The sequence below is a fragment of the Micromesistius poutassou genome, assembly GCF_964030765.1.
Source record: "Micromesistius poutassou genome assembly, chromosome: 13".
NCBI classification, from domain to species: domain Eukaryota; kingdom Metazoa; phylum Chordata; class Actinopteri; order Gadiformes; family Gadidae; genus Micromesistius; species Micromesistius poutassou.
The window spans coordinates 5,566,746-5,626,745 of NC_140283.1; the positions used below are offsets into that span (position 1 = coordinate 5,566,746).

At 44.9% G+C, this 60,000-nt stretch overlaps 4 protein-coding genes across 5 annotated transcripts in view; 1 reads left to right on the top strand and 3 right to left on the bottom strand.

Moving 5' to 3' along the window:
* fgd4a (FYVE, RhoGEF and PH domain containing 4a) overlaps nucleotides 1-677 on the bottom strand; it is a 39,569-nt gene extending 38,892 nt beyond the window's left edge. For both annotated transcript variants that reach the window (XM_084476986.1, XM_084476985.1), the window contains exon 1: nucleotides 638-677. In XM_084476986.1, coding sequence (XP_084333112.1) covers nucleotides 638-662 — 25 coding nt within the window. In that variant the 5' untranslated portion in view covers nucleotides 663-677. The remainder of the gene's footprint in view (nucleotides 1-637) is intronic.
* Nucleotides 678-13,354: 12,677 nt separating this feature from the next.
* bicd1a (bicaudal D homolog 1a) lies at nucleotides 13,355-38,440 on the bottom strand (the record flags this gene model as incomplete). The annotated part of the gene is made up of 10 exons (XM_084477844.1): nucleotides 13,355-13,475; nucleotides 14,661-14,749; nucleotides 15,853-16,063; nucleotides 16,381-16,532; nucleotides 16,644-17,489; nucleotides 17,860-18,288; nucleotides 19,866-20,363; nucleotides 20,758-20,910; nucleotides 22,259-22,471; nucleotides 38,225-38,440. The coding sequence occupies 10 exons, from the start codon at nucleotides 38,438-38,440 to the stop codon at nucleotides 13,355-13,357; spliced, it is 2,928 nt and encodes a 975-aa protein (XP_084333970.1).
* A 2,803-nt stretch (nucleotides 38,441-41,243) lies between these two features.
* Nucleotides 41,244-50,029, top strand: slc23a4 (solute carrier family 23 member 4; the record flags this gene model as incomplete). Its single annotated transcript, XM_084477845.1, has 12 exons — nucleotides 41,244-41,291; nucleotides 42,071-42,178; nucleotides 42,912-43,069; nucleotides 45,943-46,102; nucleotides 46,431-46,612; nucleotides 47,232-47,352; nucleotides 47,623-47,779; nucleotides 48,153-48,406; nucleotides 48,821-48,985; nucleotides 49,093-49,201; nucleotides 49,349-49,444; nucleotides 49,761-50,029. 12 exons carry the CDS (start codon nucleotides 41,244-41,246, stop codon nucleotides 50,027-50,029), a joined length of 1,827 nt encoding a protein of 608 aa, XP_084333971.1.
* A 569-nt stretch (nucleotides 50,030-50,598) lies between these two features.
* LOC311357818 (protein FAM180A) lies at nucleotides 50,599-51,351 on the bottom strand (the record flags this gene model as incomplete). The annotated part of the gene is made up of 2 exons (XM_084477846.1): nucleotides 50,599-50,931; nucleotides 51,298-51,351. The coding sequence occupies 2 exons, from the start codon at nucleotides 51,349-51,351 to the stop codon at nucleotides 50,599-50,601; spliced, it is 387 nt and encodes a 128-aa protein (XP_084333972.1).
* Nucleotides 51,352-60,000: the final 8,649 nt, after the last annotated feature.

Here is a 60,000-nt window from a genome sequence, read left to right on the forward strand (position 1 = left end):
CAAACAAGAAGGACACAAACATGCCCACTTTAATCTGGGGGGAAATACCGTCTCCAAGTCATTTAGAAACTTGAAACCATGCCAGGCTTCAAACCAACATGTCCAGGGATGCAGTCAGATGGGAACAGTGGAAAATAAAGCAAGGAGCCGGCCGCTTGGGAAGGGGCCAGAAATAACATTTAGAAAATAGTGCCCACTGTTTGGGTAAAAATAAGAGATTAACCAAATGCAGATCTCCCAGGACATCAGAGGCCAAGAGCCAAGGGAAAGTGCTCAGGAAATGTTCTACTAATACCTTGTTAGTGCAAAGACCAGGAAGGACCATGTAATGGAGCCATTTGTGAATATGCGTCAAAGGTCGGATTGTAGAAATTTGAACAAAAGCTGCCTAGCTATACATTGTGTAGTTTATGGAAAGCTAGGGTATACATTTGCTGGCAGAGGCCATAATACCGGTACTTAATACATAATTCCATGCATACCACACATACTTAAAACACAATGTTACATAATAGAAAGCCTACATATTAGCATTCTTTATGTAATAGTAAAAGTAATCCTTGAATCTGCAAGCATCGGTTGAGAAGCAACGTTTAAACATGTAACGAAATACCAAGCACAAGCCTTCAGTTCTTACCATAACAGCACAGCATCCCAACCATTGCGTTTCTACCTCTACGTCTCCAAAACCAGTATTTTCGGCGCCGTTGCATCATCAAAATCCCTTGTCAATGTAAGTCCAGTTTAAAAAAGTCAATGTAAAAGTCCAGTGTAAGTCATGGTAAAAAAATTAAAAAGACAACAAAAAAGATTGCACTCTAAGCTCAACACACACAGTACGCCAGCCCCTTCCTGAGTGTGGATCACCCCGCCGTATGCCTCAGGTGGTCCGGCCTGTCCCCTGCCACGGGCCCCTGAAGTGAGGATCACCTACCCAAAGCAAGGCGCCTCAAACGGGCCCGCCGGTACCCGTTGGCCAGGCAGTCCATCCTGCTCTCCTATGCTGCTCAGCCACTGGGCGAGGCACCACACAAAAGGCTACGGTCCAGCCAGGAGCAGAGTGAGAGAGAGAAAGAGAGAGATAGGGAGATAACAGGTCGACTAATGGGGATCCAGCCAGAAGAGAATGTACCACTTTCTATCCGTTACCGCATCCAGCGGTTGCCAAAGTCGCACTTCCTGTACAGGAAGAGCAGCCCTGAAATACACCTCCTCCGCCACTCTCTTCAGACGCTCTCTCTCTTTGTCCTGGACTCCTGCTCGCTCTGCCCAACACTCTGATGAGGCCCTCCGGCTTTGGGTGCGACACTAGATCAGTGACACTTCTCCTCAACCAACCTCTGAGGTGGCCTGCTGCGAAATACCAGTCCCAGTACCACCGTCGCCACGTCAATATTCGCTTGAGCTGCTTCTACAGCCCGAAGCCACCAGAGGAGGAATGCTGTCCCACAGACGGCCCGGTGAGGAGTAGCGGTCCACATCCCTGTAACTTAGGTATTGACCAGGACCGGCTCTATAGGAGAGAGTCCAGACCGGACATGTTGACTCCACTCCACGTTACGGTTAATCACCAGTTTCAGTCTTCAGACACAAACATTGTTCCGGGGTAGCGTAGTAAAGCTGGAGTGACCAGATGGAGGAACAATGTGAGCTCGGGACAGGAAGCAGCACGCCACGCTCAGGAAGCACCACAGAGCTGATTGGAAAGAACAACAGGGCCCGGCATGTCCCCACTGAGGGCCCCCATGTCCCCACTGAGGGCCCCCATGTCCCCACTGAGGGCCCCTATGTCCTCAGTGAGGGCCCCCATGTCCTCACTGAGGGCCCCCATGTCCCCACTGAGGGCCCCTATGTCCCCACTGAGGGCCCCTATGTCCTCAGTGAGGGCCCCTATGTCCTCAGTGAGGGCCCTCATGTCCTCACTGAGGGCCCCTATGTCCCCACTGAGGGCCCCTATGTCCTCACTGAGGGCCCCCATGTCCTCACTGAGGCCCCCATGTCCCCACTGAGGGGCCCTATGTCCTCACTGAGGGCCCCTATGTCCTCACTGAGGGCCCCTATGTCCTCACTGAGGGCCCCCATGTCCTCACTGAGGGCCCTCATGTCCCCACTGAGGGCCCCTATGTCCTCACTGAGGGCCCCCATGTCCTCACTGAGGGCCCCCATGTCCCCACTGAGGGCCCTCATGTCCCCACTGAGGGCCCCCATGTCCTCACTTAGGGCCCCAATGTCCCCACTGACACAGTGCTGAGAGTGTGTGGGTTCCTCTCAACAGAGCTGGGCCATGGGGCTGGTGCAGGGACAGGTGTGCGGCGACCAGGGGTTACCTGGCCTGAGGAGCACTGACTCAGGCAGAACGATCACAGGATGGTTCTCTGAGTGTCGAACGTGTGACACAGAGGAGTATCATGATAATGAGTTATCAAATAATTATCAGAATAATGAATAATACGTTTTTGCAACAGCATTGGTTTGTTTTGCAACAGCATTCCCATGAAGGAATAAACTACAAAACATATTTTCCAACATTTCCTTCATATGCTCAAACACACTGAGTGATGCATGACTATAGGACCCCTCCACTCTCGCTCTCTCTAACACACTACAGACAGACACACACACACACACACACCCACACACCCACACACAGTAGGGGTACCACCGATAAAGGAAGTGTGTCACCGCTGTATTCCTAGCCTTCCCTAATGATGGTAAAGTTAAGCGCACAATTCTATAGAACCAATCTAAAATTAGCTTTTTTATTTCCCTTTCGCCCCTTGTGCTTGTTTCCCCAGAGTGACTCTTCCTGGAATTGGGGCAAACATTGTGTGACACATGGAGAGAGCTTTTCCCTGGAGACCAGCTAGAAAACAATATCTACACAACATATGTTTATTTCTGGCAGAAACAAAGGACTATATAATGACTTGTATATTATTATTATTATTATTAGCATATTATTATTTATTCATAACTTAGTTATTTTCTCATTAACATTAAGTTGTCATTGTAGTAAAGAATGAGAGTAAAATTATGGTAAATGAGGAAGTCACCTCATCTTCTAACAAAGATGATACTAGGACACATTGCTTAAATAAATCATCATTATCGTCATTATTTGTACACCTTTTAACTGATGGCACACATAGAAAGTAAACAATGAGACATCCCTAGCCCAACAGGGATAATGAGTCAGAAGATCAAATAGACCTTGTGTGACCTTAAGATGTTGTTAAAGACAGAATGTAGCGCCATTCCTGTGTGCGTTTCAACATTCAACCGTGAGTGATAAGATACTTAGGATGTGCTGCCACCTATTGGTGAAAGACAGGCTTATGTTCTTTTTTCAACGAGTGTTGCGGTCGTGTCGGGTCGTGTCATTTGACAATGTTATCGCATGTTTACTCACATCAACTGTGAGTGGTAGAGCATTCAATGCAATCGGGATGCCGTTGACTATTATTATTATATATATTAAATTAAGTTGTCTGACAGCTTAACTCGTATTCAAAGAGACTCCAATAGCAGTTCTCAGATAACGACCCAGCGTCTGTCTGGAAGGGTCTGAGACTGCTCACCAACTACAAACCGTCTGCCCCCCACTCCATCGACGACCCACACATGGCCAACGACCTGAACGAGTTCTACTGCAGATTCGACAGACAATGCAGTCCTGTTACCATCCCCCGTACCCCCATTCACCATCCCCAGATCACCACACCCTCCCCCCCCACCTCAGCAGGAGCCCAGGCGGTTCCTCTCCTGCCTACTTCTGAGACCCCCTCCCCCCCTCCAACACTTCTCTCCATCCTGGAGAGGGATGTCAACAGACTGTTTAAGAGGCAGAGACCCCGCAAGGCAGCTGGACCGGACTCTGTCTCCCCCTCCACCCTCAAGCACTGTGCAGATCAGCTGTCTCCAGTGTTTACAGACATTTTTAACACCGCGCTGGAGACATGCCATGTACCAGCCTGTTTTAAATCCTCCACCATCATCCCCATCCCCAAAAAAACAAGGCCCATAGAACTCAAAGACTACAGACCAGTCGCCTTGACCTCTGTGGTCATGAAGTCCTTTGAGCGCCTTGTCCTGTCGCACCTCAAATCCATCACGGACCCTCTCCTGGACCCCCTGCAGTTCGCCTACAGAGCCAACAGGTCTGTGGACGATGCTGTAAACATGGCCCTCCACTTCATCCTCCAGCACCTGGACTCAGCAGGAACCTACGCCAGGATCCTGTTTGTGGATTACTGCTCTGCCTTCAACACCATCATCCCGACTTTGCAACAGGACAAGCTCTCCCAGCTGCACGTGCCTGACTCCACCTGCCGGTGGATCACTGACTTCCTGTCTGACAGGAAGCAGCATGTGAAGCTGGGGAAGCACGTCTCCAACAGCCTGACCATCAGCACCGGATCCCCTCAGGGCTGCGTTCTTTCTCCCCTGCTCTTCTCCATGTACACCATCAGCTGCACCTCCAGTCACCAGTCCGTCAAGCTCCTGAAGTTTGCGGATGACACCACCCTCATTGGGCTCATCTCTGGCGGAGATGAGACTGCCTACAGGTGGGAGATTGACCACCTGGTGACTTGGTGTGGCCAAAACAACTTAGAGCTCAATGCTCTAAAGACAGTGGAGATGATTGTGGACTTCAGGAGGAACGCAGCCCCACCCTCCCCCATCACTCTGTGTGACTCCCCAGTCGACACTGTGGAGTCCTTCCGCTTCCTGGGCACAGTCATCAGCCAGGACATCAAGTGGGAGCAGAACGTCAGCTGCATCACCAAAAAGGCACAGCAGAGGATGTACTTCCTGCGGCAGCTGAAGAAGTTCAACCTGCCAAAGGCTATGATGGTGCACTTCTACACCTCCATCATAGAGTGTCCATCCTCACCTCCTCCATCACCATCTGGTACGCTGCTGCTACAGTCAAAGACAGGAGCAGACTGCAGCGTATCATCCGCTGTGCTGGAAAGGTGATCGGCTGAAACCTGCCGTCCCTCCAGGACCTGCACGCCTCCAGGACACTGAGGCGTGCAGGGAAGATCATGCTGGACCCCTCCCGCCCCGGACATAAACTGTTTGAAACACTTCCCTCCGGCAAGAGGTGGAGGTCTGTCAAGACCAAAACCTCACGCCACAAAAACAGTTTCTTCCTGTCTGCAACTGGCCTCATCAACAACGGCCCCGGACCCCCACTGACACGCACACTACCCCCCCTTCACCCACCACCACACACAGTCATCTGCCTATGATGACAACAAGTTTTGCACTACTTGCATCATTCTGCACAATTGTATATATTATTCTTCTTATTACGGTTCATATGTATATAGAGTGTCTTTTTATTTTATTTTATTTTTTATTTTTGGACTTGTGTTCTTGACGGCAGTACTTGCTTTATTGTTTATTATTTACTGTTTATTGTTTGTAAATATTGTGCGCACTGAAGACCAAGACAAATTCCTCATGTGTGAAAATGTATTTGGCAATAAACCTTTTCTGTTTGTGATTCTCATTGTGATATAGCACCCCCCCCCTCTCTCTCTCTCTCTCTCTCTCTCTCTCTCTCACTCACACCCACTCTGGTTCTCTCACTCGTGCTCTCTCTGTTAGTGTGTGTTTTTCCCAAGTGCTGCACATTCAGCTGCTCACTGATTGGAGTGAGATATTGACCACTTCCTGTTCAGAGCTGTCCACAGTATGCCGAGATTATGGACACTTGAGGGAATACACATGGCAGGCCTGTGCTTGGTTTGAAGATATCAGTTATGGCTTGCCTTGCACGCACACACGCACGCACACATACACCCACATATATACAAACAATGCTGGCGACATCGCCCCTAGACACCGGATAAGTCTGTAAGTAGTTGAATTATTATACATTAACCAATAATATGTTCTTATTACTTTACACTTATTTCAAATAACATTAGATAAATATGGATTTCTCATATGACATCTAAATTAGACCTTACTACTTTGTTTTCTACTCCTTAGAAGCACCACCCCCCCCCCCCACACACACACACACACACACAGCCAAATGAAGGTCACAAACTGAACAGATAAGAGTTGTAATTTGTTCATTGTGTCTACACTTAGATAAAAACACTTGAGTTTTCTTTTATCACAGACACATACACTTTAAGAGTCAGAACCCCTGCAAAGCAGCCGGTCCAGACTCTGTCTCTCCATCCACCCTGAAGCACTGCGCCGACCAGCTGTCTCCAGTGTTCACGGACATCTTCAACTCCTCGCTGGAGTCCTGTCACGTGCCAGCCTGCTTCAAAGCCTCCACCATCATCCCCGTCCCCAAAAAACCAAGGACCACAGGACTCAATGACTACAGAGCCGTCGCCCTGACCTCTGTGGTCATGAAGTCATTTGAGCGCCTTGTGCTGCCCCACCTGAAAGCCATAACCGACCCACTCCTGGACCCCCTGCAGTTCGCCTACAGAGCCAACAGGTCTGTAGACGATGCAGTCAACATGGCTCTGCGCCACATCCTCCAGCATCTAGACTCCCCAGGATCATACGCCAGGATCCTGTTTGTGGATTTCAGCTCTGCTTTCAACACCATCATTCCGGCTCTCCCAGCTCAACGTGCCTGACTCCACCTGCAGGTGGATCACAGACTTCCTGTCCGACAGAAAGCAGCGTGTGAAGCTGGGGAGCCATGTCTCAGATCCCCAAGACCATCAGCACCGGATCCCCCCAAGGCTGCGTTCTTTCTCCCCTACTCTTCTCCCTGTACTCCAACAGCTGCACCTCCAGTCATCAGTCCGTCAAGCTCCTGAAGTTCGCGGACGACACCACACTCATCGGGCTCATCTCAGACGGGGACGAGTCCGCCTACAGGTGGGAGATCGACCATCTGGTGACCTGGTGCAGCCAGAACAACCTGGAGCTTAACTCTCTAAAGACAGTGGAGATAGTGGTTGACTTCAGGAAGAACCCAGCCCCACCCTCCCCAGTCATCCTGTTTGGCACCCCAGTCGACTCTGTGGAGTCCTACCGCTTCCTGGGAACCATCATCACCCAAGACCTTAAATGGGAATGCAGCTGAAGAAATTCCACCTGCCAAAGACGATGATGGTGCACTTCTACACAGCCATCATCGAGTCAATCCTCACCTCCTCCATCACCATCTGGTACGCTGCCACCACTGTCAAGGACAGGAGTGGTCTGCAGCGTATCATTCGTACTGCCGAGAAGGTCATCGGCTGCAACCTCCCATCCCTCCAGAACCTGTACGACTCCAGGTCTGGAGTGCTGGGAAGATTGTGGCTGACCCATCTCATCCCGGACACAAACTTTTTGAGCCACTTCCCTCTGGCAGAAGGCTGTGCTCCATCAGAACTAAAACCTCCCGCCACAAGAACAGCTTCTTTCCATCCGCAGTTGGACTGTTAAACAAATCTCGGGCTCCCCACTGACTCTCATTCACCCCCTCCAACACACTTAAGTCCCTACAACTGCACTCATTTTTGTCTGATATTGTACTTCATCATACTACCTCATTCTGTTATTACCTCATTCTGTCTTCTCTTTTTTGCACTATTTTTGCACTATGTTTGTTTGTTATTTGCATTGTCTTCTCTTTTTGCACTATGTTTGTTTGTTGTTTGTTTTTGCACCACCACACCAAAAATAATTCCTTGCATGTGTAAACATACTTGGCAATAAATAAGATTCTGATTCTGATTCTGATATATTGGCAGATGTTATTTTTTACCTTGACATGTTTCGATGGAAAAAAATAACATTTGCCAATATATGTGTCTGTGATAAAAGAAAACTCTAAATATTTGAACAGATAAGAGGTTGTGTACCTGTACCTTTAAGACTTTTGACTCTGATGCTGCAATGAGTTGTTTTGTTATTAGGGATTTGCTTTAGGGATGCTTTAGGGATTTGCCAAGAATACAATAACCCCCGCCCAATCACCTGCCCAGGGTTTGAGGTTATTACAGTATCATATAGAATATCAGATACATACTGTACATACATTCAAGAATTGGAAAGAATATAAAGAAGAAGAAGATGAGCTTTGGAATGTGTCTCTGAACCTGAAAATCAATGCAGTGACATATGAGCTAGTATGCTCTGATACCATGGATATATATTATTATAGGAACTGATCCCCGCAGGGGTCAGGCTCTGCCCAGAGAGCAGAGAACAAGAGGAATACAATCCTCCCACAGAGGGGAAACAGAGCACAAGTACGCCACAGTAAGCCACTGCAGCACAAGTTCACCACAGTCAGCCACCCTGAGGAATCTGAATGGAGAAAACTGCTTGTAAATGGAAGACATTTTCCTGTGTATGGTGTGATTGTTTTCAGAGTAGCTTCAACTGTGATTGACAAGGTCGTTCTTTCCAAAGTCACAGGATGTATTTTAGGTTTCATTACCATGTCAGCCATTTGCCTCTGACAAAATACACTATTATCAACGCGAGCGTGGAATCGGCTGAACTTCATTGAGTCACATCTGGATTGGCAGCGTGAAGCAGCGTTAAAGCAGAGAAGACTGAGAGTCTTTAATCCCAACGCGTGCTGCAACGCACCAGAACAATGTTGTCCACATAGACACTGTTCATCCAGTCCCACGTCTAGCTTCCCAGACGGGACACAATCAGCTCCATTGTTGAGCCATGATGCTGAAGTCCTGATACCAGTTCATCTCTGGAACAGCTCCCAACATGGAGAAACGCTTATGAGCAAGAGTCACTTAGCCGTAGCCTTCTCCAGTTAGCACTCATTATTCTCCTGTTGTCTTTAGGAGCTTTTTTCTTTTATTTTGGTCATCTTTGTGGTAGTGTGTTTTCACACACATTTGTTACAGAGACTTATCAATTGTGATTGGCCAAATTATATCCGGATCAATCATTGTTGGTGAGTTTCCAGCAGATTGAATTGTAATGACCTAAAAAACCTGCTAGTGTGACGCTAAAATAAAGAGAGACAACAACTAGACAGAAAGCAGCCCTGTAGCCATTAAAACTTAAACTACTTATCCCAATCCAATGCATTCCCTAATAGAGCAGAAATAATGAAAACCTTTTGAAGGATCTCTATCGTCTAAGGATTCCCAAGAGGAGCATAAACAGCACAACTGAACCCTGTCAAACAGAACGCTTCCTCAAAGGCTAAGCAAGTGGCACAATGAAACTATAGTCTTCTGGTCAATGCCCTCACTTTTCCAGACAATTGGATCACGATAAGTTGAGTTTTAGTAGCCTACAATTGTACAATCAGAATTGTAAAGTTTGGGGAAACCGAGGGGTGGTTTTGACAAGCTGTACGCTACGAAAGAGAGATAAGTCAGTGTTGTAGATGTTTAGGGAAAGGTGCTCAAAAAACAATGAAGAACCACACAATAAATCAGATAGAATTATAATTATATATCTTAAATAATAGCTCTTATTTATTTTATAAGCATACTATACACACTTGAATCGTGCAAAATAGACATACTGGATGGTCTAGTACATCACCACAACAAAAGACAAAGGTAGAACACAATGCAAACACAAAAAAGAGTCCACTGGGGATACTCGTAACATTAGCAATGCCTTCTAGTTGTTGACTAGATTCAGTGATTCAGTCCTCAACACCAAGCCTCAACACCAAGTTCAAAGTTCAACATGGGTAGGTCCACTCTTAAAAGTGCAACTACAACAGTATTCATGTTTCAAGTTGACTTAAGCCACTACCCAAATGGAAGAGATAACAGATAAGGCATGATGTGGCATTTGGTGACTAAAACGTTTCTGCTTCTTACAAGGTCAGGCAGTAAGAAGCATGACTGACATAAAGTTGACTGTAAACATACAGTAGGATCATAGTATAATATCCCACAATATCCCTGGCCCGTTTTCTGTTCATGTTTGATTCTCTGAAAGCTAGTGAGCCTAGATATGAACCTGCATTGCACTTTGCAAATGTATAACTAGATAACTACACAGCAGAAAAATATTTAGCCTACAGCAGTTTCGTAACAGGCTGGGGCTTGCCTCTGCAGGCGTGGTCCTAAATGGCTGCATAGCAGTCAGAAATTCATTCTTCCCGACAGACAGATGTTGTGTCAACAAGGTTCACGTCTGACCGTTCCACAAGGTGTGCTACCTGGCCATTCCATTCTTTCTGATCTACAAATAGTGCGATCGTGTTCCAATGAAGTGTAAAATACCTGTTCATTAAGTACGAGGCAACCTGTCAACATAAGACTCCTGATAGCTAGTTTGATCTCGATTTTCTTAATTGTAGCCAATGATTTCTTAACGCAAAAGTCGTTCACCTACGTAATTGGTGAACGATAAGTTATACAGCGTGCAGAACATATGACAAGGTAGCCTAATAACAAATACCGGACCGCAATAAATAAATATAAATATATCACAAAAAAACTCACCTGAACTTTCCTCTTCAGAATCTGAAGGATAGTCCACGGTTTGCGGTTTTCGCCTAAACGCAGCTCTTCTGAAGTCGTCCATTCTACCGGAGCGTGATCGGTCCAACATCGGCGTGATTGAGGGTCATAAACCCAGAGCCAACACACCGCAGAACACAACTACCGTTTCTTGTCACCGCAGGTCAGCGCAGAACATCGTGTATTCTGTGTGAGTCGTGAGGACGTTACGTGATCCCCTCTGTGCGTAAAGTCATAGCCTCTGTTTACAATAGCACCAATGGCACGGCCTGCTGGGCTCTGAGACCTTTTGTTTCAAATGAACCCAACACATTTTTGTAGCTCAAATAAAACAACTGCCAATATTTTTTTTTCCAGTGCAAAGTAAAAATAACGAGGAGTGGACTGGAGGTGATTTCAGTGCACAGACATTAACAATGTGATTACATAACTCACGAACTAGGCTAATCCCACCCATCAGATTAAACTGTGCATTCCTCATGAAGCCCGGTCAATGCATCATTTCTGCCTGTTTTGCTCTTTTTTTTCCTTTTCTTTTTCTTTATTGTTCGATATTATTGTTCGAGCGTGGCCCTTCCCTTTGTGCTCGTGTGTGTGTGTGTGTGTGTGTGTGTGTGTGTGTGTGTGTGTGTGTGTGTGTGTGTGTGTGTGTGTGTGTGTGTATGTGTATTTGTGTGTCTGTTTGCGTGTGTGTGTGTGTGTGTGTGTGTGTGTGTGTGTGTGTGTGTGTGTGTGTGTTTCACACAGGCTCACATAAGCTTGTGATGTTTATACACCAACACAATAAGAACTCCTACAGTCAAAGGACAAGAATTTAATTCATATTGTAACAATTGTAATAGTGATTTGGATTTGCTTTCAGTGAAATAGAAACGGTAAAACCATGAGGATTTAATAAGCTTTTTCCACTCAATTCTCAAAAAAAAAAATATATTTTTCTTTCACTTTTTGATTAACCTTTGAAGTGTCTAGTACCAGCATAAGTACCATCGTCAACTTTAGTATTGTGCAAACCAACCAAGGGAGTGGAAGGGGAATTCCGAAGAGATAGGCCTATGGGTCTACTGGTGAGTAACCATCTTAATCACTCGGTGGGTATAACAGCGTCCATTATCAACATTCAGAAGGAGGTAAATTAAACAATTGATTGCACATTGTAGAACCTTGTCCACTTGTTACCACTGTTGTTACATACATGCTTTCTGTTTCACATTCTCCTCATTTTAAAGCAATATTGGCCATGTAGACCAACGTTGGAGATTGTCTTCTATGGCTATTGAATATTTCACAAGAGTATACCTTAAACAGTTATTATATCCATCCACATCAGCGAATAATAATACAATGGTCTGATGAAAATAACTTATATACAGCTAACCCAACTCTGTTATCACGCATTGTCCAAACTATTCCCTCCGTCGGTTTTAGAGTGTGGCGTTCATGCAACAAAATATATTGCTGAATGAAGAGCTCTGTGGATCCCACTCTTCTTCTGATCTGCTGGTTAGTGTCATCTGGGAGATGAAACGATAGTGAAGACTCTTAGACCACTGCTATTGCTTCAATGCAGAGTGCATACTTGTGCTTGTGACTACGGAAAGAAGCGTAGATGAGATGCTAAACAGCGAGTAGTGTATATTATTATGGTTTACTGCAAATAAAGTAATAACAGGAGTCTTCTTTCAGTAGTGTTTGACGCTACAATGTTAAGTAAACTCTTGAAATTGCCTTCAATGCACTGGTGTGACTTCCTGATGCAATAGCATAATGCAAACTCTGAAATGATCAGAGCATTAACTGACAAACTGATGTTAAAACCCAAAAAACTATAACAAACATGAAAGTATAAAATATAGTTATTTATGTAGACATTTCAAAAACATAATGACAAAGCACAGACAAAATTGGGTAAAGGGGATTGCCTAAATTAATCCATCACCAGCAGAAAAAAAGTTCTGATGTCATTTATTTTGTTTTATTTATCTTATGTGTAGTTCCTTGGGCATCATATTAGTAAAATACCCAAATCAAATGTTGTGATGTGTATGACCTTATCTCACACTTTAAATGAGCATTGCATTACTGAAGGCTACACCACAGTTAGAAGCATGTTTTAAATGTCATGGTGAAGAACGATAAACAAACATGTACAGAACATAATCATATAAATCATAATAAATAATCAATAAAATATTTTTAAAAATAATGTGTATTGCAAAATAAAAACCGAAGTCTCATAAATAGATAATAAATAATGTAATAAATAGGGGGGAACATTTCATTCCCTTAGAGTCTTTAAACAGGGTTTACATCCACTGCACAACTACAACGTCATTCAGCTCACACCTCCTGAGTCCGGGGCCCGCAACAGACCTTCCTTTAGGGGCCTCTTGAAAGGGGGCTGGGGGCCGGGTCAGAAGGCACCAGGTTGGACTCTAAGCTTGGATGAAGGCGTGGTTGGTGGTGGGGAGCGGGGTCAGAACGGACCAGAGCTTTGGCCCCAAATCCTGGGGGTTGGAAGATACTTGTCTCTGTGGCGATTCCTGTGGCGATTCTCTGTGGCGGGTCCATGGGTGGAGAGGTGGGTGGAGAGGTGGGGTCCATGGGCTGAGCGGTGGGGTCCTTGGGTGGAGAGGTGGGTGGAGCGGAGGGGTCCATGGGCAGAGAGGCAGGGTCTATGGGTGGAGAGGTGGGTGGAGCGGAGGGGTCCATGGGCAGAGAGGCGGGGTCTATGGGTGGAGAGGTAGGTGGAGCGGAGGGGTCCATGGGCAGAGAGGCGGGGTCTATGGGTGGAGAGATGGGGTCCATGGGCAGAGAGGCGGGGTCTATGGGTGGAGAGGTGGGGTCCACGGGTGGAGAGGTGGGGTCCATGTGTGTAGAGGCGGGGTCTATGGGTGGAGAGGTGGGGCTGGAGGTTAGGTACCAGGGGGTTGGTGTGGCTGGGTCAGGCAGTTCCGGGGTTGAAAGGGGGGGAGCAGGGAGCTGTGGGGGAGGGCTGTGTAGCGGTACCCCTGGAGGTCCACCACCAGGTTAGGACTGAAGCAAGAGAGGAGAGAGGGAAGAAAATAAAACGTGAGAGTCGGAGGAAGAGACAACATGGCAGACACAACTTGAATTAAGAATGATGTTTTTTTTTTACAAAATCAACATGATCAACCAACACACAAAACATGCAATCAGTGCAGAAAGAGTTGCCTTGGTTTAGCAGGGAGACGTGTACCTGGAGGCTAGAAGCCAACATGAAGGAGAGACAAGAGGGAACAACCAACACGATGACATCATTGCTGTAGGAGCCCGGAGCTTGTATTGATGAGTGCATCAGGGTTGAAACGTGTCATTGATCAATCAATTGGGAACTCGAACACGTCACGTGTCTTTGAAAGGACAGGGCCGTTAATAAATAAGTCAGAGACTGTGCAGTTGGAGGTTGAGATCTGCAACTGCCCAGTCTGGGTCTTGTTTATTCACTGCAGTTAGTAAACTGCAGTTATCTCCTCAATCCTGAATTAGAAGAGACATTATTTCATATGATTGATAGTGAAATGGTCTCTCTCTTTACTGACTTCATAATCCACACAGCTGTAGGTCTCTACTTCCACACAGGAAGTTGTTGTAATTTGAAGAAGTTGATGCCATTGTGTTGGAGCTGAATGCATAGAGCCTGTGCCTGTGTGCAGGTGTGTTGTTATTTAAATACATGAAGAAACAGACATGCATCCAGTCAGGTACAGATTCGGAAGAATACTGCATTTCCTGTACTAAACAATATTCTGAAGGTGGGGCTGCCTCCCTGTAACATTTCCATGGTAACAGGGAGGCCCCCTGTGTGAAGCAAAGCCAAACTCTATTATCATTCGTTCAGCTGGCGTTACACCCAAGAGGACCACTTGGACTGGAGTTTTTGGAGAGCAAAAAAAGAAGCAAAGAGAAAGGTATGTGCTTGGCTATTGGCAACTCAACTCTTCAATGCAGCATGTATCCCTGACCAGGGGAGTGACGCTATGGGCATCTCATTGACATGCAGCATGTATCCCTGACCAGCGGAATGAAATTGTGCAGAAATAGAAAGAGAGAGAATGAAGAGAGAGATAGAATACAGAGAGGTGAAGTGGCAGAAGGCCAGCGATGGTGTGAAGCTGCGGTGAGTGGGATCAGGCGGGACGATGTGCGGGCGGGGCACGCTGGCTGGCTGCAGCAGAGGGGCCCTGGAGGGCTGGTTACCTGGGGCCACCTGGGACTCTCCCTCGCCTTACTTGTGGGGAAAGTGGCGGTAACGTGGCAGCAGCAGGCTGCTGACAATCTACAAGAGACTGATAAATTAGACAGACGTACAGAGTAGTGACACTCAGGGTTAGTTCACAAGACAACACACAGCAGGGGGGTGGGGAGGGGGGGGAGAGGTCAGGAGGTCAAAGGGGGGCAGTTTCAGTGAGAGACAGATGACTATAGGTAGGCCGGCTCGGGGCATAGGACGTATAGGTTGACACCTATACCTACCTACCAAGCCAAGCACGTTTCTTTAAATATATATATTTTTTTGTTGTTATACTGTATATATATCATAATATACTAATAATATGAATGTAAGGGGGGTTTGGCCTTAGGAGGACAACATGAAATATAAACCTTCTCTCACCTTGATGGAACATTTTCAGAAAGACATATAGACAGACGGACAGATAAGACAGATAGACAGATAGACAGATAACGGACAGACAGACAGACAAAGACGATTTTCCCTCTCAGATTCACATATACAAAATATGTCCTCTGTCAATAAATTTGTTTGCAGATATTTACAGGTGATTCTTTTTAACTTGTGTTTCATATGGTATGATTGGTTAAAGGTACAATCTATAGTGTTGGGAAAGATAAGTGAACCGAAGTGGTATAACTGGTCTAACTAGTGGTGGGACAAGGAATTGTAAAATAGGAACATATAACTGTAAGCCAATTTGGTATTTATTGTATTAATAACAATCTGGTCTCATAATGTCCATTATAGTAGGAAGTAGTTAGATATAATAACTGTCTAAGCCTAAGGCATATTCATACGAAAGGTTCAACAGCCATAGCCACTACCACTGGGGGGCGCTGTGAGCCAATACATGTATGCGGCACGCTCCGTGTCACTCTGCAGACTAGGAGATTTGCAATCAAATCAGTTTACGTCTTGCAGTTCATTTTCTATTGAGAAAACCTTGGAGTTGACCGGGGCTGCCTGGACCCCAGAGGCTCTGTGGGGGGGGGTGAACCGGTCCTCTGGACGAGGCGGCGCCTGTGGCGGCTGGGGGGTGACGGTGAGGTGGAAGAAGGGCGGCTACGCTACGGTTCTCATGGTGGTTCTGGTCGCGGTGCTGACCAGCGGTTCGGTTGGGGCGTGGGGTGGCCTGGCGCTGTGGCGGCGACCTACTTTGGGCGGGCTGCTCCTGATCTTGGGCGCCTTGGTGCCGCGGCCGCGGTAGGTCAGCTCGTTGTCGAACTCCAGGTCCTCCAGCCGCTGGGTGAGCGCCAGCTTCTGCTGGATGGCCATGCGGAGCAGCGAGTTCAGCGTCTTCTTCTCGTCCTCCGCCGCCGCCAGCTGCCGCTGCATCTCGTCCAGCTGGGTCACGTACTCGTCACACCTGGGGGGGGACACACAAAAGGTCTTGTTTACCCTTAAGTGGAGGAGAGAGTGAAGGAGATACAGTGTAGAAAGGATTGGAATGGAGCCGATGGGCCTGGTTCACCTGGCGGCCATCTTGGTTCGAAATACTTTAGAACCAAGTGGTTCTAAAAACCAAATGAACCCAATAAATACTTGCTGAGTGTGGGGAACCGCATGCTCCAACATTAAGAACCACAATGTCACCAAGCTAGGTGAATAAGGCCCCTAGAGAATGAATAGGGACGTTCTCCGAACACAGTTCATTCTTGCATGTGTTTGTGTTACAGGTCTCACCTGGTGGCGAACATGGCCCTCAGAGAGGAGAAGGTCGCGGCGTCTTCTTTCAGAGCCTTCAGCTCGTTCCTCAGTTTCATCATGGTCTCCGTCACCATGGTCTTCTCATTCTCGTATTTGCTCTTCAGGTTGGCCAGTGCCCCCTCCGCCGTCTGCCATTGGACAAGAAGGTCTTTAGTATCTTAGGGATCATCAACAGATCATGAATAATGAATACTCTCCCGGGCACACAAACAGAATAAAGCAGAACCCGTGGCGGTCACCTGTTTGTTGGCCTTCAGCACCAGCCTGAGGGTGGCGATCTGCTCCCTCTTGGTGCTCAGCAGGGACTTGAGCTTGAGGATCTCCTCCAGACACGACTCCTTGTCCTTGTCCAGCATGGGCGCCAGCTCCCGGGCGGCGGCCCGCTGCCGGGACAGCTGCAGGGAGCGGTCCACGGCCCGCTGCAGGTGCTTGATCTGGTCCCGGATGATGGCGTTGAGGTTGTAGATGTTCATGGGCTCCTTGCGCAGGTCGCTGCCCGCCGCCTCCGAGGGGCCCGGGGACAGGGAGGGAGAGAGGCTGACGGGGCAGCGGGTGGGGCTGCCCTGGCACCCCAGCGGAGACCCCCTGTCTCCGTTGGTGGTGTGGGTGGTGTTGTTGGTGTTGTTGTTGTTGGCGGCGGCGGTGGCGGTGGTGGTGGTGGTGGTGGCGACGCCGTTGCTCTGGGACTCCCCAGACTGGGCCTCTTTGGAGGGGGAGTCCATGGGGCTGCGCGGGGGGCTGGAGGAGTCGGCGGAGGAGCAGGCAGCCGCCACGGCCGCCAGGCGGCGGGCCAGCCGCGGGGTGAGCAGCGCCCGGGCGTCGTCCGAGCCCTTGAGGCTGCCGCCGCGCGGCACGCGGCGCTGCCGGTAGTAGTCCAGCATGACGCGGTTGGGCGTCTCGTTGTTGCACAGGCACACGTGGTGGTAGAGCTGCGCCAGCTCCTCGCTGAAGGTCACCAGCTCGTCCTGCGCCGTGTTCAGCATGCCGTGGCTCTCCGTCGCCACGGCGCTGGCCGAGCGGAGCTCCGCCTCCAGGCACACCACCCGCTCCCGGCCCTCGCGGCAGCTGCGCTCCAGACCGCTGACCTGAGGGAGGGGAGAGGGGCGTGTGAGGGGCGCGTGGAGACGGGGTGTAATGAGTTTGGTCATTAGCGAGACGCTCATTAGGTTTCATTGTTAGATAATCATTGCTATGAAAAAAGTATAACAATATAATTGTATCTTGATGTGTGTATTTCGTGCATACAATGTAACAGATTCTCATTAGGTTGCACTGTGTTCATTGCTATGTTCATTGTTATGAAAAAATTACATTATATATTATTGTATCGTGACGTGTTTTATTTTGTGTGTACATTGTTCACTTAGATTAGGCGCCCATGCTCTAATTGTACATTAATAATAATGAGGTTGGATTCCTATAGCGTCTCTGCAGACTCAGTCTGGATGAGCGAACCTGCTCATCCAGCGCCTTGGCCCTGCAGTCCTCCCCCCTGCAGTTGTCCCCCTGGCCCCGCTCCGCCTCTCCCTGGCCCTCCAGCGCCTTGTTGTACTTCTCCTTCAGGGCCTTCAGCTCCGCCTTCAGGTCGATCACCTCCAGCACCGCCACCTTGTACTTGCACTCCAGGATCTCGAACCCGCGGATGTCCGGGTCGTAGTCGTGGGGGGCGTCGTTGGCCGGCGGCGAGGGGGTGCCCCCGTCGGGCTTCTCGCTCCGCTGCGAGTCCTCCGACTCCTTGTCGCCGCGGAGACCGTTGGCGGCGTTGACCCTCTCGGTGAGGCGGTGGACGCGCTCGTGCTGCTCGCTGAGGGCGCCCTGCGTGTGCAGCAGCTGGGTCTGGGACTCCTGCAGGGTCATGAGCAGCGCCGCCTTCTCACGCTCCACCTGCAGGCCGGGAGGAGACACTGCAGGGTGAGACAGACAGGGTGCTGCGCACACGCAACAGAAGCATGCAGAGCTAGACGACCACCAGTGTGCACTTCCTGTGTCCTTCAAGGTTTTAGCCAATTCTTTGTCAACTGTATAATTGCACTATTCAATGGCTTAGTAGGTTCTGCATTCATGTAATCACATGGTAACCTCATGTGAGAGAACACAGCTCATAAAGATATCCATCATATCAATTCAAAATATATTTTAGAGATGCCATTATAATATTTTGTGTGTGTGTGTGTGTGTATGTGCAGTGCACGTGCTGGAGTTAACTTAGACTCAGTATAGGTAAATGAGTGGCTATGAGTAGAGTAAACAACATAAAGCTAGTGAGAGACAGTGATAGTGTAACGATCCTACCCAAACCCTACTCAGTACCTGTTTTTCCTTTGATGTTAGGTTGTTGTCTATCACCTTTGTTAACTAGTAACTATGTTCACCTGTGTTGCTCCTATCTAAGTTCCTTAGTTTCTTTGTTGTTGGTTTGTTTCTGTCCACCTTTTAAGTAAAGCTTCCTTTGCTATTACCCTATGTCTGATGAATGCATTTGGGTTCACCTCCCCACGCAATCCGTGACAGTGAGAGAAAGGTGGAGAGAGTGAGAAAGGTGGAGGGAGGGAGGGACAGATGCAGTGAGAGAGAAGAGTAGAGGCAGTGAAAGAAGAGAGGAGAGTGAGACACAGAGGAACAGATAGCTGTGTAATGGGGTCTCCCTTTATGCACTCTGCTGTGCACCAGCGAAATGTTCCTCTGTCACATTATGAGTGCACTTTATTCGTTTTTTTATTTATTGTTTATAAACATTCTATTCCTGTCTCTCAGCTAAAGGACGATGAGAGAGACTGTCTGCCAACTTCCTCCTGGATGCTAATCACACTGACAGGTGTTTCCCTGTGGCCTCAGAGCTAGCCACACAGTGCTAACATGGCACTCTGCTAACATGGCGCTCTGCTAACATGGCGCAGGAACACCCTGTTTCTGGGAACTGGTCCAAGCTTGGCTCGACATCCTAGTGCTTTCTCAACAATGCCGCATGGCCTTACTTGCAGCATAGAAATGACCACCATCAAAACTAACAATGGGAATGCTATAGGCAAACATAAGCTTGCATGCTTTAGTAAATGTCATGTCATCACATCGTCATTAGAGCCCTTCATCGCGTTATTAAAAATCTATCAGCAAAAACAAATCATGCACCAATTCAACCTGACACATGGTACACATGGTCAAACATTCACACACACACACACACACACACGTACACACACACACACACATGCACACACACACACGTAATGTGGAAATATAGAAGGTCGTGACCAGTGTGGGCAGTGGGATCTGTGGGCAGATGTGTTGAACGTGCGGCCGAGTAGATCTTTTAAGAGTGTGGCCCAATAACTGCAATAACTATAGCTCCCGTAGCTTTATACACACACATACACACATGCACTCATGCACACACACACACACACACACACACACACACACACACACACACACACACACACAGAGGCCCCCCATGGACCCACCTGAAGCAGTTGCTGCTTGAGCTTCTGCATCTCCGACAGGTTGAGCTCGCTGAACAGGTCCGACACAGGGAGGAGGCCCTCCCCCTTGCGCCCGGGCCGGTACTCCACGCCGTTGATCTTGGCCAGCACGGCGCCCCCAGCGTGCAGGTGCCCGGGGCAGCGGTTGCTGTCCTCGCTGCCGCCGTTGGCCAGGGGCAGGCCGGTGACGTTGGGGCCCCCGAGTGCGTCCTCCGGGAACTTGAGGTTGTCCACCCCCGTGACGGTGAGGGCCAGGTGGGCCCCGGCCCCGTACACGCTGTCCGTCAGGCTGATGTGGTGCGCCAGCTCCTTCCTCAGGTTGTTCTTCTGCTCGCGCTCGGTCTTCAGCGAGTCCAGCGCCTCTTCCAGCTGGCCCTGGGAGATGTCCTTCAGGCGCAGGGCGTCCTCCAGCTGGCTGTTGAGCAGCACCGTCTCCTCCTCCAGCACCTTGATCTCATGCTTCAGCCCCTCGTACTCCACCTGGAGAGGAGGAGGAGGAGACGGGAGCGCGAGATGAGACAGCAGGAGCAACGCGTTCAGACCCACATGAGAACCCTTCGGCCAACGGATGGGGCGGAAGTAGCTCAGGAGGTAGAGTGGGTTGAGTTTGATCCCCGGCTCCTCCTAGCTGAGTGTCGAGGTGTCCCTGAGCGAGACGCCTCACCCTGACTGCTCCTGCTCCTCCTCCTCCGCCCTGCGTGGTTGACTCCGCCGTCGTGTGTGAATGAATGGTTGTAAGTCGCTTTGGATCCCCTAAATATAAATGATGGGTGGTACCCTTTCAAATGCCTGTGTATGTGCGTGTGTCTGCATGGGTGTGTGCACTTGTTAGTGTGTGTATGTCTTTGTCTAGGGTTGTTTATGTGCTCCTGACCTGGTTCTGCTTGAGCGTGGAGACCAGTTTCTGCAGGGTGATGTTCTCCTCTTCCAGCTCCGTGTAGTCCTGCAGCAGCCGGCCCTCCCGGAACTTGTACTCCTTGATCTCCTCCCTCATCCTGGTCCTCTGGACCTCCAGCAGGTCGTTGTTCTGGGGTCAGGGCGGTCCAGGAGAGAGAGGAAGAAGGGACACATAGAACACATAGATCCCGTCTCTGATGAACACAGCAGAAGATAAGGGAGTCCAAGCAATCCAAGCAATGCCTTAGCGTATGAGCACAACAACAACAACACTAAATATGCAACGTACAAAATATATAGAAAATATATAAATAACAAAGTCATTATATAAATAATACAAAATATGCATAAAATATATATTTTTGCTGTTTTTATGGCAGTAATTCACGGATCACTGTAAAGGAAAAGTAAAGGAAACAGTAACTTGTTCAGAGAGGCTGTTAGACAATTTGCCGCTCGGTTGGTGAGTGGATGAGTCAGCGCTCTCTAACTCCAAGAAAATAGCCCTGATGAGGCGTCTTAAGCAGTGGGTCTCAGAGCCCAAGGCCAGTGCTGGTTAGGATAATATGTCAAAGAGGAAATGTCCTGGCAAGAGAAAAATACATATTGAAACAGCCTCGTGGCTCATGCCCATTGTTTTTGTCACTGGTGAGTGCATGTTAAATATATTCAAACTTTTATTTTCATTACTCTGAAGGTTAAAACGCCACCCTCCAAACAATTTTAGGGAACAGCAGATTGCAGGACAGCTGGTCCGTGATTTCCAAGTAGATTATCCAAGATTTGAACTTGTTTCCTGCCAGAAATGCTGAGCAAGGTAATAATCTGTAGTTCATCAGAAGATGTCCCTATATCTGAACACGACCATGGCTCCGTAATCCAAATTGAGTTCTAGGAACCGGTAGAGGAACAGATCATCATGGGAACCATGACACAAAACATCCCAAACAATGACGCTACCACACTGGATATATCTCCTCTAATTTCCCCCCAACCCCCGACTCCTCATTGCTCTCTGCTTTGTACGTGAAGTCACACACACACACACACACACACACACGCAATAATACAAACACACACACACACACACACACACACACACACACACACGCACACACACACACGCACTCATGTGCCGAGCTCAGTGCATTTCTCTCGTCCTCAGCTTAGTGCTGGATTTGGCCTCTACAATGGGAGCCCGACGCAGTGTCTGACCCCGGCTCCAACCTCACCGGAGCCCACTGCAGCCCGGACACGCAGAGTCTTATACGCACGCTTCAAACTACAAACAAACATCGTCCCACCTCCTTGTTTCTCTGTATTTTTTCCTTTGTATTCTTTGTTTTCTTTCGTATTTTCTATGTATTTTTCTTAAAATTGAATTTGTTTAATCTGAATTTTCTCCCTTGCATCCCTTAAATCTCCCACGTGTTAACAGATGCCCACTGAACGCTGAAGTGGTGTTATCGTGACCGTACCTCCTTGAGGTCCCCCACGACCACGCCCAGCCTCTCGCTCTCTGCCTGGCCGTTGGACGCCACAGACTTGCTGAGGCTCAGCTCCGTCTGGAGCTCCAGCAGCCGGCAAGAGTAGTACGCCTCCTTGGTGGCCGACTCCCGCAGCAGCGTCTCCTCGTTGGTCTCACTGTCCTCCGCCACCTTGCGCTGGTTGGTGTACGCCTGGCCGAACGCCTGGGGAGGAACATGAGAGAGAGAGAGAGAGAAAGAGAGAGAGAGACAGAGAGAGAGAGAGAGAGCGAGAGAGACAGAGAGAGAGAGAGAGAGAGTGAGAGAGAGAGGTTAGATTAGACGAGGTAGGTTGGTTTGAAGTCTTGTTTTTGCACCTCCTCAGACGCTCTTAATCGTTAGCATTATTGTCTGAGATGTTGGAGATTTGATTTCAATGTCACTTTTCATAGAGCTATATGTATGATAATCTAAGATCCCCACTCCTCGGTAGTAAGGACCAGATTAAAACACAGTTTTAAGAAATGTTTACTGTCCCGAGAAAATGCACACAGAATCATATAGATATTCTCAGATAGTCCAACTTTTCTGAGTGATAAACTTTTCAGATGTTATCGCTCCAACTGGACTTCATATATACACCTTCTATGTATTATCCAATGATCACCACTAGGGGTGCTCTTGCTTGTTGTGAGCCAGACTACCCTGGTCAATTCCTCTCTTTCTTCCTCTCCCCACATCCCTACTCCTCTCATCACACTCCTTTCTCTCTCTCTCTCGCCCTCTCTCTCTCCCTCTCTCTCTCTCTCCTTCTCTCTGAGATGATATTTCAGCCGACCTCCTGTATCTGTGATCAATAGAAACACTGTTCCTCTTCTCCTGACACAGGTTTTCACAGAGCAGAGAGCTGACTTGTCACCATGAAGAAGCACAACTTTGATTGAGGTAAAAGCAGCAAGCATCAACAGCCCACAACAGACCAGAGCCACTGACACCTGGGGGGATGAGGGCCATGCTAGAGAGAGATGCATCAACAAGCCAAAGTGACTTAGCCATTGTGAAGCTGTATAGAGCTATGCATTTTGATCATGGATGCATGCATGGACATTGTGGAGCAGTATAGAGCTATGCATCTTGATCAATGATGCATACATGGACATTGTGAATTGGAGTTTAGGATGGGCGTTGAACTCCCTATCTTATTAACCATCTAACTACCTGTCTGACTGTCCCCAGCCCAACTCGAGAGAGTATAGGCTTTTATACCAGCGTAAGACTTGCTCTGTATTCCTTTGCAGCAGAGAACACTAGTAATAAGTGCATACTGTTTGTCATGAAATCTGCAATTACCTCTCAAGTTCAGATGGCTTGATGGCCTCCTGTATGACATCATTAGACCCTGTCCAGTACTAATGGAACACGGCCAATAGACCGTGGACGTTTTGCTGACCACCATCGTCGGTCCGCAAAAACCACATGCACTATCGGCCCCCTAAGAGAGTAGTATGTTCATATCATATGGGCCATATCGGCACTTTGTTCTGGTATTACTCTAACCTCTAAGTGCAGCTGGACTTATGACTATCACATCCACTTAGAGATGGTGTCCCTGTTCTATTGTAAAAATGTCTGATCTACATTTATTTTAAGATTTTGCTCAGGCGCTTAATATTTCCACTTGGCCCGAATGGAATGTGTTCCATTGCATGAGATTAATTATTAAAATGGTACTAAATGATGATTCTTATTATTTATGGATAGTGTAAATGTGATGACTCCATAGGCAGACGACCTCTCTGGCCACAGGGCTGCCTTTCGATATTTACCTTGATTCAAGCTATCATCCAACATTGTGTATATGATTAGAAACTAATATGAACACTTAAGAGACACAGAAAACAGACAACACCAAACCGGCAGTAAAGATACATACACACAATAACCCACAATTTGACCATCCAATTCCCTCCTCTCCCGGGCTGGCTCATATTGGGTGGTGGCAGTGAGATCTGGCCAGCAGCAGAGCTGATCCCTGAAGACAGCCCCTTTCATGACAAATGTACCTCCCAGTTCGGCTGCGGAGAAGGCAGCCACTGGATTATCATCCTTAATGTATGAACTGAAGCCTGTTGTGAAGTCTAGTCTAGGGAGTCTAGTCTCTAGTCTAGTCTAGGGAGTCTAGTCTATTCTAGTCTAGGGAGTATAGTCTAGTCTAGGGAGTCTAGTCTAGTCTAGTCTAGGGAGTCTAGTCTCTAGTCTAGTCTAGGGAGTCTAGTCTAGTCTAGGGAGTCTAGTCCCTAGCCATCTCACATATCCTTCTGCTCCTCTACTGGGGCAACTCAAAGCTGAGCCGTCTCTTTAGGGTTAAGTCACACAGACTCCTATGCGCATCAGAAATTCATGGAAATTTGTTTCAGATGGAAATCAAACAGGGATATGCGTTTTAGAATGAGAGTTATAGGAAGGAGTTCTAGGGGGGTGTTACAACCCACGGCAACTTTGTATTTAGTGTATGAGCGATATAGTGTGTAATGTTGTATATGAAATGCGCATCACCGTGGCGTTATACTGAGAAGCCTAACCCTTCCTTGGATGCAATGATCAAAATAAAGGACTTTCCAGAACAAGCTCCACACATCCACATTCATTCATTCAGTGTTTCGGGGACACTGGCAAAAACATAGGATTTTGCACCTTTTCTCTATAGAATACAGTCTTATTTATTTTTGTTGTTGTAACAGTGACCAAATGGCATTGATTACAATGTTCATGATTATATAATAAATATTATCAGGTTCACATTAAAGGACCAGCCATCCAAACGGATCTTGACCTCTATGGTGTAACTATCGTCTGGTAGATGTACTTAGGCGTACTTAAGTAAGAGCTGGCACCAACAATGTGCTCAGTAATCACATAAACGGTTAAGCAACAACTTCTCCGCTCTAGTTTTTGTCCATCTGTTGTAGCTACCTATAGCCTTCTCCTTTTAACTCCTCACTGGTTTCTACCTTACTCGTGTGCTGTGTTAGTAACGCCTGTGCCCCCTTTATCCACATATCGGGAGAGGGGGGAGAGTGATTATAAATTAACCACTAAGGGAGGCACTGGGAATAAGCTGCATAATTCAATTCATTCATAATTCATAATTATTTTTCATCCGTGTGACTGAATGAGCTGGCAATGTTGCCACCACCCAGAGCCTTACCAACACCCAACACTCAACATCTACTGCTCCCTCTCCATCAGGACAGACCCGCCCCAGAGCCCTACCAACACGCAGCCAGGCTCAACATCTACTGATCTCCATCAGGACAGACCCGCCCCATGGCTGCAGCCCACTGGAGGACATAAAGGGCAAGAAGCCAATGAGAGAAGGGATATGTTTATCCAAGTCAGACAGCGTCAACAGAGAGAATGGCTGCATATACCCACAATATGTAGGCACACACATAGCATGTATATGTTACTGGCTGAGCCTTGTCCAGGTGGTGATTGAGCAGCAGCTACATGTCATCCGTTGAGTATTGGCGGATGTATGATGTATGTCATTCAGCAGAAGAGACGCAGATGGTTTGAGGTTTTTTTTAGTTAACAACAAGCCTCGTTATAAGGTGGCCTCCACCTCCTGAAAGTCTGTTCCCTCCATCTGTTGACCATTTTATCAGAAGACCAACGATATAGCAGACCGTGGGGGGTGACACCTCCTCCTCCAAATGGATGCAGTGCAACCCCGGCCGTGTCCACTGCGGGGGCTGACACACTCACACTCTGACACACTCACACCACTGTGGGCCCAGACCAACACTAAGCAGCGTCTTCAACATTACCCCATGATATGAAGATAGAAAATAGAAAAGGTGATTATTTGGCAAAATATTCCCAAAACTCCCTGGGCATAATTATCAAGCAATGTGGGGTGGATTCATGTTTATTCTTTGCTCATGATGATGTGAATAAGGAGCTCATTATCAAACCCCCTTTCAATTCAAGCCTCAGGCTTCGGGTGTCAGTGGTTCTGTCCAGTCCAGACAACAGAGTCTGTACTGACAGACAAATCCCTGGGCCCCAGGGATAGGAACACTTAGAGGTAGCAGGCCACTGCAGCAGGGTATAGACTGGAATAATAATAATGGAATGAGGCCGTAACACATATCCATCCACCTCTAGTTCTGATTAGTTCTCATAGAGGGCTTTCGTTGGCTGCTCTGTGTGTGTGTGTGTGTGTGTGTGTGTGTGTATGTGTGTGTGCGTGTGTGTATGTGTGTGTGGGCGATGGGAGAAGTGAAAGCATTTTACACCTGTGATTAATCTGGTGTGTAACCTCCATGGCGAAGGCACTTCGGGTCCTAATGGAATCACACAGAGGGCCTCAGAACGCTCACTCTAAAATCAAACACTGGTTTTTTTATAGATAGTAACTCATGACATTTTTAGGGTACACTTTCTCTGATTAAATGTACAACAAACAAAGATATTGTTATATCATGTTATTATAGGGTTCGATTTATGAAGGGGTAAAGTTTTGAATGACTCCTTGTTTGGACTTGGACTTTGTTTGGACTTAAACTGCATCAAAGTGGTATCATCCACACTAAAATTCCCATCTATAAATAATAATAGATGGGATAATAAGCATAAAGTAGAATTGAAAACTATGAAAACTATATTTAACATATTGAAATATGTCTTATGCTTATGTAATACGCTTACTTACTGAGTGGAGGAATAGTTGAAACCAATTATCTTTGATTTAAATACCAGTTGGTGTGTTAATGAGCCAACACATTCCAGACACATCAGCAAAAAACCTAAACAGACATGTTTGTGTTGAATTACTGGCCAGGCTTAACGAAGCCAATAAGGTACTGGACGGATGAAGGAAACTCTGAACCACTAACAAAGTGGTTATCATGAGCCAGCTTGAATAGAAAACAGTTAGGCATCTGTTTCTGGAAAGAGAATGCACGCACACACACACACGCGCACACACACACACACACACACACACACACACACACACACACACACACACACACACACACACACACACACACACACACACACACACACACACACACACACACACACACACACACACACACACACACACACACACCTCTCCAGATGGCAGGCTGGGGTTTTCAGCACCATGGAGAGCGAGACACAGGCCTGCCGCTGGAAAACAAAGCAGCTGTCAGACTCCTGTGAGGCAGACATCCATACATGACTGCGTGTGAGGTGTGTGTCCCTGCATAAGTGTGAGAGAGCAAGAGAGAGAGAGAGCGAGAGAGAGCGAGAGAGAGAGCGAGAGAGAGAGAGAGAGAGAGAGAGAGAGAGAGAGAGAGAGAGAGAGAGAGAGATAGGGGTACAATTAGGAAGCACACATGTCATGTCTCTCTCTCTTTGTGTTTGTACCTGTATTAACCTGCCTCTGAACACATTATAATTAAACAAAAGTCTGATCTGAAAACTCACTACACAAACACACAACCACACATGAAGCCAGCTCAGAGCCGAGGTGTGTGGACGGTTAAAGACCTGCGGTGGTTTATGGAGCCTGGCTCAATGAGCAGACTGAGTCCCTGTGTGCACCTCACCCAAGAAACGTGCCCAGATCACAGACCTGCCTTACCCCCACTTATGATGCACACACACACACAGACACACACGCACGCACGCACGCACGCACGCACGCACGCACGCACGCACGCACACACACACACAGACACACACACACACACATACACACACACACAGGAAGTAGCAGGCTGACCAGATTGCGCTGTGCATATGGAATCACGTCTTGATTACGAAGCTGACTCGAACCTTGCTCAAAAACAACTGCGGTAATACACCAGTTTTTTTCTGCAGGATTTGCTGAACCATATGGACACATTGTTCTCTCTATACCTAAATTAATGATGAGCTAGGTTTCATGAACATTGGGTTAGTAAGGTCCATGTGCAGTATGCCCTGTATGTCTCTGAATTCATCTACAAAGAAAAAAATTGAGAAAAAGAAAGAGCTAGAAATAGTTCTCAGTATACAGGCTTGGCTATGATCCGGTATATATATATAGCTTGCAGTAGACTATTATATAAGGGGGGCTACAGGTATGCGGGAGAATCCATAATATAAATAAAAGCAGATGCAAAAGGTCCAGTCAGCACCATTGAACCAAATTCATGGCAGATGCAACAAGAGTAACAATGGAATCCCATTGGTCCTTTTCTCTCCAATATAATTTGTACACAGCAGCAGACACATTGTTACCTGACATGGATTATTCTTGCTAACGTAGCCTATAAATTACCCAGCCTGGTCATTATTTCAGCTCCTCCCCATCTCATTTCCTTTCCTCTCTTGCTTGACTGTTCCCTATTGTCTTCCCTTCCCCCCTCTCCACCCCTCTTCTCTCCACTTCTCTCCTTACCTCTCCTCTCCTTTCCTGTTATCTTCCATCTTCTCCTTATCTCCTATACTCTCCTTTCCCAGCCTTTTCTCTCTGTTCTTCTCCTTTAAGAAAACATACTTTCATTTTGCAGCTGACCCACTCAGAGTAATGACACATGCTCTCGTGCCTCTGTATATAGACCTTGAAGCTGGAAAAGTCTATCCTTAAAGTTACTTACATAATGCTTGGGATGGAAGCTAGTATCTTATTCCTACATTATCAAATAATCTGCCTCAAGAAGTACAGGAATTAGTATACTATAGTATAATTGGTATACTATGTTTAGTATGTTTAGTGAATACATCCTCTTGTGTGGGCAATACAGGGAACATAGTGTGACTTGACACTAGTGTAGTATAATCGTACTAGTGTGATCCTAGTCAGTGCCTAGGAACAAGTACACACACACACACACACATATAGAGAACTGACTATCATTGAAAAATAACATTATGTTGTGGATTAGTTCATGTCCAATGAGCACTCTACATGTAAGTATTCTACACGTATGTATTCTATACATATGTATTGTACATATATGTATTCTACGCGTATGTATTCTAAATGTATGTATTCTACATGTATGCATGTATGTATTCTACATGTATGTGTTATACATGTATGTATTCTACATGTATGTATGTTTTATACATGTATGTATTCTTCATGTACAGTATGTATTCAACATTTATGTGTTCTACACGTGAAATGTCCCTCTCCAACGTTCCTCCTCTTCATCCTGTAGCTGTACATCCATGTACTTTAGTTTGTTTTTTATATTTCTCCTCTTCATCCTGTCATATATATATATTAAGCTCTTCCAGCAGCTGTCTTTGTGGTGTAAAGTATCAAAGTCAATATGTAGTTACTGTACTCAAGTTGTTATCTGGAGTACATGTACTTGAGTTTAGTGTTTATAGTCGACTTTCGACTTTATAATAAGAAAAGAAAAGTGCACTTTTACAACACGTTTGCAGCGGACTGATAGCTGCAAAATAAGCTGCTAAATTCTGATAACAATATTGTCTTATAGTGCTAAGGAATTATACTTTTAATCAATACCTTTCAGAATCAATACAATTATTATTAATTAAAATATTTTTATTAATAATAATAATAATAATTATTATTATTATTTTTATTTTTTTAATTATTTTTAATTATTATTAATTTTAAAAAAGTAAGTCTTTACCAGACTCACTTTCAAGTCACTTACACTTATACAGCACGGACCACTGTGCACCAGCAGGCGGCTTTCTAGTGACGGCACCTCAAAACACAGTGAGTGCAGAGTCTCTGGGCCCTGTGTGCTGCAGAGGAGCCCCTCTGGCTGGCTCTCAGTATTAGAGCAATGATGTGGACAATGTGATGACTGCCGCCGACACGCCCCTAAACCTCTCATCACACTGCTCTCTCTCTCTCTCTCTCTCTCTCTCTCTCTCTCCCCCCCCCCCCCCCCCCCCCCCCCCTCTGTTTGACCGCTCCAGCATGACTTCTATCCCAATGGCACCAGTCACACTGTTGTTGTGTGGTTTTAAGAGCTGTTGAGGAGAGAGATGGCCAGGGAGGAGATCGTTTGGTTTGTAGGAGGGATGAAGGGCAGGCGGAGAGGATAAGTGGGAGGGGGAATATGTGAATTGTGATTAGGGTGATGGTGTCGAGGACTTCAGGCCCTAAGAGCAATGAAACATTCATTGATAGTTTCCGCAGCCCACTTAGTCCTCTTGATCCCTTGGATATAAAATATAGTAACTACATTCAGAAGCTGGAGGGTTTTCCAGTCGGTGTAAGGGCTCCGTGCTATAAATAAACTAGATTCTCCTCCCTTTCCTATGAGTAGATGATATATTCTATCATGATTATTTGTTCATTACTTAACTAAATTAAGTAGACTGAAAGTAGTTGAAAGAAATTTGACAATAACAAAATGCAATGCCGTTCACACATAATTAAATTATCATATACAAACAAAAACGATGGTGATATAATGTGACAAGAAAACAAACAATAGAAGTGAATAATGGCGGCGACTGCCCTAATTGGTATTGGGGGCTGAGACTGCAGAGATGAACTCAAAGAAGCTGGGAATGAGCAGAGTGAAAAGCAGAGCCAGGGACGTGAAGACTCAAAGGGAGATAGAGGGACAGAGAGAGTCAGTAAGAAGATGAGACTGATAGGACAGAGAGACGGAGAGGAAGGAGAGGAAGGAGAGATGGAGAGAGAGAGATACAGCAGAGAGGGCGAGTGAAAGAACCACGGAGACGGGGAGGGCGATAGCAACTTGGGGCCTCACCCATTTCTGGTGCAGTGAGTCAGCGCATAATGCAAACAAAACGGACTCAGGGACACCACACACACACACACACACACACACACACACACACAAATCAGTAGACCCGTCTGGATTCACGTATGACACTTCCCATACACACATGCACACACACAGGCACTCACAGCCACAAATACACACTAATACAACTACACACACACACATACACTACTACATGTACACCGTCAAACAGACAAAGCTAATGAAACACACACACACACACACACACACACACGCACACACAGGGGCATATGAAAGCGATCCCCTGCCAGCCATACTATACTGCTGTTGAGAGAAACTGCTGAGGTGGATTGAAATTGTAACGCAGTATTATCACTCATTTCTCTAACTTTCTGCTATTATCTCAATGTACTTGGACTGCACTGTATACTGGCACCGTGTTCTTGGTCTAAAACTCCTCTCCCCTCATGTTGAAGAGTTCTTTACATCTGTTTTTCACACACGTTTGGTTAACAGGGTTGCTCTTGCGGTTGCCCTGGATTTCCCTTCTGGGATGATTAAGGGTTATCATATCTTATATTAACTTATCTTTGCCCTGTAATTTCGGAGAGACCAAATTGGTCCCGTGTGAATCTGTTCGGGGTCATTGCTCTGTGCGAGCGTACGCTAGGGTAGACATAAGTGTTTAGAGCGGGTCTTATCAAAGGAAAGCACTCTGAACAAGGTCGGTACTGAATGAGAAGCCTGGGGTGATCTAGAGAGCATCTTTGTCTGCATCTCTGTCTCCATGTCGTCCAGGGAGCAGGGACCGACGGACACAAGGACGAGACACAAGAGCGGACTCTGTCTGCCTCATTGTAGAAACTGAACTCAAACAAACAAACAACAATGTATATTTTTCATACATACAGAGAGAGAAAGAGCGAGAGAGAGAGAGAGAGAGAGACACACACACACACACACAGAAAGAGAGACGGAGAGAAAGAGAAAGAAAGAGGGGAAGAGAAAGAGAGAGATATATAGAGAGTGAGCGAGAGAGGAAGAGAAAGAGAGACAGAAAGAAAGACAGAGCGAGAAAGAGATAGAGCATGAGTGACAGATGGAGAGAGAGAGAGAGAGAGAGAGAGAGAGAGAGAGACAGGTTGGCCCTAACCAAGGGATTGCAGACTACTGTTCCCTCTCGCTCCTGCCTAACTATTTCATTGCAGCAAAAAACAGCATTGTGGCTGAAAATGTGATCCACCTAAGGTGGAAGTGCAGGAATGTCTGTGACTTGTGTCACAAGATCCACAAAAAGAAAATAACCCCAAATGAGCTCTTCTCACGCTGTCCCCACCGTTCCCCTGCAGGCTTTTATCTCTTGTATCATATACCGAGGCCCATTCTTCCTTGCTGGCCTTGTTTGTCTAACACACAAAAAGACCTGAAACAACATGGAGGCCATGCTTCCTGCAGCACCCTGAGAGGCTAAGAAAACATCCACAGCTCTACACCACTTTCCACATCTCCTGGTACAACTACACATAGACATGCACACACACTTTCTGTCTCTCTCTCTCTGTCACACACACACACACACACACACACACACACACACACACACACGTCTTTCTCTCTCCCTTTCTCACACACGCATACACAGGAAATACACAAACGCGCACACAGAGCAGCAACAATAACAACCCCCCCAGACAGAGGGCAGTAGGTGCTCATCTGTATGCCTGGCTGCATCCCCTGCCTCTGCATATTGTCAGGGTCAAAGGTCAACACCAGCAAACCTGATGGAACAGAATACACATACATATGATCTGCACAACACAGCCCGATACATATAGCCTAAAGCAGTCCAATGCAATGCAATGCATGATGAAACAGAAACACTGTGTAGACCTCAATGCATAGAGAAGCAGCATTTATTATCAGAGCAGCTGAGGCAGAATGTTGTTCTGGATGAGGTTGAAAACAACACATGGTACCAGTAGGATAGTGTCCCGTGGCGTGTACTACTTACTGGCTTCACTGGAACATTCTATGGTGATATCAAGTATTGTTTATGTCACACTTTTTTATCCTTTTTATTTTCCCTAACCAGGATTAATCACGGCTAATTTTGTATTCATGCTCACATATTTATGGTCGACAACATCTTAAAGACGGAACACAAATGCAAGGTATATTCCCTTTTGGCTTGTCTCGGCCGTAAATGTGTCAATGTGTCACATTTGAAAAGTCAAACAGATGTAGTATGCAGTAGAGGCATCTTTATGTACTGATATTTTATTATATTATATTCAATATAATATTTGTGTACACTGACTCCAATAATGTTGTAGTTTGCACAGCCCCATGCTTGATGAATTGATGAGCCAACAAAAAGCAATTACAACTTTATCACTTTGTGTTGTAAATGGAGAAGTTAAGCGCATTCCATCGAGTCATTTTGATTTTCGAAACCTAAAACTTCCTCACAAGGTGGAACAGGAAGTTCCACCAGTCAGGTTGAAGAGGGTGCAACGAAGAGGAGGGTTAGATGAAGAAAGACAGCTGAGGGGCTGAAAGACCCCAGCGGTCTCCACCCCCTCAGCCACCGACCCAGCACCCCATATATATATATATATATATATATATATATATATATATATATATAAATAAATAAAAGATACTGCCGTTTTTGCACTGCTTTTTGTGACGGGAGAACAGCAAACAAGGCAAACGCAAACGCATAACGCAGAACTCAGTAGCATAAATGCACACTTTTGGCAAAACCGAGTGTTGTAGTTTACAGTGTTGTGATTTAATTTAGTGTTTTTCTTTAGGCTGTGCCTCAGCCTCCAGTACATCAGAATGAACGTGCAGGTGTTCAAATCACAGCACAGGGGAAGATGGGATGGAGCAAGGTGTGGGTCTCCCTCCCTGCCTTTGCAGTCAGTGTCTACTCAGCAACTGCAGAGTTCTCTGCTGTTTTGGCACCACTGCCTCCATTATAGCTGCTCTGAGAGCTGCTTCAAATGTCACTCCAATGAAGGGGTGTGGTTTTTTATTGTATCTCATGATTTGATTTGATATGAATTATTGGGGCCACAATTCGGCTCAAAATATCTTCTCGATTCCTAATTATTCACAGATTCGATTCGGTGCAGTAAAAAGGGGTGCTAATATAGGGGTGTTATTTCTGTATCCACTCAAATCCGCTGTGTGCAGAGAAAGGCGAAGTGGCAAATGAGAACAGAGTAAAGTGTGTTTAAGATTATGTTGTTTTTATATTTGAAAAAATCAACTGATTGCAATAATGTAACCACACAAAGACAAAGCTCAGATTAAAAAAAAAAAAAGATCTGGTAGTTAGGAATCAATCCCGAATCCTAGAAGATAAGAATTGTGATTCTTAGATGAATGATTTTTCCCCTCCCCCTCTCTTTACCTCAATAGAATGACGTGACACAAAGGTTAGTGCTCTCTGAGACGCATTGGTCTGCGGTCGGACGCTCAGTGCCTTTAGCAAGGTCCTCTTTCAAGGGTATCTTTTTCACCCTGTTTTTTCAGAGCATGCTGTTTAGGTTGTGGACATGATGTCGGACATGTTGAGAAATGAATCACATCTACAAAATGTTATAATCTCAGCCACCATGCTTGTTGCTACCATGATCGATTCCAACTAAATAAATGCTGCACCTTTACCGAATTGCAATAATGTTGGTGAAACAACCAGAATGCTTTCGCTTTTATGTCTCCAAAGACGGGAGGAAAGAAATATCTTAAAAAGATCTTTAAAGGAGCTTTGAGTCACTGAGGAAATCAGACAGATTTAACTTGCTTCTGTTCCTTATTGTTGAGTGACCTTAGCAACAGTTTGAAGGAAATATCTTCTGACAGATCTCTCGGCTTAAAGGCAACAGCTGTGTATTAGAACTATGTTCTGTCCTACCTCAAACATGTGACAGATTGTTCACCAAAACAATATCCTACAGACAAGACCAGTGAACAACTGAGATGGGTGAACTCAAAGTCTACGTGACTAATAAGCCAAACATCCTGTTGGTGAGTTAAGCCGTGAGGAAACACAATAGAGATCTTGAGGTAAAAGCACGAGAGCCTCTATGGTCATAATTAAAGCCTTGCAGATTCACACATTGAAACACCAACACAAACCCAGTGTAAACACAACCGTCTGGTCTGCTCCATATACTGACCCTCTATTGAAGCCCTGCAGGACTGGGTTAGTACAACATCATTCTCCAGTCTCCACTATACAACCTGAGGGCTCGTAGTGCAGGGAGCTTTTGTGTGCTGTAATGATGGTCTCCACGTTTAATTTTCTGTTTACACTGTCCTCCTGTCCTGTCCGTTTTTCTTGCTGCCTGGAGACAGCACTAACAAGCCTCATGCATGGGGCAGAAACAGCATCTCTTTCTCTCTTACTTCTTAGGTCACTACCAAGGGACATGCACAGCGGTTGTGACCCACTAAGTCTAGGAGAGTCGGAGGGTGAACGAGACAGAGAGCAAGAGACCATGGACAGCATGGGTATTCTGCTTCTGAATATATGCAGAGCTTTGAAGACAAAAGCAGATGAATTTGAGAATCTAGGGAGAATTTGGAAACTAAAATATGGCAGTAGCACACAGTTTATCACATTGTTTAGCTGGGTTTAATAAAAACAGCTATTTCTGTCATCTCAGGACTCTCAACTTGGCATTTCAGGACAAATGGAGAATGCTAATGATACGGTTAGGGCGGTTCTACTTTCCTCTTCTCAGTGCTCAGCCTGTGTCGGACATCTCTGCACAGAGAAGTCAAGTCAAGTCAAGTCAATTTATTTGTATAGCACATTTCATATGGTATACACAGACTCAATGCGCTTTTAGGAAAAACGTAGAAAAACACTACCAACCATAGGGTGGTTTGAATAGACAGTCAATGTGACAATCAATTTTAAATGACAATCTATTTAAAATTATGTATACATTCAAGTTAGAAGACATGTCTTGACTCCCTAGGCATTTGCTCCATGATTGACATCATGGAGCAAATGCCTTTTCACCGCAACTCTCTCCTGTCTGGCGGTCTGACTATGTAGATATGGATTTGTTTTTCAGAGCAGCTGGGCAGGCTTCTGGTTCAAATTGTCTGAATATGCACATGCACACGGCACACGCACAGACATCCATGCACAAGCAGACAAACAAACACGTCCAAGTCTACCCCAAATAAATCCATAGTAAATACAATGCATCAGTCAGTATTGTACTAGAACAGAGACATCTACACCTTTCACCACAGAAGGTCTAGTGGAAGGTCTTTATCCACACAGCACACAGAACCATCAATGTACTGAAGAAGTTATGATTACTGTTGGGCAGAACGGCTAGCCATCGACGTAAAGAACCAGGAACAAATGCTGCAAATGTTATTCGTTCTGTCTGCTATAAGAATAATTAACAGCAATGTTTTTTTTCCAGTCCCAGAAGCAATCCCATTACCCATTTGATATGCCTTCCCTGCCCCTTTACCACACCTCTCCTGGGCCGGGTAGCAAGACGACTGAGAAGAAGACTGTGTTTGACACGAGGACAGACGAGTGGAAAACGGCCTGAAAACGGGATGCAGGTGAACAAACACACAGTAATGTATACATAATATGTTATGTATGTAATATCCTTCCCTCAATGTTTCCACTAATCGTACCTCACAATTTTTTGGTTTTTTTTCAGGATTCATTTCAGAATATCACATTGCTCATAACTATATACATACTTTACAAAGCCTGATACCAAATAGCAATGCAGCTCTGTTAATTAGCAGATGCAAATTGAACACATTCCTCCTCAGGCGGTCCACTGTGATAAGCTACAAGCAGGTGGACGTCATCAGCAAGGCCTGGGAAACCTACACAATACATAACCAGGAAGAGCAAGAGGATCAACCAGCTAACCCTCACCCAAACTCAAACCCCCTATTTACCCTATAGTTAGCTTGGGTAAAACACCCTAATTTGCAATCATACAAATATTAATAAAGAATACATTCAAAAACAGAATATATGCTATGTTCTTATTCAATCCAATGCAGCCAGGTGGGGCCACCATCATTTCATCGATGTGTTTATTGGTGGATATCGGATTTATTTCCTGTGATGTCTTGAGGTGCTGCATGCTGCTTTCTACTGGAAAACCACTCAGCCTTTATTGACTGTTACACACTCAATAATGGCCTTACACGCAATATGTGACGTTGTGGTATTAAAACCCAGCCCAGGTAGGAGGACAGTGGCAAGGGTACATCTGTTATAGTGCTATAAGAAAAGATATCTGACATTATCAAAGGAAATCAATTGAATTGAATAAGTTACCAACTAGATGGAATAATAGGAGATATCGGTCCAGTAATCCACTGGTTCACAGTAAGAGCACTGGTTCTGTTTTGACATTCACACACACACACACACACACACACACACACACACACACACACACACACACACACACACACACACACACACACATTTATATGAACACACACCGACTTTCTAGGTCCACTGTATCATGTTATACTTTTTCAAATACTTCAAATACTACACCTTGCACACACAATCACACAATCGCAATCTAAGATGACCGTCAGACCTAAGCTGTCAGCACTTGTCTCTCTTTATGCATGTCTGCATAAATGATGGAATGCAGAGAAAATACAAAAGGTAAAGCAATCTGTTTAGCCTCTTGTAGTCTGGTTGTGAGAACAACGATGTGAATGCTCATGTCTACAAGCCCATTGTAATTAGCTATGGTAAGGTGTTCATAATGATATAGTGGGGAGACATGGAAAGTATAACACACATTGTGTGTGTGTGTGTGTGTGTGTGTGTGTGTGTGTGTGTGTGTGTGTGTGTGTGTGTGTGTGTGTGTGTGTGTGTGTGTGTTTGTGCGCGCACGTCCGTGTGTGCGTGTCTAGAAAGTAGCAAGCAAAGGAATGATGGTACATGTAGCCTACTATATGGAGCAATGAATAGGTTACAGTAAAGTAATGGATCATTAGGATTAACATGAGTTGGCAATAAAATGCTGCAATGATGAAATGTTGCATTTTTTCTTTTTGATCTCAAAGGCCATTTCGAGCAGTCGAAGTTAAGTTATGCAGGCAAGGTGGAGGCATCACCACTCATCAAACATACAAATGCACACACGACATGCCACTCAGCTTATCAACAATGGATAATCAATAGCCTATAGCATACCTCCTGTAATTGTTCTAACTCCCGCTTTAGAGTGTCTTGATCGGACTCCAGTTCGGCATACTGCTGCTTCAGCGTCTGGTTCTCCTCCAAAACCACCAGACCACATTCTGCTGCCCTCATCTTCTCCCGATTTGCCTCGGCCAGTTCGTGGGTGAGCCGCTCTACTTCTGCCCGGTACTGGTCCACTGTTCCCCCGCATCGCGCCCCAGCAGCCATCGCCCCTCTCCCTGGCTGCGGTACCCCAGCCTCCGGTTTGGACAGATCTTCACAGGCGGAGGCTGCGGGATACTCACCCGCCCCTGATCATTCAACAGACCTGCTGCAGTAAAACAACAAGGTCTCCTATCGGGTTATTGCTTGTTAACACCAAGCACAAAAACACAGGCTAAGATGCGAAGCCATGAAGACAAAATCAGGTCATTGTTTTCCTCATGTGGGTGTCAGCAAACACTTCAATATCATTTCTGCTTATTCATGGAAACACAACGACGCCACCTCGCGATTGTCTAAGAAATGGTCTGGACCCTCCGTCCTGCACGATGACGCGGGACGACGTAGGGCCACATGGCTTCAGATAGACGTCGATCATAACCAAATTCGATTATTTGGATGAAAGTGAAATAGTTACTTAAAAGGCTTTCCATGGAAGTTTTTTTTATTCATGACAACAGCATAAACAATAACATTGTTGGTCGGCTAAATACTTAACAGCCTATCTAGATGTCCAAGTACACAAAGCATATTTAATAACAATTATGATAACAATAATGTAGCGAGTTTATTTGCGCTGGTAATTTGAAAAGGCGTGTGTTATTCTTATGTCTTTATAGTTAAGGTTGTAGTTGCGGTCTGTCACCACACGGGGACGCGGGCGCCTATGTTTCTTGGATGCGAGACGATCACCGACAAAAAAGTTGCAGATGACATCAAATGACATCAAGGGTAAATATATATAGACAGTGGTCATGAAAAGTTTAGTTATTAAACATTAACGAAAACGATTTCAGGCTGCTTATGTTGTGGCAATCTGTCAAATGTGTCAAATTTGTCAAATGTCAATGTCAAATTTAATTATCAATTAAATTCTCAATTAATTCTCAATTAATTTAATTATCAATTAAATTTGACATGGTGACATTTGACAAATTTGAAACCATGATAATAATTTTACGGTAATAATTTTACGAATTTTACCGTGGTTTATCGTAAAACCAGTAACCGTTTTGGGCTGTTGTAACAAAGGAATTTCCCCTCCGGGTGATTATTCTACTGTGCTATTGAGATGTGTGATTGTTAAATAAACCACCACATTAGAGCTATGACGTTCTAGGTCTACTTTCACTTTCAGTTTTGCTGTTGGGACGTTTCTGGCGAGCGGTCATTTTTGTTAATGCACGTTCCCTTCTGACTTACTAAAATGTTGGCATGCTGGTTTTCCTAGCAAATTACCTGAATGTCTAGTTTCGTAAGGACTGGAACATGTTAGTTCATTTAAAAGTGTAAAATAAATGGGATGTAGGCTACATATTTTATGAGGTGGTGAGAAATTGTACATTATAGCCTACTCAGAAAATGTGATTATCGATGTAGCCTAATTTATTCCTGCTCTGTGTAGTAGGCCTACTTTATAAGTCAATAAAGTACACATGACGCACTCCCCACGACAGCTGACATCGTGAGTGTATTGCCTTACTGCTTCAGCCCTACTTTTTCAAGTTCATAATGAGGGTGTTGATATTTTTAAGAATTTGGTAATATTTGTGGATTAGTGTACATTACCTGCCCTGTTAACATATTTACATTAAGAGTGTTTTGCTGATTTTTTTATTGCTTTGAATTCATCCATTTTTATTATGTTTTTGAACATGTATGGTAATGAAGAGCAATCACACTAATGTTTATTGATATAATTAGAGTGATGGAAAGGTAACAATTAAGATATGATGATATGATTTGAATCAGTTAAATTAGTAAACGACTTGACTAATGTAATGTTAATGACTTTCAGATCAAATATTATGACACAGGCGGGGACATTAGATAATGATTGCCAACCGACAGTTCAATGGGTCAATGAATTAGCAACAGCATGACGATAGTGTGTTGTTTAAGGATATCCATGCAGTAAATGGAATTAAATTATTGTGCGCCCTGCACCCATTAATATACACAATGATACATATTATGTATCAAAATTCTAAACAATTGTATTGTCCACTTTTTGCTTGCAAAAGGCAGAAGTGTCTCTTTGACTTGCATGTGCAGAAATATGTAGAAAGTAAACTGTGGATGCAACTCGCTCTCTAGATGGCTCTACTCAAAACCCCAGCAAACTTGTTGTCACCTAGAAACACTAAATATATAACAAATTATGGCAGCTCAGCTGCCACACATGTGCCACAGGAGTGAAATCATTTATATTTAAATTTGTAAATGAGTGAAGTCCACAATCAGGTTTACGTATCAGTGGTTTGTATAAATGTGTTTTCTACTCAAAATTAAGTAACTTATATCACTTATTAAAACACAAGTTAACCGTTAAAGGTATCTGGAAAACTATGAGCCATATAATGAAAGTTGTGATAAGACAAAATAAAGTGTGTGTGTGTGTATGTGTGTGTGGGGGGGGACTTTGATAGAGGTAAAGCAAAAAACGTGACCCATACCTTACAAGATACTCTATAGTGACGGGGCTGGTCAGCTGCTGTCTGGGGTAATTGGCTTCACATGAGTTGGCTCTGATAGGGAAAGGGGGAGTATCTTTCAGTTAGCAGCCACAGTCTCATGTCTGAACTTTTTCTTCTCAAACCCTTTCCCTCCCTCCTTCCTTCCTCCCTTACCTTTAATACACACACAGTCCCTCTGTTTGTCTGTCACACGCTGTCTATCTGTCTTCTTCCCTCTCTGCTATCTGCTTTCACTCAGTCGGTGTCTCTGTAGCGACTTTTTGGCCATTTTTTGGATGACAGCCCTGCTTTTGTGTTCAACTAAACCTTTCACCCGATAGATTCAGACTGACATGGCTCCTGAGAGGGAAGGCAACCGTCCCGAAAACTACAACTTTGCGGTGAGTGTGAAAATACTATTTATCTCTTTTTTTTTCACCTTTAGTTAGACAAAAACACTAAAGTCACACAGATGCATGCTAATGATTAAAAAAACAAAACGTATTGCTAATCCTTGCATGAATGTATTAAACACCCCTATATAAACCGTTCCACCACACAACAAAGGTGTAGTGTGTCAAATTTTGTGGAATCTAGCAACGTACTTAGCAGAAACTGAATATAATATTCAGTATAGTATAATTAATTAGTGTATAATCCTATGAGCATAAGAATAAGAATTGTTGTTCATTACGTTAGAATGAGATTTATATACATAGGGAGCAGGTCCACTAACTTACCTGTAAGCTGTGACCTATGGCTTTACAGACTAAATAATGAAATACAACATAGAAATCTATAAAGGAACCTCATCACTTGAATCTAGGCCACTCGATGCTACTGGAACCTTTCAGGCCAATACAGGCCACTGTAGCTTCCAGAGGTGAAGGGGGGTTGCCATCTGCAACATCACAGCAAGATGCCACTAAATCCTACACACTGCACCTTTAAGCTCTGGATAAAGTAACACACACACACACACACACACACACACACACACAAACACACACACACACACACACACACACACACACAAACACACACACACACACACACACACACACACACACACACACACACACACATATGTACAAACATTACGGCTGCAACTAAATCAATATCCATTGATACTATACACTGGCTACTGTAGCTTGATGGCTGCTTCTGTGATCTCTCCCAGTCAGAGGATGTGCACTCTGAATTTTCGACGGAGGAAGACAGGGACAAGTTAGCCTACTGTGTCACAGATGTGCCTCCCTGGTATCTGTGTATCATCCTCGGCATTCAGGTAAGAACCTTCCTGGGGTGTCCTAGGATTGCCTCACCATCCAAGCAGGATCACGTTAATCTCATGGTTCCCATATGGCAGTAGAGTAACAGTAGAAGTGACACATTGAATGAGGGTCTTCGTGATGGGCCTGGTGTCTGGACACATGTAAAGGGGGGCAAGCCAGAGCAAAGTTGGACCGTCACATGCGGAACAGTGATCTATAACCTTATTTGAGTTGGCTCCATGTGTATGCAAGTCCCATGGATGCAATTAGCATAGGGCTAATGCAGATGTGTGACTGAGGTTTTTTTCTCATGTAACTGGCTGACATTAGTCTACATGCAGGAATGGAGCCCTTGTTCTTATCTTACATTATATTGTCTATCTATTCTTTTTTTTAAGCAAACAATACCGCAGTAAATCTTTTTCAAATAAAATTTGTATTCAATCCACCAATTCCCCACCTGTTTGATAAACAGTTTAGCAACAAACGAAAATCGCCCAGCTTTGTTTCTTTTGACCTATGGTGTTATTTAAGTCCTTATGTGTTAATTGATCAGGGTTAGTGGGCTGTCAATGGTCCTGTGAAGCCCTATTAGTGTGGGCTTTAGTGTGGGGTGACTGTGATGATAACTATACAAATAAAATGGGCCTGACTCAATCGCTTCTGTAGGTCAGTGCACATCTTTAATAACTGTTTTCTCTCATTGTCTCTCTGTCTCCGTCTCTCTTTCTTTCTCTCTCTCTGCAGCACTGCTTGACTGCCTTTGGGGGGATCATCGCGATCCCCCTGATCCTGTCCCAGGGGCTGTGCCTGCAACACGACAGCCTGACCCAGAGTCACCTCATCAGCACCATCTTCCTGGTCTCAGGGGTCTGCACGCTGCTCCAGGTCACCTTCGGGGTCAGGTGAGGGTCAAATACACACGCTGTTTATATAATATAATACTGTATATAGGCTATCTGGGGATGCCTTTGGATGAAAAGTAGTACTTTCAGGTAACATGATTCTTATAGGAAATGTTCACATTGTTGCCAGTAACAACAAAGGGAACAAAGGTGAGGGGAAGTGACCATCATGGAGAGTTTAGAACTGGCCTGTATATCATTTTATATTATTATAAGGTATCATTTTCCCACTTATCACCAGTGAATCATTTAAGCATGATGATGTAGACGACAGGACATATTGTCTTATGTTGTCTTAATTATTTAAGCGGTTTCGTTCATAAATCTGGAGCATGACACCGTGTGATCTCACAGCGTCCCCTCATTTGTCTTGGCTGTTGTAATTAACTTGCAAGGGTCAAACATAGCCCAGAACCAAAAAAACATTGTGTTTTCAGTCTTATATCACAATGGTCTGTACAAATCATGTTTACGAAACAATCCACTCTAATCTTATCCAAAACAATATCATAAAAAACAATAATAAACACTACTGTTCTTCCTATAAACCTATTAGCTAGATAAGCAATGCACAGCAGCCAGGGCAGCACTACGCACCATGACCAAGCACAAATCAATGAGGAGGAGACTCGTAAACACATATCTCATTTATGCACTCTGAAAGGTAGCATGTGTATCCCTGGGAAACTAAACCCCACTGGATTCTGGTTTGGAGTGAAAGACCATCATCCTATGTTGTAGCATGAAACAAACAGGTTTCCTGCACTTCTTTAACTTGGCTCAATATTTGTGTCACAGAAGGCTTACAGAGAAGGAATTTAAATCGTATTATGTGGAGAATAGAGCTCTCACTAAACCCACATTCTGTTGGCTTAGCATCACCAATGGTTTCAACAACCTAATGGTCAGCAGGCAGGGAAAACAATAGGTGTGTTCAAAGTCACACTCTTTTAGAGAAACCTGAACTACAACCAACATCTTTCCCAATTACCCTAATTAATTTAGACTTACCGCAGAGAAGTGTATTGGGATCTATGGGAACAATTAACGCTAATCGCTAATGATGTCCCCAAAGAGAATGAAATGGAAATCTTTGACATTGCCATTTTAATGGGTCACTATTTTACCACTAGGGGTAAGGGTGATTAGTCATTACAAGCTGTTTCAAAATCGGATTGCCCTGTGACTTGGTGACATCCCAACTTGGAGTTTCCCCCTAGATGTATGATGGATAGATAAGCGTTGCTACAGTCCACTAGGTATACATGCAGGTGGACACTCCAAACTATGACACATTTTAATAGTAGAGTATATTATGTTTATTGAGTGTTGTAATGTGTTTCAACAGTTGTCCGCTGTAATGTGTGGAGAAGGCAATGATGTGGTACACCAGGGTTCATTTTAAACGGACCTTCAGCACATGATTAGAGTCATGATCTGGTTCTTTCCTCATGGGATTCAAATTAACGCTAAATTGGCTGTCTGCAATACATCTAGAAGGAAGGCAGAGTACAGGAGACAGGGATATGAAAATATTTGACAAGAGGGAGAGGCCAGGTCTGCCAGCTTACAGTGACCAGGGCCGGCGCTAGACTCAATTTTAAGTAGGACTTTCTTTGGAGGCCCCCCTTGATTTGTCTGGAGCCGGAAATATGAAATAAAAAGCAAGAAGGAGATAGGAGAGATATATAGAGAGAGACTAGCCAAGGGAGAGAGAAGCTTCTCAAAGAGTCTGTTGTTTCACAGGCCTTGTGGTTGAGACTTGGTTTTAAGGCCATTACATATATTTCCAGATTGAAGCGCCATTTTTAGTTTAATCCATTATTATGACCGTATTGAGGCTGTGAAGGAGCAGAGACAGACAGCAACACCTTCTTTGTCAACTCCTAGAATCCTGGAACTTCTTTACCCTTACAACCAATTCAGTGTTTTTTTGAACAGATATTATTATTAACTATAATGTACAACATACTACATTGCTATATAACTAATATAAACTCTAATTTTTATTTTTCCAACCAGATATAAGTACAATCATTAAATGCATAACTTTTTTTATAGAATGAAATTGCTGTGCAAAATGAAACCGTATTTAACATCAAAATTCAATTGACAACTACGAAACATTCTGTCAATTGGTCTTTGTGCAAACCACCACCAGGGGGCAGCATAACTCCTTAAAATCAAACTTAAATCCACTTTGACTGTGCTTAGACAATACATTATTAAAATACACAATTATTATAAGTATGTGTGAGAGTGAACAGTTGTAAACAAATACCAGTATATATAAAATAAAGCAAATTAAATTGAAGGTTTATTTATATGTACTAAAGATGCTGTGCATGAAACTGTATTGAATCTACAGTGCATCATTTAGCGGTTAAAGTGATGGTTGGGAGTCTGTTAGGAGAGTCTATTGAAGGCATGTTAGCATTCTTAATGTTGTTGTTTATAGGAATTAAATTAGATTTTGGTAATTGAAAATGTTGTTAAAATATCTATTGTTTATTTATTGTTTCAATGCATTTAAATTTTTGAAAAAATCATTCTTACATTCATATATTCTTAATGTTGTTGTTTATAGGAATTAAATTAGATTTTGGTAATTGAAAATGTTGTTAAAATATCTATTGTTTATTTATTGTTTCAATGCATTTTAATTTTTGAAAAAATCATTCTTACATTCATATATCAAGGTCTCAATTCATTAAAGTGTTAAGCGTTGAGGTATTCCTCTTTGGTTCTCAAGTTAGTTCTTCCTTCCCTCCCTCCTTGCTTCGTTACTCCCTCCTGGCTTCCTCTTGGCCCTCCCTTCCTCCATCCTTCCTTCCTCCACCTTGGTGACCTCTGTCCTATGGCCTTCCATTCAGGTTGCCTATTCTTCAAGGCGGTACCTTCACACTGCTGGCTCCGTCCATGGCCATGCTGTCTATGCCCGATTGGACGTGTCCGGCCTGGACACACAACGCCAGCCTGGTCAACACCTCCTCTCCAGTGTTCATTGAAGTGTGGCAGAGCCGGATGAGAGCAGTAAGTGAGGTTTAGGACCAGGCTCGACCTCAAGAAGCAGAAATACTTTTGCAGATAAAACAATTGTTCAAATTGTTCTGTAGAGTCACTATCTATCGCTGAATGAAGTAACGCCATGGTGATTTAGCCTACGGCCCACTGATGAAAGCACTTGCATTTGCAGTATTATGAATCTTATGAACTGGGTGTCATGGGCAACAGCGTTGAGCCTATGTGAACAATTACCGCTTATCGCCAAAGGTGTTGCCAAAGGGAACAGAACGGACATCTTTGAGATTGGGTTAGAGAGTCTTAATCTTGTCCTCCGATGTGAAAATGTTTGACTCAGCTGCAGGGCTCCATCATGGTGGGTTCCCTCTTCCAAGTGCTGGTGGGCTTCTCAGGCCTTATCGGCTTCTTCATGCGCTTCATCGGTCCGCTGACCATCGCGCCCACCATCTCTCTCATCGGCCTGTCGCTGTTTGAGTCGGCTGGTGCCAACGCCGGCAACCACTGGGGTATCTCATCCATGTGGGTAAACCTGCCTGATTTCATGGTTTGGGAAACAATTCATGCAGTACAGCTGAGAGACTTCCTCTCATGTACAGCTCTTCTCTGCATAATGAAGTACTAAGCAAAAGTAGAGTCATTAGTAAATGAAATACTGCTTAATATTTAAAATGAATTCATTACATTAATTGAACATTCATGTCCTATCCACCAGTCAATCCATCCAGGGAATTTTACTAACTCTTTATTCTCCTCCACGTCAACTGTCTCGACATAGGCTGCTTATCGTCAAATAAAGCAGCTGACTGCCCAGAGATTTACGACACTGATTGTCACAGTGCTTTGTTCTGTTTGAGCATAGCTGCAAAAAAAGATATACTTTAAATGGAAGATTAAAGTATACCTAGTGCAGGTTTAATGTACCACAAATCAGTTAATCATTGATTTATCTTCACGGAAAAAACTAAGAAACAAACAACAAGGGTTTTCTTTTCTTTGTGTAAAATAACATTGTTTTTTCAACAATAGCATTGTTTTCCTTATTGCTGTGTGTCTTAACCCAAGTCTCTCTCTCTCTCTCTCTCTCTCTCTCTCTCTCTCTCTCTCTCTCTCTCTCTCTCTCTCTCTCTCATCCACACAGGACCACGGTGTTGATCATCGTGTTCTCCCAGTACCTCCGCAGGGTCCCGGTGCCTTTCCCGGCATACAGCCAGCAGAGGAAACTGCACACCAGCCGCATCTACGTCTTCCAGATCCTCCCTGTAAGTCATGCTCGTGCTAAATCATAGTGTAAACAATGTTTTGTACACATTTCTACAGCATACATAAGCTTTAACAAAGAAACTTCAAGATCACATTATATAACCTCATAATATGCACTGAGGCTTTCCAAATGTTAATGAAAAAATACACAAAATATCTGCACGATAACATATATGATTTGATGATTTTTAATCCTTCTAATGGCTACACCATTTATTGATACTTTGCTACAACAGATTAAAATAATGGAAATATTATTTGCCCAACAGGTTCTGTTGGGCATCACGGTGTCGTGGCTCATCTGCTATATCCTGACAGTCAGCGATGTGCTGCCCTCGGACCCCAACACCTACGGCCACCTGGCTCGCACCGACATCAAAGGAGATGTCATAGGCCAGGCTTCCTGGATCATGTTCCCCTACCCGGGTAGGAACCCCTTTGAGACCCTCCTCCAGCATTACTACAACCCCAACCCACCAATCGGTGGCTTCCAGTCCCAGCTGGGACTAAATGGAAGGAGTCGATCGAAATCGAAATAGTTCATCCAGTGCTGTACAGTGAATTGTAATTCTGTGTCAGGGGACATTATTATTATTATTATTATTATTATTATCTTGTCTTCATGAGCAAAACAACCTGAGTCTTAATCATTTATATTAATAAGTTACACGCTGGAGGCTACAAGTTTATTTGATGTCATGTATTTTTGTAGGAATATAAGTTTAAGTAAATATATTTTTGTTCATGCTAATAACAACATAACCGTGTATCTTGTGACCTCTGCGTGGACCAACCACAGGCCAGTGGGGGATCCCCACGGTGAGCCTAGCAGGGGTGTTTGGCATCCTGGCCGGGGTCATCTCCTCCATGATAGAGTCGGTGGGGGACTACCACGCCTGTGCCAGACTCTCCGGGGCCCCCCCCCCGCCCAGACATGCCATCAACAGGGGCATCGGCATGGAGGGCCTGGGCTGCCTGCTGGCCGGGGCCTGGGGCACCGGCAATGGCACCACCTCCTACAGCGAGAACGTGGGGGCCCTGGGTATAACGAAGGTGAACAGACCTCCTTATTGCCCTTTTATAAGGAGGTTTTGATACGTCTTCAATTGAAAATCTCATTTAGCTTGTGTATGATTTTGTCAATGTTCTCAAATTAATCTGTGGACTTATATATCAAAATCCCAACAGAAGCTCTTATTCACTTAAGAGCTCTATTTCATAGAAGCAAACACGTCCCGCGGAACGGATCGTAATGCATTCACTTGAGAAAATACCTTTCTGCTGTTCTGAATCAACAAGTTTATTATCTCAGTGTTCTGAGATAATAAACGTGTTGATTCAGAAAAACAGCCAAATGTATTTTCTCAAGTGAATGGGCAGGGGCCCTGTTAAGTCCAGCACTTTAGTAAAGTGCTGGTGCGATTGGCTTAACAATTTTTAAGCAAGCCTTTTCCAATGTGTTTGCAGGTGGGCAGCCGCATGGTGATCGTGGCGAGTGGCGTCCTGATGGTGGCCATGGGAGTGTTTGGTAAAATTGGGGCTATCTTCACCACCATCCCGACGCCCGTGGTGGGAGGGATGTTCATGGTCATGTTTGGAGTGATTTCCGCAGCTGGGGTTTCTAATCTTCAGGTAAATGGTGTGCAACGCAATACAAAGATGAATCACACCGTGTGGACATTGGAATGAGGTTGTTCAAAGTAATCCTGAAATGTGACTCTTCTTCTGTTTCTATTCAGTACACAGACATGAATTCTTCCAGAAACATCTTCATCTTTGGCTTCTCCATTTTCTCCGGCCTGGTCATTCCCAACTGGATCATGAAGAACCCCAACTCCATAGCGACGGGTGCGTTAGCTTCACATGCTCTCAGCAACACTGAAGTTCTGTTTTGGTTTTTGCACACTTATCACTGGTAAAACCCTATGATGAGGGTATTGGTAGTGGTGGTAATAGTGGGTGTTAATGATGTCTCTCGTGTGTTCCCATGTGCAGGTGTGGTGGAGCTGGACCAGGTGCTGCAGGTGCTGCTGACCACCAGTATGTTTGTAGGAGGCTTCTTTGGGTTCCTTCTGGACAACACCATCCCCGGTAACTTTTTATACGCCTTATTTTGCCTTAATCGCAAATTTATTCTCAAATGTGGTAGAGGCCTTGATATTCATTTTACAATCACAGACCTTTGTTTAAACCTATCACTCCTTAAGCAAGTACAACACACAGCCGTTCAGTCTCAGAGACAGGAGGGTTTCATGAGGTGTACAAAATGACTGTTTACACCAGACAGCAATCAGCATTGCTGTTTACTGTGTTCAAATCCAAACCGGTTCAATCCCATAAAGTCTCAGCTCTACAGTTAGCTACCCCAACAACAACAACAACAACAACAACACGTGTTGTCCCTCAGGGTCCAAGGTGGAGCGGGGCATCGTGGCCTGGAACCAGACCCACCAGGAGTCTGGCGGCGCCCTGGAGAGCGAGGAGGTGTACGACCTCCCGTTCGGCATCAGCTCCTTCTTCCAGAAGTCGTCGTGGACGCGCTACATCCCCTTCTGCCCTCCCCGGAGGCCGGGCCTCTTGGACGGCTACGACGCCAACGCTAACTCCATGGACATCAAGCATCTCCCCAAAGACCAGGCCTCCTCTCACGTCATCATGGCGGCGGCCTCCATATAGGGGTCACTGTCGCACGCTGACTCGTGCGACAGTGTGCGTGACAGGACTTGACAAAAGGTCAATTGCAGGCTTTTTTTTACGGTCGGTGTTACCAAAGGACGGCGGAGACACTGGAGGATAATGTGAATACAAATGATTGTACATTTTAAATGGACATTTCTTATTCATAGTTTTATGATTGCGTGTAGTGTAATGTTGAGGTATGTGTCATGTTGCATTATAGTCTGCCTTTGACAAGCCTTTCTTTCCACCTTTTGCCAGAAAGATACATTTTATTCATTATTATTCGTTACTGCTCATTAATATTGTATAAAGCACACTCATTTGTGTTCATTGAGTTTTTGTGTTCTTACGAGTTTGCTTCTTCCACTTTTATGGAGAAGGTAAAGAGGCTGGAACAGTTTCCTTTGTTTTTATTTAAAAATCATAATTTTCTTCAAATTGCACACACTGGAGTTGTCGTTTCTCTTCATCCAGACTAAGATGATGATGTAAGATAATGTATTAGCCTACAAAGAATGTTTTCCCAAGACCTTCAACACCATAACATGTAGGCCTATTTTTACACATCAGCGCGCCTCTTTCAGATCCTCCTTTATGGCTTTGAACAGGCTGACAAAGGACTCGGCCCAGGCGTCTCTCTGGTGGTCCGTGGGGGATTCGATCACATGTTGGGCCGTGTACACCATGGTCAAAAGCGTACGCTCGAAATCTCCCTGCCCCAGGGGCCCGACACGGCCTGGGAGCTTGGAGGTCAGCCTGCGTATGTCCGTCAGCTCCCTGGGGAGCGCGTCACCACAGAGGACCTCCAGCTCCTGTGTCTTCCGCAGAGAGGCCAGCTCTGCGTCTCTCAGCCACAGCCCCCTGCCGTGGTCGTCAAAGTGTAGGCCGGACAGCAGGATCTGAAATAAGGGATTAGGAAACGAAAATATGACAGGTTGACCCGTGTTTGCTCTTTAGAGGTGCTGTGGGAATGATGAGTTATAATTTGAGTGTCATTTGTTCAAAATGCTCTAGGCATCCGTCAGCTATTAGTGTGGGAAATGTGCCGTAAGAATATCTTGTGGTTGACTGTACAATGAGACCGGTTCAATTATAGACCGCTGCTGGCTCATCTCTGACTGATCAGGCCATCTCTTCCCTGAAAAACCTTTTCTCTCTTCTGCTATTTCTCTCTCTTTACAAATCTCAAGTGTGACCTACAGCAGCTTTAAGTCTCATAGTCACTTTTTAAAAACAAGAATGAGTACGATAAGGAAACCTCTCACCTCGTACAGTAGATCCACATCGTCTAAGGACTTGTGGAAAATAGGGTTTCGCATTGTTGACAATCCTCTCTTCATTCTCACCGGAAACAGGGCTGATAGGAAATGAATGTGGAAAGATAAAGACGGGTACAAGATAAAGATAAAAAGAAAACTTTTGCAATTTATTTTATATAATTATTATTGTAATGGAATTACTATATTTCTGTGTTATTGTATGTGTTGTAAGCATTTATGAATTGTTAGGATTTGTTATATAGATTCAAGTTGAGCACACACAGGTAAAGACTATCCACAAACACTAAGCTCAGACCCATTCCTGCTGCTGTAACTATTGGTTCCCAGCGCCCAGGCCAGACACCTGTTTCAGTTAAAACATTGCAGTCTGTGACCTGCCCACAGTGAGTCAAGACAGGGCTTTACTTCTGATGTTAAAAGTTATGGGGTAGGGGGGGGTCAGTGGGGCTTCAGTGGCCTCTTGCTGAACTAGGTCAGGGCGTGAGGGCCTTCGTCTTTACATTCTGTATCACAGGATCAGTCCGGCTGCACAGCACGGTGGACGTTAAACAATACGTTACCACAGGTTATAGTGTTAAGGTTATCACAGATGAAGACAAGCCAACAAGAATAATCCTGATCACTACGGTTATTGTAAAGAGATAGAGTAGATGCCACTTATTGGCTTTGGAATATAGACTAGAGAGAAGGTCATAACAAAAACAAAGACAAGGAGATTAAATGTTATAGTAAGAATCTGATATTGGTCCCTTCGAGAAATCCTGGTACCCGTACGCCTGGGTACCAGGTTATCTGGAAATATGACTAACGGGAGGATCATGTAGGAATGAGCAGCGCACATGAAAGAAAGATAGATGGATGGAAGGGATGGAGGTGAGCTTCGCCGCCAGTTCACAGGCTATTGTTTCCACTTAATGTCCGACAACTTCAGTATACGATCGCCTTCATCTCCCCACATGGCAGGATCGGTTGCCAGCTGGTTTTACTAATGTATGTCAAATGTGGAGTATTTATGGCGGTTGTATGTGCTTTGAAGGTTTGATGTCACAAAGCAGCACTGCCTAGCTTGAAAGGCAGCCATATGGCAAAACGATGGACAACAGAACACAGACAGGCAAGAAGACACACACACACACACACACACACACACACACACACACACACACACACACACACACACACACACACACACACTCACACACACACACACACACACCAGTAGATAGATTTATTTAGACCATCTATATACTAATAATAGTCATGCACCACACCACACTACACTCTCTACACTATACTACACTGCACTACCATAGTGCACTACCCTAGAATAAACGACCATACTCAACACTACACCAGAGTTTGGTAAAATACACACCTCTTCACTACACTGAACTGCACTGCCCTGCACGGCACTAGTCGAATAATTGGTGTTCCATTACGCAAGCTTTTCTTTAGGTCAGGGGTTGGAACCTTTTCAGTGGGCAGAGCCATAGCATTTAAACTCATATAAGTTGATCTCAGAAGAGCCAAAGAAGAGTTCACGCTATTATGCAACCTTTTATGGGGAAATATAAATAAATTGACAAATATAAAAATGACAATTTAGGCTGGAAAGAACAATACTTCATATAGTCATATTCCTTTTCTGGCAATTCATTACCTACTATCCTAGCTTTGTGACTTTTGTATCCTACAAAGACAGTTATACAATATGTGTTATTCTGTGTAAAATCTTTGATCCATCATTATTCTCATGTTCTCTTCAGACTTACCTTTGTTGCGTTGCTTAGTGGCCACCATGTCGGCAAAGCAGTGAAACAGACCAAGAAAAACCAATGTCCATGATTGCATTGTGGAACAGTATTCATGCAGTAGCTCACAGGTACTAGAGGCTCCACAGAGGCATGACCACCTCACCAAAAAGCTGTTGCCCTCAATGACATCATTGGCAGATGGCACCCAGAAACAACCATGTGACGCTGTTGTTTACCACCTGACTCAATGATCTGATCCATCCCAGTCTGTCCTCTGAACCTACCTCTGTACTGTCTCTGACAAAATCATACACTTCACCCTTTTTCCTAGTCTCCTCCACCCTGCCTCCTTACCTCTCTCTCCACCCCCCCCCCCCCCCCCTCCTCCTCCCCGTGACATACAGACACACAGCCCCCGCAGAGTTTCCATCTGGCTCCGTTCAGTTCCCAGAGAATGGCTCCCAAACAGCACTGCTGTATTTCATCACGGCTTCATCATTATCCTAAACATACCATCATAAACATTGACATTAGCCCTTATCGTCATCATCATCAGCTTTCATTTTTTTACTTCACTTTTGTTGACATGGGAGGCCTCATCATATACACAAATGTGAAAACAGCAGTCCAATCAGAGCGTGTTCTTCTGTGGTTAATTTAGACAGCACTGGTAGGAGACAAAAGGACCTACAGCCTGTATATTGTGTGTGTTAGTTCAATAAAACTTTATGAATGCCAATCACAGCCAAACACTTTCCCCTGCATAAAACTCTAGGAAGGTGGAAAGTAATGAAATATTAGCAAAATCAGGCAGGATATTGGACATGGAAAAGTGACGCAGTTGGCATGGTCCAAATTTCATGAATAAAGTTTCAGCAGCACAGTACAAGTTGTTACTCACAAAGTAGGCCTGCTGATGTTGTTCGAGAAAAATACAAGGCTTGGCAAATGAACAATAAGTGAAATGGTTAGTCAGACGGCCTGTTGAGTTTATAGTTGTTTAATGAATACATTCATATTCATAACAAGGGCATAAAAACAGGGAGAATATCTACACTGGAGGCCGTGGTTAAAGGCATCAACACATGCAGAATACTCTTATGGTGATCTGAAATTCTCAACTTATGGAGAAAGCACCAATATGTTAGATATATGCATATATATATATATATATATATATATGAATAAAGTTTCATGAATAAAGTTTATATATCTATATTTATACAGGTATATGTATTACAAGCAGCAGGGTGAGATATACAGTATCTTTTCACACTTTACACTCACTATCCTTGACTACGCTATTCTGCAAACACTTCATGTATGACAGCCCTTCCTGCCCAGCAGATGATCTGCTCTGTCTACCCCTCTTGGGCGAGGCTCATTTTCTCCTGATTCTACACATGTTGCACACCTGCCATCCTTTTCTGGTCATCATCTCTGCCCTACTGAAACCCTGGTTCTTCACCCACTCTTCGCCGGATCGTTGTTTTGTTGTGGTAGATGAATAGTCTTGCCGTGAATTTTGTATGTCTAAATACAAGTTGTGTTCCATGTTTCCTCCTGTTCATAATCTCTGTGTTCTCCTTGGCCCAGGATCACCAACCCCGTACCTGCCTGCCAACCCACCCTGTGTGCTTCTCTACCTGCCTACCTGCCAGTAGTGCTGCCTGCCTGTCATCGGCCCCACCTATGCTTAGTTATCATCACACGCAGAATGCACCCAGGTCCCAGCATCAGGAAGACTAGCTGAAGTTTTACAACAGTTAGACTGTTAAAGAAAGGTCCCATGACATGCCACCAGGTGTGAGTGTGATTAGCCGTTACAAGCCGTTTTGAAAATTTGGCTCTTCTGACATCACAAGTGGGCATGTCCGCCTAGATGTGTGATGGATAGATGAGCAACATTTGCTACAGTTCACTGGGTAGGCTGGTAGACTGATCTATCAAGCGTACATCTAGGTGGACACGCCCACTTGTGATGCCAGAAGAGCAAGCATTTTCAAAACGGCTTGTAACGGCTAATCACACTCACACCTGGTGGCATGTCATGGGACCTTTAACAGCTTGGCATGGAACCGCCAGCCAGTCCTTATGGACCGTAGGTACCGTCACAGCGATAGTCTACCCTGACCCTTACCAAGGAATTATTGGAGCAAAACAACTGAGCACTTGTGACAGTGGAATTTGTAGTTGTAGTAGAGTCTCATGTTTATCAGTGAATCTGGAGTCACAGAGAAAAATGCTTTTGGATTTGCAAACTTATTTATTTGTTTTCTCTTCCAACAAACACGACACAACAGTTAGACAGGTTCATCATGCCAACACCTCACTTAGATACAAGGTAATGTCATATACTGAGATATATGATGGTAATAGAAATGTGGTGCAAAACTGAGAGTGTGCGGAACATGAGCCCAAAAACTGCATTTGAGGTTCATAGCTTCATATTCAAGCAGTCGCAGAAGTTGTTGAATTTTCAGATGTGCAATCTTTGTGAAAAGTTTTGCCTTGATTCATGTCATCGGATACGGGTGTTTTATGTGATTTGCAGAATATGTCCTGCAGCAACTGAAGCAAAAATGTTCCAATTAATCATTTGAGAAGGTGTAACTGTTTGTGTGAGAGAGACAAATTCTGATTCTAATTGATACACATGGGAGTATTTTCTACAACTACAACTTTCCCTTTCAATGGTGCTCAGTTTCTCCCATAATGCCTCATAGCCCTCCCCATTGTGTGTGTGTGTGTGTGTGTGTGTGTGTGTGTGTGTGTGTGTGAAAAGGGCACACACACACTCAAAACGAAAGGTTAGATGAGGGCAGAGTTATCCTGTGACTCCCAATTCAATCTGCAACACGGTGTGCAACGTCTTCATCATCAACTGCTTTTAAAGTGATAGGGGTGTGTCTATTTCCATCCTTGCTGGAATGGGCATTCCCTCATACGTTCTGTTCTTAAACAACTCTATCAACGTATACTGAAACCATTTGGTCTGTCAGTATCTGAGCTAACCCTATCACAGCTCTCAGCAAGGAAAATACTAAATGCAGCAAAATTAAGCATTCACGCATGTTGTTTTATGTCTTCATTCCTAGGCGTACACACATCTCAAAAGTTGTTTGCTTTTTTCTTATTGTTCTTTTTGAGTTTAGAAATAGAAAATAATGTGCCCCATGTGGCAATGGACAGCTACATGGTTGGAACTCATCTGGCTTTCCGCATGACTGGTGTCTTCTAGTGCCAACACGGCCCATAGGAGCCCACTCTGTTCTCTGCCGGAGCGCCAATGAACGGAAAGTCCAAGCTGCCCAAGACACAGTTAGTCATTATTTCTAACTACAGCCGCTGCCTGTATGCCCCATAAAAACACACACAGAAGCATCGAAACAAGGGCATTGTTCGCTTGGCTGGCAGCTTTGTTGGCGGGCAGCTTTGTTGGCGGGCATATCCTGAAGCAAACTAAGGGTTACATGAGGGGGAACTGAAAGGACTCTAGCCTACAGATGAAAGAAGATTTGGGTAGCGTGCAATGATGCGTAGCCCTGCACCCTTGGCCTTGTTTATTTATTTGAAGGATGAAGGCAGTTCCTGTGGCTAAACCTTGGACATGGCTTTCATGATGTTGTTGGCGAGAGGATTCAAAATGATTGACACTCAGAAGGATGAACTCATTCTTTTTTTCTTTCAAAGAGGCTGGAGGTAAGATGCAGGAGCATAAACAGAGAGAGAGTGAAGAGCAGAAAAATGTTAACATAAACAACCAAAATGGGGTCTGCCTCCCCTACCTCTCTCCACCTTACAGAAGTGTTGCATGATTTCAATCACCTGTGATTGACATGCAGATGGATTCCCTGAACCAATTAGGGAAGAGATGCCCTGATTCGTCAGTAATTAGCCGGGACAATATCATATATCTAAATTGTAGCACACAGGCAGGCCTATTCAACTAAATGGCTATGCCATCTCAAACCTATTAAACTCAAATAAACCCTACCCACAGCACCTTTACCTACAAAAGAAAATGACATAGATAGATAGATATTAATCCCTCTGGAAGGTTCCCTCAGGAAATGGCACTTCCAGCAGCAGCAAACATCATGTTAAAAATAGAAACACCATGTTACAAATAGAACCTGCAACCAGGCCACAGATCATGGAAGTCATTATGTGAAAATCTCATGAATATGAAATCTGAAAAAAGCAACAACAAAAAACACAAAGGCTATCATCAGACCTTTCATGGTCTGGGTTCACCATACGTAAAAACGGACACCAATAGCACCAGATGTGCTGAAAGACATGGAAGGAAGGATGCCTGATGCTGGAATGCAGATATAACAAGATATTCAAGAGAAGAACACCCTGGACACATGGGCGGTTACATTAGCAACAGATCCATGGCCCTTGGCTCTGACCTTGATCTCCAAGCTAAGCTGTCACATTCCAGGAAAGTGTCAAATGAGGAACAACCCTGGATATGACGTCACTTGACAGATAACGCTTGCAGTAGACACCATCAGACACTAGGTGGCAGTGTCTGACAGAATAACACACATCAGCGGCGCCTTCTCAGGTCATCTTCACCCTAAGAAGAGACAAACACACGCACGCACGCAAGCGTGCATACACACACACACACACACACACACACACACCCACACACACACACACACTCGTCACCATCTCATAATAACTACAACAGCACACATTGTGGTTGTAGTTGTTGTGTTGAAGTCGATCCAAACATCGAACCCTCAATCCATTTGACACCCATACATCTAGACATCCATTTATCTATCTATCCATCCATCATTCATCAATCAATTCTTCATCAATTCTTTCTACCCATCCATCTTATATCCATCATTCATCAATCCACTCTTTTTTCTATCCATCCTTCCACCATCCATCCCTCCATCCAGCCCTCCATCCATCCATTCATTAATTCATGAATTCATTCAAAATGCTACCTCCGAAGGCAGCCAGATGTCGGGGAGACTCTCCCCAGAGCAGATCTTGTGCTGGTTCATTCCAGTCTCACACCACACAGCATGACCACCAAAGCCCTGGTCCATCTGGTCTTCATAGACAGACTCCAACCACTGTAATTAGCTCCATGGAGAAGTCAACAACAGCAACCCCCCCCCCCCCCCCCCCCCCCCCCCCCGTCCTGTCTGCAGTAGAAACGTGACTTTCAGCAGCCAAATCTCCTCCAAAATAACACAGTGGGAATACTTGTTGGATTCTAACGTTGAAAACGGGCTCTTGTTTGCATTCAGGATCTAAGTTGCCACGAAATGCAAAATCTGGGGAGTTGACCGCAGCATTGAGCTCACAGATGCAGGCATGTTAACTTGGGTTTTCAGCATGTGGTGAACTGAGCAACCTGATGACCTGGCTGAAACGGGCTGGATATTTCCTCAGACAAAGAGAAATGTATGTCGAAAATATTTTGCATATAAATTAAAGTATAAGCTTCTATTGTCTGTCCAAATGAAAGATTCTGATTATGATTCGGATACCAAATCCTCAAAGGAGGACTGATAAGATCTGCTAGATGTATTTTCCCTCTCACATGGAAGACATTTGGACATCACCTCCCACATCACTACACATCTTGCTGCCTTATTGTGAATGAACATTTCAGAAGGTAAATGAAAGAGACGGCGGTGCAGCCTCATTTGTAGGTATTCTGTCCTAGGGAGTCCTCCGAGAGACAGACCCCATCTCAGGGTCTCAAGGCCTGGTCCCCACGCCTGTGTGTGTGTGTGTATATGTGTGTGTGTGTGTGTGTGCTTGTGCGTGTATGTGTGTGTATGTAAACTTTGTACCTTACATTCACTTAGTTAGAAATGGCATTTATCAGATGCTCCTCTATTACACATCCTCTCTCTGGTTTTTATTAAAATATTTTATCAAGCAAATTGTTAACTTCCTTCCACAGAGATTAAAAGATATTGCCTAGAGGGAAGGGGAAGCTACACACACTTGTACATGTACTGCCAAAAATAAATTACCTCATAAAAAAGATTTATTGCCCTTTATTGCCACCTGTACAGCACAGGGAGCACAACCCCTCCCCCGCCGCCACGGCCTTGACTTGGCTGGGCTCCCCGTCTCGCTGCGCTCTATGGGCTCTCAACGGTCCGATCATGTGTGAGAATGAACTTGGATCTCTGCTCCGGGCCGTGAAGAACCTAGCCCCGGGAGGCCATTACCCCACGTCCCAACAGCGCAGGACCTGCTCGCTACGACCGGGGTCTTCACATGGGGTCACTCAACCACGAAAAGCAAGAGGAGGAAATCCTCCTTTTGATGGCTGTAGAACGGAGCTAAAGCCAGGTGATGGAATCACACCACATGTGTACAGGTTGTACACAGTGGACACATGTGGACACACAGGTGAGCAGAGACACTGGTGACGATATTCCCAGATGTTACGTTGAACTTGGGTCATGGTCAAGTCCTGGTCAAGCTCTATGGACAGTGTCCTGTAGACATAATGATGGGTTCAGCTCTTCTCTGTTTTCTCTTTGGTCTACACTGACCTTGTCTTCTCCTCCGTGTGTGGACGCAGCACTGGAGCAGTCTGTCCTCATGACAGGTGGCCTGTCCTGACCTTGGGGGTCCCAGGAGGAGCCAAAGGTCAGTCTGGCTCATTGTCTCTCAACTGTGCCGGGCAGGTACTGTACGTACACTCGTATACACACATGCTCGCATGCACACACTTCAACCACAATCATTACATCGCTACACATCATAAACAAACTCTCTCTCTCTCTCTTTCTCTCTCAGAGCCAAACACACACTCTCTGTCCCTCTCTTTCACACACACACACACACACACACACACACACACACACACACACACACACACACACACACACACACACACACCTCTACAGAGAGACACTACAATCACAGTCCACAA